This window comes from Motacilla alba, chromosome 1 (genome assembly GCF_015832195.1).
Source record: "Motacilla alba alba isolate MOTALB_02 chromosome 1, Motacilla_alba_V1.0_pri, whole genome shotgun sequence".
Taxonomy (NCBI): domain Eukaryota; kingdom Metazoa; phylum Chordata; class Aves; order Passeriformes; family Motacillidae; genus Motacilla; species Motacilla alba.
In genome coordinates this window covers 107,323,982-107,396,070 of record NC_052016.1, presented here as the reverse complement: position 1 = coordinate 107,396,070, position 72,089 = coordinate 107,323,982, and the positions used below count along the sequence as shown (strand labels likewise).

Here is a 72,089-nt window from a genome sequence, read left to right as displayed (position 1 = left end):
CTGAAATCTGTCATAAAGAGACAGTAAAAGCAGTGCTGAGAGGCAGAAGGTGCAGCTGAGTTCAAGATGTGCAGCATCTTGAATTTACAGACTAATACAGAAGAAATACTGTTTGTAGACAAGACTTCCACATATATTTGCAGAAGTGTTTTCCTTCTGCCATTTGTAGATACACCCCATCTGTGTGAACTACTGCACAGATGCCAGAATAGCCAGTAGGGTTATTATTGAGGGAGATTTGTGGCTCTCCTTGCCAGATGGAGCAAGTACATGTTTACAGAAAGGGAAAGAAAAGGGTGTAACTGAAGTTTCAAAGACCACAGATGGATGTTGAATAGGAGGACTCTGGCCTTGATGCTGTATGACTTTTTTAGGAACATAGGAAGTGGAATTATTTTGCCTGCTTTTGAAGGTCTCAGCTGTCACTGGAGAAGATAAGGATTGTCTTTTAAATTTCGATTTCCATTTTAGCTCAATCTGAATCAGGCCTGTTGACCTCAGGAATTAGTTTAGATGCAAATGTCTGCATTTCATATGACTGCTTTTGATCAAAAGAAACTGCTTCCTGATGTTACTAGGGAGGGGGAGCTGTGTTATCCTGTGCTATACCAAAACAGGGAGGAAAGGCAGGCTCTCATTTTTATACGTACCATTCTACAGGTCGCTTTCCACATTAAGAACAGCTGTTGGCAGTATTACAGATGTCACTTCAAAGTGCTCCCCAAATGTTTCTTGCTGTGCTAGGGAATGGCTCATGGCCTGGCTGTCACCTCCTTTTTAACATGAAAGTGTAAGATAGGGCTAGAAACCTGTTTCCCTACACTCTCACAGGTCCTGGAAACAGAACTGGAGATGAAGCTGCCACCACTATGAACATATTTTAAAGCATTTCTCATGACAGTGGATGAATCAAGATGTAAAGCTTGGGAACTCACGTTCTTCATGGATTTGTAGGACAGCACTAATAATTAGTTTAAAAAAAACCTCTGCCTTCTCTAGCTCCTTCTCTTCTGCAGACAGTATTTCCAGGTTGGGTAGCCTTACCCTGAGAGTGTAGTCAGCTTGACTTTTCATTTAATGCCAAACTTCTGATGCTGTTTTGTCCATCCAAAACAAAATCTTAACTGCTTTCTGACTGTTCTGCCAATATTTTGGGGGCCACAGAGACTGAAGCTTATAAAGAATTCAGCAAATCAAGATAAGAGTCAACTATTTGTTACCAACAGAATGAAGCCAGATTTTCAGCACAAGTGCCATGGGAGTCTTTCATTGCCAGAAGATAATTGTTGCTTTGACTCAAGTGCTTGTGGCATTTTGCATTTTTCATAGGTGAAAAGGCCACTGCAATTTAGGCTGTTGTGTCAGTCAAAGGACTGAATTAATGCTCATTAACTAACCAGCCCCAGTTAATAACTCCCTAAAAGTGAACATCCCATTACCTCTGATGTAACTGCACTTCAGGCACTCTTGCTGCATGATGTGAGGCAGTCTTATGTAGCTCCTCCATTATTATTTGTTTTGTAGAGATACATGGCTCTGTGGTTCTACTATCTTTATTAAGATTAACCTTTATGGGGGAAAGAGAAGCTGAATGCATATTGCAGTAACACTTCTATAAGTACTACTAACTTTGTAATTGGATGCCTTTTATTTTTTTCATCAGTTCTCTTAGGTATGAGGATTAAGCACACACTTCTCATTGTTCTGCAGCTGTGATGTTTTCCCTTATCTACGGGAAAGGACTATGGGAAGAGTTGGATAGAAACTGTTGGATAGAAGCTGTTGGTAGAAACAGCTCAGCCCTCTGGATCTCTGTGATCAAGCTGGCAGCACATTTCCAGTTGACAGTGGTCTGAGGATGTTGGTTTTTCCTGCTTTTATTTACTCACCCCCCAAAAAACCCACAAAAAGCCAGAATTGTTGATAGAGCCAGTGAAAATCTAAACCCCTAAATACCAGAGAAAGCACAAGTTCTGTGATAGGGATCCTCTGGGGTAAAAACAGTGAAGAAATAACTGTGGGCAAGGCTGCAAAGATAACATTAACTTGGCTGCATTATATTCACCTCGTATCTTTTCTTTTATTGTCCTTTTTTTTTCCCCCAGGGTAGTGATAAGGTGTGTTACTCCTCAGTCTTTCATCAGGAGACAGTGTCTGTGAGCAGTTACAGTGTGTTCAGTGTGTTGAACATTTAGGGGCTGCCTCCTGTACGGTCTATAATTTGTTTTGACTTGGAGGAAAATCTCTTTGGCTGCCTACCTCTCAGATGGTCACGGTCCATGCAACTTCATCTATTGCATCTAATAAGGCTTTGATGTTTCACCATGATCCTGCCATGTCTTGCTCCGCAGTCCCATCGCTGCTGAGGAGTGGGGTACAGATAAGGGCAGGAGTCTGCACAATCAGATCTGAATTCAGCTGGTGTTTAACAAAACCTGTAGTAGCAGTAGGCAGTTCTGGTTACATCCATAACTTCACTCCCAGTAAGAATTATATTATATATATACTGGGGCAGAGCACAGAAGAATTTGTAGATACATTTTTAAAAAACCCTCAGACTTGCGTCTGCTTACGCTGTTAAGATTTCTTGTCCCTGCTTCCTTTCCAAGGCCAGATGCTTGTTCTCAAAGGGTGTCTTTGAACCAGTGCAAGAAAAACAGCAGCCGCCCAGCCTACAATTAGAGCATGAACTGTGGGATGGCCCTGACCACCTCTGACAAATGGCCACTGGAGGGTGGGTGTTTATACCCAGGCTCGGCAGTTTGTTTGTTCAGCAATCTCGCTGGTAGAATTAAGAAAGGAATAAATGAGAGCAAACAAACATTTGGGCAGGATATGCATTTTTATGAGGTTAACTCATCCTTGGGGAAAGAAGGAAGGCTCTGATCAAAGCGTAGCCTTATTGCAGAAATCTGACTGCAGGGGCAGTTTCGTTTGCTCAGGACTCAGTCTCTAGCAGGCAGCAGCCTTGAATGATTTAAGAGATCTGCCCAACAGAATGACAACAGGCAGGAAGGGGTTACCACTGCTGGGACATTTAATAGTTCTGAAGTAAACTGGTTCATTTTCAAAACAGGAAATATACTACAGTGTTGACATTTACTGCCCTCTGGCAAAAACGTAGTAGGTCCATGTGGTAGGGTTGGGATGTTTTTCCTGGGTTTTCTCTCCTCCTTAGCAAAAAAAGGAGGAAACCTTCTGCTTTTTTTTTTTTTTTTTTTTTTTTTTTACCATTTGCTTGTCTTTCCCATATCTTCAGCCAGTAATGGGAAAAAAATATTGGAAAAATCACAAAAAAAAGGGGGTAAATGAGGGACGCTAAACCAATTATTAGTTCTGTTAATGGGTAAGGCAGTGTCTACCCAAACAGATAATTGGTAGAAAAGCTGGGTATAGAAACTGATGTTCTGATTTGCTGTCTCCAGTTTTGTCTTCAGAACAACCTTTTTACTGCACTGTCATTGCATATTGCTATTTTGTGAAATATCCTCACCTAGGCTTTCTTAAAGGGATACTCAGTTACACAACAACCCTACACACAAATCAATATTTTACATTATAGTCAATATAATCAATTGATGGGGTATTGTTGTTAGGGTTTTGGTTTTTTTTTTTCGTATTATGATTTCTAATGACACAAATTATTAGAAAAATTTGGGGGTGAAGTTCTGACCTTTCTAATGTTAGTAGATATCTTGCCATCAACAGATGGAGAGAATGTTCTGTGTGTACTGCCTGCCTCAGGCAGGTGACATTCACATAAAACATGACTGTATTGTGTCTAACTTGCTAAAAGTTGGAAGCTAAGTCATGATTCCTCATTAAAAAAATTAAGTTTCTGGCATTGCTGTTGCCTGTGCATGCAGGAGCATGTTCTAATTCTTTGCAGTGAACTCTGTAAGGCATCTGTAGCCTGTAACTGGCAGGCATCACTGTTTGCTAAAAATGGGGTGAGGTAATCAAGTAATGGGAAAACCATCTGATTGCTCACCAGAACACGCCTGGCAGGGCACAAACAGGAGAAAAGTATACCAATCACTAGAAAAGGGACCTAAATGAAAGCTTGTGTTGTACATCTGGGCATGATAAGTCATTGGTATATAGGACATTAAGGAGCCTGTTCTGAGCTTGTTAGAAATTATTTTGATATTAGCACACCAATGTAGAGTGCCTGGAATAAAAGAAAGCCTTTCCTCTCCAGCTGACTAATTTTGCTCCCAGATGGTTTTCCATGACTTTCTCTCTTGTGCTGAGGGGCAGCTCCCTATGAAAGAGGCAACCTGGATTCCACTGTTCAGCCTGGACTGGTGAGTTCAGCCAAAAGCTATGTTCATACACCACTGGGCTACAAGAATGCACTGTGGCCACACTGTTTTTTTCAGAGAGGCATCTTGACAGAAGTTAAAGTGCTAAGATTACACTTAGTGACTACCCAGCCTGCTTGCCAACCCCAGTTGTTTGTGCACACTTTCAATTCCTCTTAAATTGATGGATTAGTTTAAGACTTAACCATAGTTGTATCCAGGATTATTAATTTACATGTTTGCATTACTACAGAGCCCTTCACTCCTTTTTCATAAACCATCTGTTTTCAGGCACTTTTAGAATGACTCCTGTGTGAACGTAGATGTTCATACGTTTGTTCACATACATATAAATACTCATAAAAAGTGTTTTCAAGAGAGGTTAATCTAGCTGTAACTTTAGAGATTTTACCACAAAGAAAGCTCAATTTATTTTTGGGTTCATCAGTTAAACTTACTACACAGCTCTGTAAATAGCCAGAGTCTTTATATGTATATACAGCACATGATTCTGTGAACTATGGTTCTATAGGAAACTGTACACGAATAACAGTAAATTACATATAACATAGTATCCATAAACCATAATATAGTATGGTCTATATAGTAAACTATATATAAACTACAGCAAACTACAGTGTTTGGAGATTACTTGGAAGAAACACACGTATGTGTCTACACCATAAAACAAAAGGGTTGTACTTTCCACACTTGGAATTTTTCTCTTAGTGCTCTTATTACGGGTAAAGTAACCTAATCTCAACAGTCACATACTTTTTGGACATCTTAGCAGGGAAACCATTCGTTGATTTGACATGGAGACTAACCTTTCACCCCTTGGGGTGGTCCCTTCAGGACATAAGAGAGGGCACATAAGTGGATTAGTGTGTGGAGCATACGCTGCTGACAGTGATTTCTACGAGCACCACATTCTCATAGTTCCAGCAGCAATGCAGCCCTGCCTAAGTGAAACTATCCCTCTATTTCAGCCCTCTTTTTGGTCTGTTTTCCATTAAAATTAAGGGTTTCTGCTGAATTCCTTAGTGAATAGTAACATCACACGAATATAACTAATGAAGAGTAGTACCCTAATGGTGTTTTAAGCACTAATGGCCAACAAGTTGACTATTTCCTGGCAGTTAATGGCCATCTGGAGGAGATCTTGATCTGTCTGGTCATTAACTGCCAGGAAATTATTGACTTGGAGGTTGCTGTTGCTCTTAAAAATGAAATAATTTTTTTCCTTCTCACTCTCCCTACGTCCTGCTTGCAGTCCTTAATTACTGTCTTCAGTGGCAGTTCTTTTCTTGATTGCAGACATTTTTAAGCTGTCCAAAGTGTTTTCTTCATAGGATCTCACAAATATGTTCTCTGCCTGAAACAGTCTCTAACGTGGGGCTACTATCTTGCATTTTTATCTACTTAGGAAGAATCTTGAACTGGTGTGAAATCATGTTTAGCTGAAGGGAGTTTTATGTGCAAAAAGAGGTTTTGATCTTTCAGATGAAGCTGATATCTACCTGATAGATACCTAGATAGATTTGGGCAGAAAAGATATCTGTTGGAAGAGAAAAAAACAGGAAGCAACAGGAGAATGATAGGAACAAAATGGTTACAAAGATCTATCTTAAGGAAAGCAAAAATTAACATGGCTAAAAGTAAGACTTGCCTCCTCCATCTTTGCCATGACCCCACAATACTTTTTTTGTTTGCTATATATATAGATACAACTTCTTTACTATATATATAGATACAACTTCTTGTACCATTTAAAAATTTATATTTGTTAAGTATAGCAGTCATTCAGTGAAACCTACATTTCTAAAGCTCTCCCTTGACCATGCTCTCTGTAGGAAGCTTGAAAATAACTTGAGTTTGTGCTGAGCCCACTCCCTATCATCAACAGGTTGCCTCACTGGTTCTCTCTCTCTCTCCCATTTTTCTGTGATGATTTCTGTTGTGAAGACCATCCTCAAGTTCTCTAGGACTTGAAGTCTTTTGGTTTGTGTTTGGACAGGTCACGGCAGAGTGGCATGTGGGATGCCGGAGGGACATCGATGGTAAACTACCGCAAAGCTGCTTGAGTGAAGTTGGACTCAAGACTTAAAGGATTTAGGGAGAGAGCAGAGAGGAATTAAAAAGAGAGGATGGTTGTGGAATGGCACCTTTGGGTCATGACTCACTGATGATGAAGGAAGGAGAAGAGAAGAAAGGAAAGGGCTAAATGGATGAGATGTACAAGAGAAAAACAAAGGTAGGTGAAGCAAGGTGTCGGGTAAAAAGAAGTTAATGCTGCAATATATGAATAAAAAAAAACCCACAGACTGTTATCAACATATAGTTCACTAACAAGCAGCAATTGTTCTAGAAGGTGCAGTGATCTGAGTCCCACAGAACAGCTGTTCACAGATATGTCCAATACACAGCATTTTAAGAAGCAAAAACTGGACAAAATCTTGGCTGGTTTCCATGCAAAGCACAGCTTATAGTGTTCCTGGAATTATGAATAACTGATTCTTCCAACCCAAACCATTATAGGAATCTATGATTGTAATACAGATTCTGTATTCAAACGATTTGGTTTCTTTGTTCTGTTAGGAAAGTATTACTAGAATAAAAGGAAAAAATCCAGGGAGGAAGACTAATTTATTTTTTATAGTGTCTTAAGACATGGTGTTTCATACCTCTGTTGCAAACTATACTTGGGGCAGGAAATTAAATACAATACTCTGTAGAATTCTAAAAAATTGATCAAGCTTGAAGAAAATATTAAATAAAAATACCTTTAAAATATAACTGTAAAATAGTTATGGATACATTTGAAGCCACATGTTGAAAAATTTATGGCTGCTCTGGTATGCAGACTCTTTCAACCTCTCATTGATTTCATGTTTTATATTTTGGTTCACTTTGGCAGTAAAATGGACATATTAAAAAAGGTTCATCAATCATTTCTAATTTGCAGGAGGGGAATTTGGTGTGGGCATACATACTCCTGCCTCTTGTACTTGTGCTAGAAACTCCAGTGCCTTCCTGTTGGAGCAGCTGTGATTTCAATAGGCTGCATAGCGTACGTGTGGCAATGTTTTTTTCTTATAATTAAGAACACATTTACAAATAAAACCCAGGAAAGCAAGGAAAGAATGTTAGGGGTGATAAAATTAAAGACTTCTGAATGGAAACTCTTTGAAGGGCACACAATATAGGAAATTCTTCATTTCAGAAAGGGTATTTATAAATTCAGTTTACTCCTGATTTGCATGTTTTCTGCACCAAGTCAGTGCATTTGGTTACAATGTGAGACTACTTGCTAAAGTTCCTTGACTGGTTCAGTCCTTAATTAGGGAACTATGCAGTGGTGGTGACAGAGATTGTATTGGCAAAATTGCAGGAAGGAAAAGAACATCAAAGAGCTTCAATTTTTACATAATTTGACACTTTTTTAGGAGGTAGGGAGCTCACCATCTGCCTGGACCCAGGGTATTCTGTGGCCTTTTCTGTTCCTCAGCAGATTCTGAAGTTTTGAATGGTGACCCAAGACAGACTGGAGAATTTGTCAGCAATGGAAAGTCCATCTATCATCCTCATCCCGCACAATAAATGTTCTGGGCAGTCTATGAATCACAGGAGAAGGAACAAACCTCTTTGCCTGAAAGGAGATCTGTAAGACTACAGCCTAATCTTCTGGTGTTTTCACTCTTAAAAAATATAAGTCTGTCTTTCCTTGGTTTGCACATATAGCTAAGTCTTAGGGTGTGTAATAACATGTGGGAAATACAGGCAGGTCAATCTTGCCTTGGTGCCTGGCAGGATCATAAAGCAGATTCTCCTGGAAGCCATGCTAAGGCACATGGGGAATGAGGTGATTGGTGACAGCCAGCACGGCGTCACCAAGAGCAAATTGTGACTGACAATTTTTGTGGCCTTGTCTGATGAGGTGGTTAGAGGGAAAAATGAATGGCATGACCTACCTGGAGTATTTGGGACTCTCTTGCATGATATCCTTGTCTCAGAGCAGGAGACAGGCATTGGATAGGTGGACCACTCAGTGGAGAAGGAATCTGCTGGGTGGTCATATCCAATGAGAGTTGTGGCCAATGTCTTGATGTCAAAGTGGAAAGCAGTGATGATTTGTGTTCCTCAGGGGTCAGTACTGGGACCAGCACTCTTCAGCATCTTTGTTGGAGACGTGGACATTTGATGAACTGCACAGGCTACCTGAAGATGTGCTGGAATCTGCATCCTTGGAGATACTCAAAATCTGACTGGATGTGGCTAAAGTGCTGCTGTAGCTGCCCCCACTTGGGCAGTCTTCAAAGGTGCCTTCCCACCTCAAAAACTCTGTGATCTAGCCTGTGCTGTAAAGCAGATTCTCAATCTCATTTCTCTTCAGTTATTTTTGCCATTTTCTTTGATGATTTCCATTGTCAAACTTCCCTTTAAACGCATGGAGACTATGCTCAAATGTACCATATCCAGTAAAACTAGGATGGTATTTATCTTCCCAAATTTAAGAAGTCTGTAGCGGAACATGTACTTCAGAGTTGGTTGCCATAGATGTTCCTTAAAATATGTGAGAGATTTTTTGGATTATGTTCACAGGAGTTTTTTTTGGTTTTTTTTTGTTATTTAAGAGAAGATGAATAACCCTTTGAAATCTCTGTTTCTCTCCATCATCCTGAAAGGTAGCCAAAGGTGACTACCTCAGACAATTCAAGCTATTACATTTTGCATTGATTCATTGAGGTTTTTTTTTCCCAGTGACTTTTTCAAAAGGTCCAACTATGATTTCTCTTTGCCTTTAGTATCCAAACTTCGTGTGCTGAATGAGCCAGGTGAGTGTAACATACCGTTTGGTTATTTCAATGATGTACAAACACCGCGTTATTTTTTAGTAATAACTCATCTTCTGCGGCTTTGACACCCAGAATCCTTCTGAAATCTCTGGGTTTTGTGGGCACCTTTTTTTTTTAAATGGAAAAAGTAGACAGACATTAAGGATTTGTTTACATATTTTAAAATATAAGAAACCCTACCTAAGAGCACTCCAGTGCATTGCATGCACTCCACACTCATTGCATGCATTTATTTATGGTTGCAGCTCTAGATTAAGTCTAAGTTTCACAGAGCATTGCCACTGTGAATTCTGAATGCAATTTACTGCATTTTTATCCAATACATGTAAATAAACAATGCTGCAGGCTAGGTCTGAAAGAAGTTATCTACAGTAAATACTATATTAGTTTGGTTTTGTGATTTCACTGAAATTATCAACTCAATATTTTGATGAAATAGTTGATGAAAAGGCAATTCAAAGCAACTGTGATATGACCAATAAGCATATAACTTAGCTCAGGAATTTGCCACTGTTTGGTTAGACTGTCTAATCTGTCTTGTCTTGGCAGAACAAAGATGCTGAAAGATGATTTCTTACAGATTTTCTGTAACTGCTGTGCAGCCTGGCACCCACACAGGTCCAGTTTGTTTGTTCGCTTGTTGGCAGCTGACTTTCTTGTCAAACAGACATATCATCAGCTGAGATCAGTCATCAGAGACCAGGACCATGCAGTATGTGTTTGAATAATCTCTGTGAGCACAGAGGAAGTCTGTGCTCCTGCTTTGCTGCTGTCCGGGCATTTCTGGTCTGTTCAATATCTGCTTTTCATTGTGGCTGTGGATGGACAGAACACTGTCATGTGAAGCCTTCTGCAGTCCATGTGGAGTTATGAGGAAAATTTAGGGTGGGATAGCATGGGGATGAAACAATGCCTTGGGGGCTCCCTGGAAAGCTTCTTGAGCTTTGAGTAGCTTTCAGCTTTTTTTATAGAAATCTTTAGAAGAAATTTAATTCTCCATTAAGATACTTCAGCTTTTCTCAGGGATTTGCTCTTGGTTTTGCTTTGCACTTTAGATTTAATAGGTGTTCAGGAAAGGACATGATCTCAGCAGCCTTTCCAGGAACAATCCCTAAATTGTTAACTTTGAAAAGAAGAAAGCTCTACAAGAATTAGAAGGTGATCAAATGCAGCAGCATTCCGCTGAGGAAAAGGCGACAGAGAAATGTCTGTCAGCATTTACACCTGGGCAGGCTTCTGCTGTCCTCCTGACGCTGTTCATCGCAGCTGAGTGGACCAATACTGCCTCAGTCCCTCCCAACAGCTACCTGGGCTTCTTTCATTCAGCTGCAGAGGAGAGGGCAGGACTGCCTTGGGGCTGTTATACAACACTGCAGGAAGTTCCAAAGAATTCTCACTGCTTTTCTTTTGGGGAGGGCTGATGTATATTTTGGAAAACATCAATGTCTAACTGCAATGTGCTTGCACTGTCTTTTTATTTGGCGGAGGGAGAGAAAGAGAAGGCTTTTTTTAATGTGCATCTGGATTTGCCCCTTAACTAGAAATATTTCCATTTGGAAATAGTGGTAAGCCAATTAAACATGCCCTGGAAAAAAATTACTTCATTGCTTTTCCTAATGGATATTTTAATTGATTTATGTATTCAAGTTCTAGTCATATCACTTGCATGGATGAGATTTCACAATTGCTATTGATTTGTATAAAGAATTATTTTTGTTATAAAACTGTGTGATGTAACACTCTGAAATATTTTTGCCAGTGAATATCAATCCAAGGGTGGTGATTCTTCTGGTTTGCCAGTAATCTCTAAAGACAAGCATGACATTTTCAGTGAAGTATAATATTGGTTAGATTTTTAATTTTTCTAAGGTTCCCTTAATTTGCTTCACTATCTCATTGGTGATAGCAACAAATCATTTCTTCATACATACTATTAATTTCACTCGTTTCAAATTCCCTGTTTTCTTCTGAAGAGTTCATAGTTATATAAATACTTCAAGAATACAAAGAAAAATTATGTAGTGCAGGAGCTGTCAGTTTGAAAGAAGATAAAACTACTGTGTGTGAGCTCATTCCTTCATAATGGACATTATATACTTCAGTTTAGTGTACCTGAGGAAGTGTATTGAATCTGGCCTCAGCCAGATTTCCCCTTTTTTTTCCCCATTTGCTACTTTGGCTTTGTCTTTTACAATTATTTTTCCTCTGTTTCCACATTATGTTTATACAGCTGCCATTACAGCTTCTATTACTACAGCCATAGTGCTAAAAATGGAGAAATCTTCCTCAATTCCTACTCCATTTACCTAGGATATTACAGCTGACTTCCAAAGAAAAAGGAAACTGATTTTCGATAGTGGCCCTAGATATCTTACAAATTACAATCTAGCTTTGCAAGTATACAAGTATGTAAACCAAACCCCAACATTTTTCTTCTCTGTTTGCTTTGTCCTTAGCCACATGCAAGTACCTGGGCTTCAAGCTGGACAAAGAAATCAGGCACACGCCACTTTCTTACAGGTATGAACCCTATTGGTTTTGTGGAAGGAGGAAAGTGGGAGAAGAAGAATATAATGAATTGGGTGTGATCCATCATGAGATAAAATATTCCATTTTTACAGGGTGAAAAGCATGTCAAGTTTGCAGTGTTCTGCATTCTGAGTGTTTGGTAACATATTGAAAAAGGCAGTTACTTGTTCCCAAATTCTGCTTTCAGGACAGGGCAGCACAGTGTTGGATGGGGGCTGCTCCTCTGTATGGGGGTAGAATATCTCTATTGATCTAAAACTGCACTCAAGAGCAGCTCAAATTCCACTGACAGAAAATCAACAGGAATTGAAAGATGTAAGCCTTCCCTGCTAAGTTTGACTTTGAGGTGTTGAACTGGAGCATAGGAACACACTTTTTATAATCCAGAGGCAGCTTGTTTGAAAAGAGCTTGTTTCCTTGGATGGGTAATTATGGATTATTGCCAGAGCTGATTTTGTCAGGTCTTGATTGCTTTCTGGATAACAAAAGGTCAAAGCTCACCAGCAATTTCTGAATTTCTTTTTCTTTCTTCTTCAGTCTCAGCTGATGATGGACTGGATGAGAGAAGAAACTTTGTCTTCTGCATAGAAAAGCCTGCCCTTGATGGTTCCAAACACCCTCAAGTGAGAGTGTGAGCTTGCGATGCCTTTAGTGAATGAAAACTGCTTAATTCATGCTGATTAATCACTTTAATAGTTTCACTTGGTGTGAATTAAAAAAAAAAGGAAAAAAAAGAGAAGAAGCAAAGGTGTAGTTATCAGCTTCATGAACTTGTGAGGAGGCATTCCAAATGCCTTCATACACACCAGCTGTATGAATGTGAGAACAGATGAAGAGTAGGCATTTGAAAGATTTGAACACAGACAGCTCAAACAGTAACATTTTTCATGTGGTATATCAAGTGTGTTGTTTCATTGTTCCTTCACTTTTTGGCTTCTGTAGATTTCTTAATTGTCAGACTGCAACTGGAAGATTAACTACAGATGCTAATGGTAATCAGATGTTTTCGTGTATTAATCTACTACAGACAGACTTTGAAAGAAAAACAGAGTGGGATTGCAATGCCTATTTACTTCAGGCTGGAGTACTAAGAATATATACAAACAGTGTGGCAGGCAGTACCTTTAATTTTTTTTTTAGGTAGCAAGGGAAGACCTTACTATGTGAATGTGCCTTTCAGTCAGTCAGTTCAGAAGAGGAGATTGCTCATGAACGATTATGCAAGTGATAATGCAAACTTACTGCAAATGGGAGGGATGGAGGCTCCATTAAGAGCCCTGTACTGAGGAAGGCAGCAGTTGGGCTCCACTCTTTCCACCCCAATGAGACAGGGTGTTGCAGGTGCCCCAGAACCACAGGGAAAACGTCACTCGTAATCTGCACTTTATCAACATCTGAGAATTCTCATAGGAATGAAAGGAAAAAAAAGAAAAAAAAAGTTGACACACATCCATTAGAGATGAATTTTTAGGGAACTAGTTGTTTTAATTGCCTGGATGATTCCTTTAGACTAGCACATCTAAGAGTTAAACAGTTGGTCAGTGATTTTGGGCTCATAGAAAACAGATGTTTCAGCACAGCGCGAGAGCAGCAGAAGGCAGGCTGAGGCTTTGAAAGCAGCACATTCTGCGTGGCTTGGAGAGAACCCAAGGCCACATCCTGCAGCCTGCACCCATCTGATAAGCCTTCCCCTTGGGAGCAGCTCCCCACACAGCATGTGCCAGTCTTGGCAGTCAGTGGTTGCCCTCAGGATTAGCGGAATCTCAGCATTGCATAAGTCCTTCACATCTGTAACCCATTTCTTCCTGCTAGCTGTATAAAAGGGAATTCCTTACTATCTAGGGCAGTGGATTTGGTTTGCACCAGAAATCAATTTCATTTGCAGTACAAAAGACAGTTTTTAGCTGCTTTCAAATAAAAAGGTCAGGTGAGGAATAATGTTAATAATTATGAGCATGTAGCACATCCAAAGAACTCTTTTGTCTTTATGGTCATAGGTTACAAATTACTTACATATTAGAAGAGCAATAAATATGGGAAGCTGAGTGTAGTGAATCACCCCAAATTACACATTAAATGCATCATACAGGTGTGTATGAATAGGCCTGTAGATGAGTGGTCAGGATTGTATTCCATTGCTGTAATCAGTGTGCTGGATCTTGGCCCTGGATTGCTGGAAGAATGACTGGAGATGGTCATGGCATGTGAATAACAGGAATCTAGTGAGCAAATATTTCATATTAGCAAAGAGCCGGGGTAACAAGGTGATCTATGAATGATCTCAAGCAGTGAATGAGTTAGGAGATGGTGGCTCTGATTTAGCAGATCACTTTAATCACAATACACTTATCTCTTCTTGCATGATGACAGCTCCATGCATATTTTAGAGAGTTTCTAACCCAGCCCTCAGTGAATGCATGAATGCAGTAAGTGGAGATGGCTCAGTAGTATTCTAGTTACCATAAAACAAGTCACTTTTGACCTGTTGTTCTTGAGGTAAGTTCAGTATCATGGGAATTCCGGATTTAATGACACATAGGTACACCTCATCCTTTTAAAAAGAGTCATCCTGTGTTTCTTCTATCTCTGCATATTTACCATATCTGCAAGAGATCATTGCTTTCAAAACGCTGAGTAAGAATTGGTATAGTGTTTAACCTTTGAAACTCAAAATAGGAAAAGGTTTGATTTGGTTGATAAGTTTTATGAGACTCTTTTGTATATTCTAGCTAACAATATAGTTATTTTAGCCGATGTATCTCAAATAGAAGTGACATCCCAATGTTCTTTATATTGCAGCTTCACAGCAAGGTTACTGTTTTTTGGTCTAATTTTTCACCAGATGTTTTATCACTACTTCTGGCAGATTTGTTTGTTTGATGGTGGACATGATATATTGAAGGGAAGCATTTTGCATTCCATTTGCCACAAGCACTCTTCAGTGAACAATGTAATATAAAATTTAGTTCCAGGATTTGAGTGATTTTAAAAATAATTTCTTTAACCATTTAAAAGTACAGAACATGATCCCATAAATTTTATATATTATGGTAGCCTCTACCTCTTTGCAGCCAAAATATAATAGTTTGCAGTTAACTTATGGTAAGAATTGCAGATAAGAATACAAATAGAAGCCAAAACAGATAAGGCTGATATATTGTCATTGCTCTAGGTGAGAGAAAAGCAAAATTAAACAATACCAAGCAGAACAAATAGGTCAAGTCCTTTCAGTTTTCCCAATCAACAGTTCATCTGATAGAGAAGCTGGAAGATATTTCTTTATCCCAAAGTAGTTTTCTAATAATAAATCATTTGGGAGGATGCAGTGGTCTGCTGTAGGGTTATAATTATCCTTGGAGATCTGAGTTGCTGTAACTTTCTCCAGTGACTCTGGAGAATGGTATCAGCCAAATGTATTGAGCCAAGCCTCCAGTCAGGCTTCAGGCGCAGGTGGAGTGGCACCCAGTCAGAGAGTAAGGCAAGCACATTAGACCTGGTGTCAACAATGTTCACAAATGAGGGATTTAGAGTCTGTAGTGCTATTTGGGAATCACGCCTTGATTTGGGAATTAACTGCAGATGGAGATAAGCAGGTTTTATATGGTCATGGAGTTTATGCATTTCTAGCCTTAAATGTATATGAGCTGGGGAAAAAAATTTCTGAGGTATACCCTTAATTTTTATACTGATGAACTCTAATCATAAAAAATGGATTTATTGGGGAAAAAATAGGGGTGTGAAAGGCATGAGATGACATTTTTGAGAATTTCAGTACTTAAGGATTACACCTCTCTCCCTGCTGTCAGAGGTGATCACCAACAAAAATGATTCCTTGCACATGGCAGGTGAATGGAATGTAGAAAATGTAGTCAGTGTAATATAGTGGGATTCCCATCAGCTGATTTACTGCAGATATATTCCTGATACCAAATGTATTCCAAAACAGAACTGGGTTATTTATTGGCTTCTTAAGCAGTTAATGAATATGTATGCATTATTTATGTATGAATGTTTCTCACTTTGGTACTAAATAAAATTTTGACACACCAAAAATCCTTTTAGGGCTAAGTTATAATTTGATTGCCATATAAACTCATCTGCATTGGTGATCAAAGCATGAAAAAAATGTGCAAAGGACACTTGGCTCAAGAATTTGATTAATATTTGAAAATAAGCTACTTTTAGAGTATTCTGATACTAGAGAAAAAAATACTCCAGTTGAGGAGTGTTGGAATTGAACCGATGTGTATGCAATATTTGGAATAGCATCTCCAGTAAGACTACTCTACATCTCAGATAGTAAACCATGTTTTCTACTGAATGCAATCATTTCTTACAGCTGTAGTGCAGCATTGTTCAACAAAGAACAAAAGCTGATTCCTTACTTTTAAGGAATCTTGGTTGAAGCCTGAAATAGGGAGTAAACTGATCTAAAGGGAAATCTTTTGCTAGAGGTAAATGCTACAAGATAGCAACTAAGGCATAAAGAGTTATTAGTTAATAGTATGAATTTATTTAAGAAATTGACAGAATGTCTGCAAGCCTAAGGGACCTTCAGAAAACTTTGGAAGACCTCATTTCACCTTGAGAAAAGAAGGACACAAATATTTCAATTTGCACGGAGCAACAACCCCAGATGGGATACGTTGTGAATTCTACAAGCAGTAAGTAATTGGCTTGAGGTGTAATAATTTAAAATGTTTCTAGGAAATTGACATTTTCCAGGCAGTATATGAGAGGCAGAAGAAAAGTGCATCTGGAAAACACTGTGATTTTATTTCATGACGGAACAACAGCTGAAGGAGTTGCTTGTGTCTGTGAAGACTGAATCCACCTGCACCTGAGCCAGTCACCCCAGACTCCACTACAGTGGAGGCAAACAGACTCACTGGAGCACCATCCTCATTTCAAAGCACATGCATGTGCTTGGTCTGATAAACCCACACACTTGATTGTAAAAATCCAGAGTTAGAGGAAAGGAATGCAGTTATAGGTACCAATAAGTTCCTTAAATAGACGGTGATTTGGCTCAGTGCAAGCAGTTTCAGAAGCTAAGTTAGGCTTCAGATTTTCAATCCACAGGACTGTTAGGCTCCCATGGCCAAAGCTGGAAAGACTGCGTTGATATTTGCTCCGGTGCTTGTTCAGAGCACATTTGTGCAAGGTTCTATATGCACAAAACCCAGGAGCAGCACGGAGGTGCAGTTGTGTGGTAGGGCTGACACACGTGCACAAATGCACACTTAGCCTTTGAAGGAGCTGCTAAACTCTCCTATGGAAGTCAGTCATTGTCCAAAATTTCCTCGCTGACTGCAAGTGAGCCGCAAGGCAACATTAAGAATACTCCCAGTCCATTACCCTTGTCTGTCAGGTTGGAAACAAGGAGAAAAGACCCTTTTCTAAATCTGTTCTTGTGACAATAGTACCTAAGGCTTACAGACTTTAACCACAGACCCATTTGTGCATAAACAGCTCACTGACCAAGTCTATGAAACCCCTCAGTTCAGTTCAGTTCAGTTCAGTGATGTCCTTTCTATCTGTTTCCTAAAGCTCTGTATATTAAACATAGGTTTTGTGTCTCATTGTACTCTGGGGTTGATAACCTTTATTCATACCATGCCTGGCACTGTGTATGGTTGGTAAATCTGTATTCAACTCTCCTTGAAGCCTCTGTTCAACTCTCCAGAAGCAGCACTCTGGCGCACGCCAAGATGACAAGATTTGTGGCAAAAGGCAAGATGACAAGATTTGCAAGTATGTGAGATGCTGCACTTAATAAAAACAACAAAAGTCTGTGGCTGAGCAGAACAACGTGCTGGTGTTTTGACAGCTTACTGCTTTCATTTCCTCTTCAGTGTCTGAGCACTGTTGACACCATCACGCTTTAAAGAAAAATGCCCACAGAAGAGGTTTGTATTATGAGATTATTATTTACATGCTCAATGTTATCTATCAGATCTGTTCTCCTACCTGCTGGAACTGATTTAGGACCCAGTGCTCTCCACCCTTTTATCTCTGTGGGGCTGCGTGCCTGCACATTGTTGGGGAAGGCAGGGGCCACCCACAGAGAGCAAGCCAGAGGGAAAAAGTGCCCCTGGCAGTGCCCGACCCTGCCGAGTGACCTAGATGTTGTGTTGCAGCATCTGACTGCTCAGCTCTCCTGTGCTCTCTTCATAAATGGATGAATAGGATTATCAGAGCACAGGGACAGTTTTTCCATGTTCATGTCTGCAGTTCTTATTCCCTTGCTATGAGATTTAGGGCCATCTGTAAGTCTGCTCAATACTTCCAACCACAACATGAAGCAGTAATCAGAATTTCAATATGTGTGCTACAGTTTAATTGGTCTGGTCTGTGTGTCTCAAGATGGTGGGAATTATTGCTTAATCCTCAGTACTAGAAGAAGGGAAGCAGAGTCAATGGGGATTAAATGTGGTAGCCAATAAAAGTCATACCCTATGAAAATATTACAATTAGAAATGAAAGATAGCCTTTCCAGATAGCTTTCCTTGAGCTCTTACAAATGTTTAGACAGCCTAATCTAACCACATATTTAGAACAGCTATTTTCAGAGAGACCCTTGTGAACTGTGCTGTTAGTTAGCATTCTTGGCCCAGGTTAGCAATGGAAAATATTTCTTATCTGATTTGGCTGTATTTATAAGTGAAAGACATGTAATATGTATTTTGTCTTTTGAAACATTTTGATTTACAAAAAATAACAGTATTCATAATATATCAAAAAATTGCCTGTGAACGTTTATGTAATTGTCTTTGATGCTACTCTGCAAATCTTTTGTAAGCAATTTATATAAATAGCAACATATTTTACATATGTAATCTATCTTCATATAGCTAGCTTTCTCCATTTTTGTAAACTGACTTCAGTGTCTGGGACTACAGACAAAGCTCTGTCATTGAACCATGAAGACAGCAATTGACAGTCCAGCAACAGGCCACAGAAACTACATTTATGTGTAATCAGAAATGATCTTTCATATCACAACATTGCTGTTTCCAGCCATCCCTTTGAAACATGAGGAAAGGAAAAATGATCTCAGATAAAGTCAGAAGTTCAATATTTTGGCAAAGTTGTACTAATAATGTGCAACTTAGAATTCTCAGAAAGGACAGGAGAAAATAAATTCTCCAAGGAGTGTATATGCCCTTTATGAAAAAGGCAGTTTTGATATATTCAAATTTCAGATCACTACGTAAAAAATCCTCTATGTGGCTTTGAAAAATGGTATTTCATGGTTAAATGGCTATGGAGAGACAGTGAAGACCAATAGTCCATGAAACAACAAAAGATTTGGGGCCATCCTTTATATCTGGTGTTTGAGAAAAGGCTGGTTGCTCATATCTGTCTTAAAAGTAGAGAGAAAATAGCTTTCTTCCAGTCAACACTAAGAAAGAGTCAATCTGGATGGATTCAAAGGAAAAAAGCCTTCTTTTAAGGGTTTTTAATGGATTGTAAGAGTAACATAAATACTTCTGAGAAAAAAAAAATCAGAAATGTTTAGAAAGAACAGGATTCTTGCATTTAATTTCTTATTTAAATGTCTTTTTTATTAAAAGATCCTGGTGATGCTAAACAAAAACTTGAACTTCACCGTAGTGTATTGACTGACAATGACTGGTCAGTTTGAGGACAAGGTATTTCTGCCCTGATGATTGTGGTCTGAATAAGATTTAAGAGGAGAGTTGCTGACATTACTGCCATAAGCCATAACTGTTGGTGCATCACCTTCCTGACACCTCCTTGCACCCTTTGAAGTATAAATTTACAAATTTATAACCTACTCTCAGTATTTTAGATCAGAAAGCTCCTAAATATTTCATAATGGTTGTGTCTTTCATTAATTGGTCACATTTTTCTTCATTTTTATGATAACACATCAATCCTTCAGCCTCTGCATTAATTTTGTGGTTGGAATTGTAAAGGGGACCTTTTTCTTTGACATCACCAGGATTAGTTTCACCTGGACTGATCATTTCTTTTAAATGTTTTTTGCCATTATAAAAATTTAGCTATCCCAGAACAAAGTCCCTTTTCCCAAAAACAGGACAAAAGGACAACAATAATAGGTTTGTAGTTACACTTAGCATGCTAAGTATTCTCCAGATGAGTTTCTTTTGTGTTTGGCCTACTTTTCCAGCCTTGGGGACCTTCTGTAAGACTGTAACAGGGAAATAGTGTCTCTTTGGGGAAGCAAAGTAGTCGTTATGATTCTTCATGAATCTACATCAGGATGGGACCCTCTCACCCTCTGTCTCATCTGATCTTTTGCTGTGCTCCTCTTCCTTTTATGCTGAGTGCTCTTTATTGCAGGAAGAAAAATGGTGGGTGGGGTGTTATGCGTGCCAGAGAAATATTCTGACTGTGAAGTCTAGCTTGGCAGAAAGATTCCTAAATAATTATCTATTGAAATGTCTTTATTGTATTTGCTTTTGTCCCTCAATGGCAGGAGAAAATTAAAATCAGGGAAGTATCATCAAGTAACATTGCTTGTATCAAAGGCCAGTGAAGATTCAAATCTGCCCAGAATATTCCTAAAAGCACATATTTTATAAGCCTCAGGTAGTCCCTTGGACTATTTGTAGGATTTTGTGTAAAAGAAGGACAGGATCTCTCCCTGAGGACAAGACACTTGTGCAGAGTGCTTCAGGCCACCCCATCAGGATTGACAGCAACTTTTCTGAATCTGGGCTATGGAGCATTTGGCCAGACATCTCCTCTAAGCTCCATGTGATGTTCCTGTGGCTTTAAGAAATAATTATCCCTTTTAAAAGACTTTTTAAACAGTATTATCCTTAATGACTTAATTATTAGATCATAATTATGCATGTACCATGCCTTGGGGCATGGCAGGAAGACACTTGTGCATGTTTGAAGGAGCAGAGCCTGCTTGTAAAGATCTGTGTGAGGGGAATCAGGGAATCCCCTTGCTTCAGTCTTGGAAAGAGATTTCTGGAATGATCTATTGCCAGAACCATTACTTGGGTGTTGCTTTGGAGTGAGCTAACTTCAGTGGTCCATGGAGCAAGGTAACTGTGGCTTATGGCAGAGGAGCAGAGATCCAATACTCAACCCTCTGTCACTGCCTCTTTAACAGTCTACAGATATTCATAGTTCCCAGAAAAAAATAAATTGATTAAAACCTGTTTATTGGATTAAAATCTGCTTTTTAGTGTCTTTTATGGAGCCTGAAAAGATTTTGCAACATCTTCAGCTCTTTAAAACCTTGTCTGATTGAAGACTGTTACTGAAGATTTTCTGTCGAACTGAAGAGATCAGAACAGCTGGAATTGAAGATGTAGGTACATTTATGTACAGCACATTATGGGGCTTTATTTCAGTGTTTTAAAACCTGTGCAAAGTTTGATATTAAGTTTATTACTGTTTTTCAACATGTTACAGCAGTGATCTATTCTCAGAGAGCTTTTGAGTAATTAAGGTTTAATTTCCTTTGGACTCATGTCTGTCTGCTTTATTTGCTTTTTATTTATTTATTTATCTTAATTTTTTTTCTTTAAATAAGTAACTCCTGTTTCAGTATCTAAATAGTGTTCCATTTTTTTAATTGGATTTTTTATATAAAATTTCTCCACAGTGTTTAAAGACTAATACAGCAGTTGATGTGGACTTAAGAATAAATATCTCATTATTTCACTTTGTTCTTGTCTTTCCCCTTCTCTTTTAAGCAGCGTAGGTTTGCTTTGTATTCTCTGTCTGCCCTCCTGAACTTGGAGGATTTTGTTATGAATACCCTGGCCAAAAGGCAGTGCTGGAGGCTTAAGTTCATGGTATATTCATCAAATACCAGCAAGAGGGTAATTCCCAGATGGATAAGTGTGGGGTCTCACCCCCGGATTGGGGTGACCCCGAAAGATGGAAAAGTCTCTGCTCCAACCCGTGCCTTCAAAGAAAGACTCAGCTGTCCTCTGTTGTCTGTTCTCAAGGTAGTTTATTGTTGGTTATCTAAAAGATTCTTCTCCTGAGCTGCTGTGGCCCGTTCAGCAGCTCAGACAAAGGCACACTGCCCTCCCAGGGGGCTGGTGCCATCTTTTATATCATATATTACGTACTGCATGTTTATACTTTTCCCCCAATGCCTACTATCTATATTGAATGGTGACTTTCTACTCTAAACCAATCTGTGAGTGCCAACATCACCAAAGACATGGAGGCTGGGAAGGAGAAAGAAGGAGGACAGGGCACACCCAAATCCCTCCATCTTAGATCTCCTGACCCCCATGTACAAAACTTGGACCCCTGTGTACAAGGCTTAAAACCCCCCTGTACAGCACTCAAAAATCCTTCCTTTCACTTCGTGACTGCTTCTACTGCAATACCTAAACTTGTGTGTGTGGCTTGTAATTCTTCATACAGAGTTAGTAATTTGCTCCACAAGCTAAGATCAAAACCCCACGTGTGTCTTTGGCTGCAGGCCAGGGTCTCAGAGCCCCCTGCCAGCGGCTCTGGCCATCCAGGGCACCCAGAGGGATGTCCTGGGTTCCCACAGATAAGGAGGTCTGTCAGAGCTCTCGTGACATTATAAAACATGCTGGTTTAAACCTTACAGTTTGTATGGCCAAGTGAACTCTTCTCCTCTACACCACTGCTCCTGGTGGGGGATCCATCCAGCTTTCCGTGTTACCTGAGCAGAAGTGCAGACTCCTACACTTGTGAGCAGATGTGGGGGCAGCAGTCTCACCCATAGAAAAACAAGTTTGCATCGGGTGTGAGACCAGCAGGCTCCAAGATGAATGAATGTCAGGGCACTCTCTGAGCGACTTCAGGGCACCTCCTGTCCTTTGAGAAGCCTTGAGGGCACCTGAACCCTGAACCCTGGTGTCTGCAGTGGATGGGCATGAGAGATAAGTAAGAGATAAGGAGTTTGTTTCACACAGGTGACTGGCCAGATGATGATGGATCTGAAATGTTCATTGGATCTTGTATGCAGGCAGAGCTGGAGCAGCACAAACAAGGTGGGGATGAAAACTCTGCAGAAAGGTCAGTTAGCCAAGCCATCTTTTATTTTGTCTTCAATGGGAAATATATAGGGTGAGACTGACAAACTGTGTTTATGCTTACACATTATTGATAGCAATAGGATGCAATAAAAACAGGAAATGGTGGGTTTCTTGTAAAAACACAGAACTGCTTTTGTGTTTTAAGTGTCAAAAAATCCTCTTCTTAGAACTAGAGATTAACTTTGCAATATGCACACTTTGAAGCATACATTTTCTTTTTTAAACATTCAACAGAGATCTCATCTATTCTCCCCTGCTGATGTCAGGGAGCTGATTTGTCCTTTTATTGGCCCAGTGTCTGAGAGTGTCAAAGCAGCAAAACAAAATGTAAATAATACCCATTTCATCCTCAAACTCTAAGTTGCATCAAAAGGGTTTTATTTTCATATTACTGAACCGTTGTTACCCTATAGTGTCCTCAGATATGTATAAGTCCTGAAATTAACTTTCAGTGTTTTCCAATAGCTGTGTGCCCACTTTTGGGATGTTCCCTGCAAGGAGGATTATGCTAAACCCTGTACTGGTTCTCTGACCATCCGCTATGTATGTACATATTGCTCCAAGGATGTCACTTCAAGGTGCTACAGAAGTAAGTAGGGAAATCACCTATAGTAAATAAAGGAATAAATCCCTTCCTTAACACCTCCTTGCTGTCCTACTTCCCACAATGTTGTTTCAGTTATCCTTGGACTTGTAACAAAATTTTCTGCCTCTGAATGTTTTAACTTCTACTTCTCTGCCTGATTTCTCTGATCACTTAGTAGCCTTTATTTGTGAAAATAGCTATATGAGGAGCAGAAGACTGTTTGGGAGAATTCTGGGCAATGGCAGTTGTTCCTAAGACTTTTTAATGCTGAGAGTTCCTACAAAAAGCTTCTTTATGTTCAATGAAGAGAGAAGGAGGCAGGGAGGGTGACTGCAGGTATCTTTAGGCTTGTGTAGGGCTTAGCCTTGGAGTTCCTTGCTGGCCTTGAGGGGCAGGATGTTTTCACAGAATCTTCTGGCTGTACCTGCTGAGTAAAGAGTCTGGGGCTTTGGCACAGAAACTGTTCCCAGGGCGTTGTTTCTTCTTATTTCATGGCCACATCTCCTTGAAAAGACATCAGCACTAGGAAGCAAGAAAAATCTGAGCCCTGGAACTTGGCCAGGCACTTGAACTTGAAGTATTCCATATTGCATTTAACCAAGAACTTTTTTAAAGCAGACTGGAAAGATTAGAAAGTCCAGAAAAAGGCCAAAAGCTAATTGTGAGTAGATGCAACTGTGAGACTATTTATATTCTGTTCTGATAGACAAAGTTATGCCTACAGTTCCACCAGCTGCTCATGGGAGCCTGTGGCAAATTCTAGCCTGGTGTCTGAAATGCAAAGATGAAACTAATCTTACGTTTTCCACTCCTGTCACAAAGTCTGCCTTACCTCAAGGAGGGTTGTGGTGAGATGGGTGAAGCTCTCCAGGAGCACTTGAAGGTGACTGTGTGATAACAACTGCTTCAGAAAAATGTTCTTGCCCAAATTTGCTTTAACTCTCTAGTCCCATAACATATAGTTGCCTCTTGACCTCTGAGAATGCATCAGTCACTAGAATAAATGAGGATTTTCTCATGTAAAAGATGTTTCCTTGATGTCTTGTAGCTGCTCTTCTGGCACCATCCACTCTACAGTCACTTGAATTATATTGCTGTGAGACTCTACTGGATGAGAAGAAAGTAAATGTTTGAAGTACCAGCTGTAATGTTGCTCTGCCATGTGGCCTTGCTCAAGACATCACCAGAGACTGCAAGGTTAAGGATGTTGATATCACCTGCAGTCACATCTTTCTCTTGAGAAATTCTGGGCTTGATGTGCACAGTGCAACAAATGTCTGTTCAGTTCCACAAGTTGGTGCAAGCTGTGCATACCTCAATCCCAGGGTAATTTAGCAACAGTGCCACGTGTGCTGGAGAAAATGAGAACGTATTATTACTGTCTTCCTTACGGGAACCCGTGAGTTCATCTGCTTTGCTTGCAACATCTTCAGGATTCAGTAGTCTGGATACTCACTGTGCTTTGCAGTTACACTTCCCGTTCTTGCTGTGCAGTAGCTGAGGATGAAGCCCCAGACTGAATGTAGCCATCGAACTCTGGATGTTGAATCCATCCTTTTGGTAACTGCTTCCTGCCTTGGCTTTGTGAACTGTTTCAGACCTGACTTGAGAAGTAGTGATCCTCAGATGTACCTGAACACCAGCCAGTGCTTCACAGTCAGTCTGGAGGCAAGGGCCTGGCTACAGTCAATGGAAGATGTGAAGGATATCATCCAGTCAGAGTTCCTCCTCTCCTTCCTCCCCTCTCTTCTGTCTCACCTATCCCCTACCCCCCACCTTTCCCTTTCTTCTTAACTGCAAGAACTGTTATCTTTATGTTCAGCTTCTCCCACTTCTCTATAGAAAGAAATGAGAACTTACAAAATAACAAGTGAAATAAAGGCTCATGAAAGCTGCTACACACCTTTGTAATTAAAGTTTGATTATTGTTTCAGTTGTGCCCTCATTAACAGGTATGTAAACACAGATGGATGTGAAGACGAGCAGACACAGAGCTCCCATTATTGAAGGTAAATAGGAATAACAGGAATCCAGAGAGAGCTCTTGGTCTTTGGATCAGGTATCTCAGTGTAGGTTAGACTTCTTAGAAGTTGGAGTTACCCAAACAGACACAAAGGAAGCACTGAAACAAAAGAAGCACAAGTTTCTTCATACTTGATATAAAGATGTTGCTCAGCACAGCAGCCATGCCCCAGAGAGTTTTTCTGTCTTTCCATGCATTAGACATCACAAATGTGAATAGTGAAGGGTAACAAGGCAGCTGTGCTCTTGATGATATTGAGGCAGAGCCTGTTCAAAAACAGAGCAGCTACACGATGTTTACATCTCTCAAAAGCTCAACAAACAGTGTTAGTTTGTGATTTGTATCTGCCTTTTGCTGACAGCACTCTTCCATTAACAAGGGTGTCCCTCCCTGGAGCAGGGGAGGACTGAGCCAGGGGATGCTGTGGAGAGCTGGGAGTATGCCTGCCCTTCAGCCAAGGGTGTGTTTGTAGCCTGTGCAGACATTCCCAGGTGAACTTTCAGCCAGCTAGATGAAGGTGTGGATAGCAGTTTAGCCACTGCAGCCTGGAGCGCAGCAGAGGCACCCAGTGGGATTTCCCCTCTTCCCCGGCCGGTTTTGCATCCTGCTGTGAGCTGCAGTTTGCTGCAGCAAGCAGACAATTGAATGACAATTGAATGATCTCCTTTAAGGGCAACTAAAGAATAACCTGAGGAGATGAAGCAGTGTTGGGGCTGGTGAGAGGGATGGCTCTGGATCTGGCTCTGTGGTGCTGTCCCCATCACTCCACTAGCCCAGCTTGGGCAGAGTCTCCTCCTGCTCTGAATCTGAGATTCTGTGCATGGGGCTTCTCTTTTTTTTGCCCTAAATTCTATCAATCCAGCTTAGCATTAGTGTGATGTTTCAAGAATTCTGCTATTTCACAGAAACTTCTGATACCAGTAGCCATTTGAACAAATGTTGAATAAATTTTGAATTTTTGTTGAATTTGAATAAATGTTTCTTTATTTTAAAAAATGTTTTTAATTTATTAATTACTTGATAATCAGTTTAATAATGTGTGTTAAGTGACCAGATTGCCATATAACTGCTATGTCACGAGTGTTTGTTAAATCTGCTTAAATCTAAGTTAGATCCTTGTTTGCAATATTTTATAAACTCTTCCAGTTTTTCTTTTTTCTATGTAGTTTTCAAGAAAACAAGTTCCTCTGTGTATGGATTAGTTAGAGGGAATGTACACATCTACTTATAGAATCAACTTGAAAATACTTAATGACCTTCATTGGGAATGATGTTATTCTGAACATTTTGCCATACTGAAACTTCTAATGGTGTGGAGTTTTCAAGTTTGAAGTAGCTGGTGAAACAATGCTTTGTTTGAAGTAAAGGCTATGAACTTCCTTTATTTATCTCCAATTTCAACTTTGCAAACTGATCAATTTAATTGGGGTTTATTTAGGGCATATCCTCACAAACCTTCCCTGATCTAAGCAGTGCTATTGATTTATGGCTTATTCTTGTGTTAAAAGCCTGAAATATCTCCCTTTGGCATTTTGTTACATTTTTCCAAATGAAGATTTTTTTTTTGTTTGTTTGAGAAGTTTGCTTTTAATTTTTTTTTTTGCTAATAATAACACTAGTACAGGCCTTTCTGCAGGTCTAAGTTCTTCTCAGATTACTGAAGGAATTTACTGTCTCACCTGAAAAAATTTCAGCTTGAAAAACATGAGTTGTTCAGCACTGTCAGAAAATTCTTCTGTTCCTTGGGTGTGCATGCATGTAAGAAATGCATGAGTTAAATATGGTGCTGTTTTTTTTAGTTTTAGTCATCTGTCCTGGCCTGATTTCTCATTATGAGCAGCAAAGTCCAAATATAGAACCTCCAATGCATCGTGGTGAGGAGTTCTGGTAATAATACTGCACTTGGTCTGCCCATCCTATCAAAAAACTACCAAGAAATGATGATTAATCCATTCATTTACCAAGTTCTGGGTCATTTTTGTGTTCTCTTCCATCACAAAACCAGACAATAGGAATCAGCGATTCCAGGTTTCTGTGCAATAATGTGAGACTATTACTTTGGAAGAAAGACTGATACTTCAAATGTTATTGAAGAAATCATACATAATGCCTGTAGATAAATGAAGTTTTAATCTGTATTGTTCATCCATTTCAGACATCAGTGTTGATCAACTTTAGAAACAGATTTAACTAAACAAAATTTTAAGCTCGTCTTGTGAAGAGCTGACTCATTGCCACAATATTAATGTATTAGCTGCCTACCCAAAGGAGGAATAAATGTTTGAAATTTCAGTTCACTGTGCAGTATTTAGCATTGCTGATGTCTGTGGAGCTGATTATTCAGTTACAAAAGTAATTTAAATAGTCATATGAATTTTATTTAAGCCTCTTTTTAGACAGTGCTAAATTTCAAAAGAAGCACAAACCCCAAACCCTGCACAGAACTGAGCAGGTGGTTCCACGACAGCTAACTGAGATAAAAGAAGAAATTAGAGTGTGTGTATTGTTAACTTATGTTCATAAATTAAATGAAAACAGAGGTGTCTGGCCAGACAGCAAGTCTGTTCACTGCTGTTGCAGGCAGTCTGCTATATAATCTCACCATACTTCTGAGATTCAAGCTCCAACACAAAGGTATTTAAATTGTTCTCAAACACTAGGCAGGAAAAATCATAAGAAAGCTGTGTAAGGAGCAGAGCTGGGGTGGTGCTGAAGGGAGAACTGATTCTGATCTGGAATTGAGGAGAGAGACAAGAACCATAGGGAATGGGATGAGCACATACAGTGATACAGATGGTGAAAAAAGTTTCCCAGAAATTCATTATCTGAGTTGCTCTCCTGTCCTATCAGCTGTTTTCTCTTGCTTTGCCTTTGCTTTCATCAGCAGCTTTGAGCCAGCCTTAGAATCCTCTGCAGCTAACAAGAGAGTTTTTTCCTTTATTTGCCAGTCTTTGTGTCTGAGTCCTAAGGGAGAGACTAGGTACTTTTTGTGCTCCGCCTGCAGCATCTAACTTGCTCTTGTATAAACGAGTTTGATTCAGTGCCTGAGGGTCAGTTCAGTCTTCCTGCCAAAAAGCCCCCTGAAGCCAGAGGTGGGTGACCTTTTCTGATGAATGGTTTGCTTTGAGAAAGATACAGGCCTGATCTTTCCAAACATTGTAATCTGTAATTCAGAGCTGAATTTGGTAAGTAACAGTGACGAACTACAACATACAGAAAATGCTACAGAGGTGTTTCTCTCCAATATTTCCAAACCAAACAGGTGTAATTTTCTAAGGCTAGATTGCTTCGAGTCCCTTGAGGGCAGTTTGTGGGCATTTGGCACCAGCCCTACCAGGGAACAGTGCAGCTCATCCCTGAACTGTGCTGGAGACAGGCTGTGTAAGGATCCCAGTCACCAGGCTTGAAGCTGGGGAGGCACATATTGCTTCTTGGCTCTCCTGTGATTCTGGGTCTGTGCTCCAAATGATCCCATAAATGAGAGATCAGAATGGCCAGACACTCCCTCCAGTTAACTGCAGGTTGATATGAAGTTATTTTCATGTAGTCCTGAGCCCACAGAGGTTATTTTTGGTTTGATCCCTTACTCGGAAGCCGTGCATCCGAGGCTGAGGCATATCCATTCCTTTTAGCAGGCTTTCAGCTCCTGCAAGGGGATGGACTTGAGTATCAGAAGCAAACCAGAGGCATTAAATGAGGTCGAGGTGACCGTACATAAGCGTTAGATAGCACAATAATTTAAAATGATGAATGAAATAGTTTAAAGAATGTTAATTATAACCTGCAGTACAGACACGGGATGACCCTCGTAGCGTGGGCTGAGCAAAACTGTGGGAATACCTCTGGCAGCTGGGGGCAGGAGAGGCATGGGGGGTGCAGCAGGTACACTGACAAAGCAGCTTTTTCACTCTCATTTCAAAGAGGTGAAATTCCTGCTGTCCTTGTACTAACCAGTGTGAGGTGGGTGGGGGAGGAAGGAAAAAAAGAGAAATAGATTGCTTGCACAAATCAAGTGGGAAAAGTCAAAGCTAAAAATAATAGAGTTACATATATTTTTCTAAAACCTAATGACAGTTAACAGACAACAACTGGAAAGACTAGATTAAAATAATTTTCTTGCTAAGGTCTATTTGTGGTCAATACTGAAGAAGAAATTATTCAACCTAATGGTAAGTAGAGAAGTCTAACTTGTATTTAAGACAGCATTTGTTTGGACATCAGAGGTAGGAAACCAGGACTCTGAAGTATTTTCTACTTGACTGTTTTATGTTAACAACTGTGGAGTCTGATTCTGCAAGCACTAAAACCTGTGAGAGTGGAAATATTCTCCTGAACACAATATATGTGAGTACAACAATATAGATTTAATATATATAATTATTGGAGTCTTTGTCCCCGCTATAATTTTAAATGATTGATCTCAGTTTTTAAATTTCTCTTTTAAACTGCAGGAATATACAGAGAAAATGCATACTTATCTTGGAGCAGAAATGCTGGTTGTGTTTCGTTGCAATAAAAACAAATTTTGTCCTTTTATACTACAGCTTCATGAGCTTCCTTTTAAAAAATCAAAATATTGTTTGTTGTCAGAGATAGTTCTCAACATTGCTTTTTAAAGTTTATTCAGAAACCCCTCTGACACATAAGATAGAACACATGAAAGAAAGTCTTTCTCTTTTCTTTTCCCGCCCTCTTTTTTTTTTTTTTTTCTTTCAGAGAAGTAACATAAAATATGTGTGGGGTGTAAGAACGTGTGCTAAAGTTTCATGTTTCAGGTAATCTCCTTTAAAATAATGGGAGTCTAGATTGCATCAGTTAGTTTAAAAACTGCTATGCTATTGGTAGGAAGAAAATGGGATTTGAGCCAAAATTTGCCTGTGTTGCTGCCAAAGTCTGTATCAGATTTAAGACACATGCTTCTGCAAGCTTCCATGAAGGTTGTGAAAAAAGTTTTCATACAGAGTTGGATTACAGCTCTCGGCTCAAAACACTGGCCATTGCACTACCATCTTAAAAGCCTGCTGTAACACCGAGCACAGAATCCAGCAGATTTCTTACATTTTCTGGACCACAGATGGATTTTGAATGTCTCCTTGAGTCCTGATGGAAGATATATTAACTTCATTAACTGGAATCCATACCTGATCGCTTGTGAGTGTGTATATGTACACATACAGATATATATCTATTTAAAACCTTATCATGATTTTATTTCAAGTGTATCTAAGATCTGCTCTAAGAAATTACATTCTCTAGAGGAACTTACAATTGTTTGGAGCAGCAAAGAGACAGATATTTACTCTCAGATGTTGGAATCCTTTGTGAGTTTATGAGAGAAATTCTGGAAGCTTTTCTGTGTTGGTGGTAGAGAAATGCCTTTTGAAACAGACACTTCCAGCTGTACAACAACGACTGCGTAGTAACCTGTGGATTTTAAACATCAGAATGTACAAACCGTGGGCAACTGTGAATATTTTCATCATTTCTCTTCTACATCTGCTGCAAGGATCTGACTATGAGAATGGTTCTGTGAAGGTAAGAGAACTTTATTTACTGTGATTCTTAATAATACAAATTTCCAGAATTAGCTGTGTTTAATGTGCAAGGTAGTAAGTTTCTTGCTGTTTTGGTAATGGATTTTTTTTTTCCTTTGGTGATGGTTTAGTTGCAGAGATGTTCAGCAGCCATAGAGGAAAATGAATCTACAAGGAATTTAAATCCATATTCTCTGTTTATTATTTTATTACTTTTTTACTAGTTATTAAGTACTTGGTTTATACTTTGCTCTTGAGTTAAAATTTTAGTTTCAGTCATGGAAAATAAAATAAAATTCAGAAAAAGAAGCATGAGTCAGTGTATTTAGAATATTTGGTAAATACACTTTTTTATTTCAGGTATTTATAATTGCAGGGATTAGTATGCTGGCATTGAAATTTTCCCTGTAAGAACACGTGTTCATCAGTTGTTCACTTGTTTGGCAGATATCAGAGAAACATTTTTCCTTTACCTTCATTAGAAAAAGTTATATAGGATTTTAAAACAAACAGCAGCTAGCAATAATAGAGCACATTGCCTGGAAATTAACTTTTCTTCTGAATATGGTACATGAAAAAGAATTTAAGCTGAAGCCTCACCAGGAGAGTAGGATCTTTCAGATCTGGCTTTGAGACAATGTGAGAACATCCAGGGCAATCATTTAGAAAAATCAGAACAAAAACTGGAACAAGTTTCTACTCGTGCAGTCTGTCCAAAAATGATTAATTCACTGTGTGGTCCAGAACAAATTATTTGTTTTTCACTAGCAGAGCAAAACAAGTTAATATTTTTTTTTTTCCCACTTCAGAAAACCTCCTGCTTGCAAGCAATGACCACACACTAGTCTGTGAGCCTTGAGCCTGCTGCATGCTGACCTGTGCTTTAGGAAAGAAATGCTAAGTTGTGTGCCTAATTGCAGACTGCTGTTGCCAGCCCAGTAAGTCAGCAGTGGTGAGCAGTGCGTGCCTCAGGATGACTGATGCCTGCTGGCCACTCACAAGCTTTTAATTTACAACCTCAGCAATCAATTCTCTGAAGGCATTAGGAGCAGAGTATTGTTTAATACATTCACTTTGTGCACTGCATGACAAATCACCGGTTTTGTACCTGTAGGAACCACTTCATTCAAACCAGAACGTGCTTTCTAACACAGAGCAGCAACCATTTCATAATTGGCAGGGGTGATAATTCTGGCCACATGTGGGACGCAAGTTTATTCAGCACAACAGTAAAACCACTGGAAAGCCCTTTCATTGTAAACTGTGAATCCATATCCACTTTGCCTAGAGAAAATGCAAGAGCTCTTCTTGCTAGCTTATACTGGCTTACAGTTCATTCACTGTGACAGGACTGCCCGTCCAACATAGGTACAATTGTGATTATTTTCACTGAAAGTTGGCTACCACTGTCAAGTAGCCAGCTTAGCCACAGGCTACTGTTCTTGAAACAACTCACAGAGAGTTTCCAAGACTATCTCAAAGGAATCTTACAGGTCACACTCAAAAAGGTGTCACACTCAAAAAGGTATCACACTCAAATGCTGTATTTCACTGGCATTAGCTGCTGATTGTCAAAAAGAAAAGACTGCTTGTTCTGGCTCCTTTGGTATAGACAGAGGTTTTTGGCTAAACCATTTGTTTTTCTTTTAATGTTCTACATAGAGTGTTAGCTTTCTGGGTTGTTTTCTCCTGTATGACCTGTGGGCTTCTGTGTGTGTACACATGTGGAAATACATCTCAAAACGTGCTTCACTTTGCAGCGTTGGATGGCACACAAAGTTATGATTATTTTCACCATTTACACCATTTACACCTCAAATTGACTTTGCAGTATACAGAAATGATGTATTGCATTCACTAACTTAGCCTAGCTAGTTTTTTTCAAAGTTATTTAAGATCAACAGCAGCATTGCCTGGATAAAACTCACAAAGTCAGGATGCAGCTAATACACAACTGAGGAGACCTAGGAAGGGTTAAGTACCAGCAACCTGCTCTGCCCTCTGTTTCATGAATCCAAGTTAGGTGAGCTTTGCCCAGGACACCTGACATTTTAAAACTATTTATGCTTCACACCATCAGGTGGCATCAGTGTGGCATCATGCAAGAGTTTCAGGGGCCTAAGGGTTTAAATTATCTCTTTTCCTCCTTCAAATATCCTGATTAAAGGTATGAATGTTAAAAAGCTTAGGTACAAGCTGCTGTGATCCAGCAGCTGTTGGCTGTTGGCTTTTCCTAACACTTCAGAAACTCCATTCTCTTCTGAGCACATGAATCCCTTTTCTCCACCATGTGCATGTATTCCCGGCCTGTTGGAGCTCTTCCTTCCTCTCTCCATTTCCAACCTGTTCTACTCCCAGCCCTTGGTCTGTGTTCCCTCACCTCCAGGACTCAGAGACTCTGTTTTCTGACTGGTCTCTTTTTTGTGCTCTCCAAGTGTCACCCTCCGTCCCAAGTGTTTCCTCCTGGATGGGGACATCATTCTTCTGTCACAGACCCTCAGGATTTTTGTCCAAGTTCCTCAGAGACAGCCCTAATGGACAGCCCTAATTGTTTTCCAGTCATATCTGACCAAGGTTCCCCCTTCCCTTCTCCATCCATAGCTTCCTTCTTTGTCCCTGTGGTTTTAACTGCCCCAACTTTCCTTTTCCTGACCCATTTCTTGTCCTGATCTCCAAAGATGATCTCAGCCTCCTTGGTGAGATCTTGCCCTCCTCCATGAGTGCTCATTTCCTTCCCCTCCCACAGGCAAATCCAGCAGCTTCCTGTCCTGGATGCCAGACCCCCGTGGCCTGAGGGGGAAGAAGGGCAGGTCCTGTGCTCTCAGCCCCATAGGCTGGACCTGCACCCATGGGTGGCCTGACCCCTGTCCTGCTCTGCTCCTGAATGGAACCAGCACAGCAGGACCTGACAGCTGCAAAGCTCTGGCAGGGCTGTGTGGACTTTTTTCAAAAATAGCAATGTACACATCTGAGGCAAAAAAAAGATTCCTCAGGTATCAAAAATTTGTATCTGTGATTCACAGTAGGGAAACAGAAAAATTTTTTTCACAGATAAAGGAGGAGCTTCATCCTCCACTGCGGTCAAACCATTTTGACAGAGAAAGAAAAAAATTATTAAAATAATTTTGAAGCAGACATCTGGTATGGAAAGTTTCAGCCTGAACATCAAATGTCTGCCAGTCAGAAGCACAACTGGAGCACAGGCTCATGGTGGGAAGCAGTGGGCAGCCTCAGACAGGGGCAGCACAGCCATACAGGTGCCCAACAGCACTTGGCTCCAGAGCTGAACTGATGTCAAGGGTGGCCCTTGCCTTCCAGTGGCTTGGTTCAGGATGCCAACTTAACATATAAAGTCCTCATGGAAGAATTAGATTTCCACGTGGGTTTTCTGAAGAATGAGAATTATTAAGTTTTTTTTGGTTTTTTTTTTTCAGCAGGAAATGTTTTAAATATTCCTTATTGAAGTTCTTGTCCTGACAGTCTCTTACATTTTGGAACCTCTCAGCTAGAGAACCGCAAATTTCACTGTCTCTCTTTCTGTCTCTCCCCCTCAAATTTTTCCTCTCCTAGAGCAGAAACAGCCATAAAATACTTTTTCCAGAATTTTAAAATTAGATGTGAAGAGCTGTGTCCTATATTCATCAGAGCTGAGGCAAATTTTTTGCCAAGAAAAGCCAACGATCCATCAGAGCTGCTTCTGACTTCCAGCACTGAAACTCCCTCTCTAATGAGGCAACAAGTTTTGATCTTGGAGAATTAAAATATCATGGCTTTCCTCCTAAATTCTGCTGCTTCACATTATTGATAGAGTGTTGGGGGACAGGCAAGAGAAAGGAACAACTGGTCACTTCCAAGTTAAACAGACTCAGAGCCTTTTCCTTTTGCAGAGGTGTTCTCCCCATGTTGAACCCTCCTTTGGTTTTGTCGGAGAGAAACCCACAGTGGATAGGCCCGAGGACTGTCCCTGAACTATAAAGCTGCTTTCTGATCAAAAGACCAGGTGGGCTTAGCTGGGAGGTAAACATGGCTGCTCTCTGTTTCATGCACTCCTTTTCCACAGCTAAATCTTTTCTACTTCTGCACTAAACATTGTTCAAGCCTCCAGTGGTCACTCTTGCTCAAACAGATCTTCTTCATCTCCTACTGTCCCTGTGAACTGCACAGAGCAGGAAGCCACTTTCCAAACACAGCTGGTACATAGTCCTTGTCCACTGGTGAGAGGGAAGCAGCCCTTCCCCACCCTCCTGGGGCCCTGGACCACCTAAGTGGAGAATGCCTTGCCCTTGGGAAGGCATGGAAATACTGGAGAGCCATCACACCATGGGCGGAAGAAATCAGGAAGCTCTTTACATCTCCTCTCTGAGAGCCGGCTGCAGTCTGTCTGTCTGTACAACTGAAACAGAGCCCTGTGAGGAAACCTGAGCAGCAGAGCTGGCTGTAAGCTTTTGTCTCTGTAATTATAACTGACAGTGGTTTTCAGATAGATCGTCACAGCTTTCCACAATCTGCTTGCAAATGTTGCTCAGTTTCTAGAACAGTTAGATTCTAACAATCTTCTGTGTCATGGGATCTCTTCCTCAAAGGCAACTCCTGAAATTCCAGCAAAGTGCTCAACTGCTAGAAAAAGCAACTTGAAATGTCATTGAGAAAAATTCCTCAGTTTTATCTGGGCTTTTCATCCTCAAATCCAGCTTCCTTTCAAAGTTAGGAAGCACTTCTAAACGAATATTATGAGATTGTGGTTTTCAGAAGTATTTCATTCTCCCAGTTTTGTCTGCTGCTTTTCATTCTCTGTGATTGTCATCTCTGATAGGCACAATGAGCCAAAAATGCGTGAAAATATACTTACAGCATTCCTGCAGAAATGATTGTTTGTGTTTTTCCTTCAGAAGGGAGAAGCTATCAGGGAAGTTGTGAGGAAAGCCAATTTGTTCTGACTTATCTGCTACTGTCTTGACAAGGTGCACTGAAGGCAAACAGAACAATCCTGTATTGTTATCATGCCACAGAGCACCCGTCCTTGGCTCTTATCAATTTGGAAAGGCAACTACTAACACGCTGCTACTTTATCAAGAACAGTTCTCGCTCATGAGAAAGAGCAAAAAAATTCCTCCCAGCCGCTGATCCAATCCACTCCATCTCAGCTAGGATTTTAATGTCTGAGGATAGAGCAGAGCAGTGTAGATTATTCTGATGCAGCCTTTGAGAAACCAAATTATCAGCGGTTTGAAATTAAGCACTAATTAAACTTTGCCATCAGTTGTAGCTCACATCTGCAAGTCTGTGAAACCAAGAGGAGGCAAGAAGGCAGGTTCAGAGGGCAGTGGGCCATCTTTTTGGTAATTAGTGGTCTGAATGCAACCAAAACAAGCCATCAGCTCAGGCTCAGCAAGTGTTGCTTGCTTCTGTTTTCTGCAGCCTACTGGTGCTTCCCTCCCCACCCCAGGCATTTGTGTTGTTTATAACCAATGGTGTGGTGGTATCAATGTAGGCTCCCATGGGAGGCAAACAGAGAAAATATATGCCTGAAAACAGGAAAAAACTGGCGCAAACTCTGGCTTGTGAGACCTCTGCCATGGTGTCTGCAGTTTTTGTTCTGATCAACACTGCCACTATTCCAAACAAGGTTTACTTATGTCTTATCTCCTGGGGACACCATACTGGCATTTGGGAAAAATAAATAAATATGAAAAATAAACTGGTTTTGTAGGTGATAACTCATTTATTCTTATTCCCACTAAAAACCTTGTACAATACTTTTTATAGTTATCACATAGTGGGATCTGTGATTCTTTTAGGTCTTTCTCTCAGGGCAAGTAAGTCCAGTTACAAAACTGGCCTTTGCCCTTTCTTGGACTTGGTTTTGAGACCATACTGCTGAGGGGGGAAAATGACCTGAGCTATGCTGCTACAGAGAAGTAAATCTGATATGGTAACTTTCCTACAGAAACACTTATTCCTGAGAAATTTCTTATTCCTCTCACTATGTGTCATTCCCTTATCTACTTCTCCACCTGCTTCCTACCTCCCCAGCATGCTTTGCAAATTGTCATACATCTTGATGGGATTTGAGGAATGCAAACAAAATGCTGAGTGCCCCCACGACAGCTGCACAGATCCTCTTTGCCTGTGCAAAGACCAAACAGAATTTTTTTTAACATCCTGGCAAAAGAGTGATATATGGGCTTCTGTACCAATGAACAACAGAACAACTGCACAGGCTATTTTAGCTTTCTTGCATTAAGAAAAATTCAGCTTCCTTCCTTTGAAAAGGACAGCTGAGTATTTTTTAATGTTTTTTGCCCAAATGTGATTTAAGGTGTGCTCACTCAGCTGGTAGTAGAACGCCATCTAGGGTCCTTCTGCTTCCACAAAGTCCTACTGAACACAAACAACAAGGAGTTGGACTCCTATGATTTGGCAATCCAGTGTGGGCACCACGTGAATGGGTTTGGAAAGGGGTGTCCACCTTCCTCACCGTCAGGATGGGATTGCCTGAGCCATGCCTTCATGGGAAGCAGGCTGTGTTGGGTTTGACAACTCACGGTCACTGACTGCAGTGTGGTCACTGTTCGAGCGCAGCCGGGGAGGGAATTCTATTTGAGTCACGATGAATCGCAAAAAAGTTGCATCATGTTACTATATCATATGTCACTCTGCACACAGAGAATGTGCCACAAAGACAGGCAAAACGTTTCACTTTAATTAGCAGCATGACTCAGAAACCATGTTAGGATACTTTTCTGAATTGCTAGGGAAATATTACTCAAGAAAGACTACAATTCCAGGAAAATGTGTGCGTGTGATTGGGGTAACATAAGTTCATTCAGTGTTGGCAATGGCTTTGCTTTGTGAGTGACATTTTGAAACCCAGCTGTCCAATTGGCTAGTCATACCTTCAAAACATTTATTAAAGTGTCTTGGGGAAAACCCAAAAACCAATAAAAGCACTAACTGAAGGACCCTTCATCGCATTAAATAATATTTTCAAATATTAAAAGAGCACATAGATGACTATGACTATGACATGACTATTTCATGCAGGTCTCTGTTACTGAGCCACTCCAAACTCACTCTACAAACCCCAATGACTTCCAGAGAATGGACAAATATCAAGAGACAGTGACTACAGCCTGGACACACTCTTTGTAAACACATTTAATATGCTATTTTTGATGTGTGCATCCTGTCATAGTGTTGGGCCAGCACCTAACCTGGTGTACAGTCAAGTGATAACAGTGTACAGCGAATGTTCTAACTGAGCTCTGTCTTGAGCAGCACATTTGCCTCAACACATTGCAGCAATGCAAGACCATATGAGCAAGTGTATAAGCAGAAGCTCAGAAAATGTACCGTAAGAATCCCAAAGCTGTCAGCAGAATTTAGGATATATCAGTGAGTTACAACACTGGACATTTATGACAAATCATCTGTTTTTTTTCACCTACCGGATGAATGTACTTTGTGTGATCACTGTAGGAGGGACCTAAAGGTAAACTCTCAATGTAGTTTGACTAGGCTTGACCAGGAAGAAGCCATACCTTAGCAGACCAACTCTTCTTTCGTGTACTATCACAAACATGGCGACCCCCGTGGCAGGGAGAAACAATGCATCTGATTCCATTGATATCAGAAGGCTAATTAATTACTTTATTATACTGTATTATTGCATACTATATTACAATATATTACACTGAATCTAAGCTGAATCTGCACAAGCACCCAACTCAACTCCACTGCCCAGCATCTTGTGACTTTCAGCCGACAGTCCCAACACACCCACCTGGATTCAACTGGTCAGAGAATCCAAACACTCACACCAGAATTCAATTACCAGCTCCCTTCAGGTGAACAATCTTCCACAATGCATTCCACTGGTGAACAACAAGAGGACCAGCAATTGAGATAAGAATTGTTTTTTTCTTTCTCTGAGGTTCATAGAATGTGAATCCCAGAAATATCCTTGGGAAGTTGTGCCTTGCTTTTCTCTGTGAAGAGGAATGCAGCCACAATATACCACCCCAGCTTTTCCATTACTGCCAGCAAACTGATGCACAGTGGATGTTGTTACCTTCAAAATCACAACTGAAGGATGAGAGGTTTCCTATGAGAGCCAAAAGACCTGGCTGTGGGAAGAAGCATCTGTTTAATGACAGCGACAAAGCTGATACTCAAAATGTTTGCTGGCTGAAAAAAATAAGTGCCTCATTTTTGGTGTAAAGACCTAACTGGAGAAAAGTATATAGCTCTGAGAGGTATTTTGATAAAATACTATCAGTCTCTGCTTTGGACATAAAAATGATATGAAATATTCTGAGATTCATGCTTCCACAAAACCATGTCCAGTTCTGATGTTTGCAGTTATTTGCTTTCAATATTTTTGTTTATTCAAGAGAGAATACAGCAACCAAAATATCTCATCTCCAAGGATTTTTATAATGTAAGCATGCTACTAAAGAGCAAGAAGTCTGATTTGTTTGCTGTAACACCACAAAAAGATCTATTCTAGTTCTAAAGGCCATTCAAAATATAAAACAGCTGTTGTCTTGATGCCCCAGAGAAGTTAATATGGTTTACTTTTGAAAACATATCATCTTCAGCTAAAGTAGAAGCTGTTTTATCATCACCTTGACCACCAAGTTTAGAAAATGGGTAATTAGGGCTCCTTTTTCAATGGAAGTTAAACTGGAGACCAAGAATACAGACTCTCAAGAAGGAGTGTCTGGAGTAAATTTTTTACCACATTGAACATGAGGTGGAGCAGTCCAGAGCTTCCTCCTCCTGTGGTTTTGTGTCTCAGTCAGATGATGTACTGGCAAGGTTTAGCAGAAGAGGCCCTCAAACATCACAAACGTGTCAGTGAGAAATGTGACAGTCTCAGGTCAATGTCCCCCGTCAGCCCTCTGCCACCTCATACAACACCTGGCCAGACTATAAGTTTGACCATTTTTTGTTACTCCCAAATCCAAAACATATCTGTCAGTCCTTCTTTGTGTGCTCTGGCACCGTGTAGAACTCCACACTGCTCTTCTTACAGCCAGGGCTCAATGCAGTTTCTCTTCCAGCAGCCATGGCACACAGGACTTCAGGATGGAGAGCTGTGGTCAGTCACCCTTTCCTGAGAGGATGCACAGCCAAGGCCAACACTCTCTAACTCAAGGCAGACTGCAGAGAGGTTTTGCAAGATTGTGAGTGAGGGAGGCAAAATTTTCCTGTGCCTGTTTTTCAGTCCTTGAGCATTTTCAGGGAAGTAGTTCCATCCCTTTGTGTATTTTATTTTTTTGTTTTGCTATATACTTGGACAATACAGCTGTATGCTTTCAATACAGCTCTCACTGGAGAAAAAAAGAAACCCTTTTAAAAAAGTGACAGCTGGAAATTTGTCTCACAGGGCCCAAACTTGTCCCCACTATAAACAGAATGCCCCTTCAGGTTATTAATGTTGTAACTCTGATGATCAAATGAATGTTCAGTCTGGACAAGGCAGTGCACTGAGAGAGATGGAACATTTTTAGAAGAGATTTAAGTATTTGTTTACAATATTTTGAAGGTGAAGTACTGCATGCTCCTGAAATTTCATCCATGCTTTTGAGATAACAAAGACTGTAATAGCCGCTTAAAAATCCCATGACAAGCCCATCATGTTTCAGAGAACAATTTTAGTAGGAAGTCAAAATATCTAATTGTTTTGTCTCCCTATGGTCATGTTCACTGTAATTAAAAATAGCTTATTTGTGTGCTAATAATGTACAATGATACTTCCAGAGGGAATATAGCCAGAGATGCAACTTCATATATCAGAAGTTCATAGCTAACAGAGAATCGAAAGTATGATTTTACTGGAGCTGTTGAAAAAGAAATACTCCTTGTCTCCTCGGAAATGAAATACAAAGTGATGATAAAATGAATGCATGCTAATATGTGTCAGACATGTGGCAGAGTTAGGTGCCTCATGATAGATATTTATGGGGTGCTGCAGTTGCTTGTTGATAGGGCAGTAAGTCACTCCTCCAAGCTTCATGTTTTCAAACTGCAGAAGATTCTCTCACTATTTTCTTACCTGTTGTACAATACCCCAAGGATACAAGATGGTGTATTATAGACAATATTTGTTATGATAAAATTTGGCAATGGTTGAGCCCCTGCTACCTAAAAATCATGGCTCGTCACTCTGAGTGATATCTTCTGTGTTTCCTTGGTACTCCCTTTGGATGAATGCCTTCCTCTCTTTTCTTGTACATTTTGCTTTGGCTATAGACACCAGGTTAGCTATCTTCTCTTCATTTCATGTTTTTACCTGACTCCAAACTGATAGGAGACACAATACTCCTCAATGCAATGCTAAAAATACTACTAATAATGATGAAAACGCTCAGAAGAGTTCTTCTACCTGCAAAAACTCCACACAAGCTTGTCGTTCCTACCAGGAAAACTTTGTGTTGGCATCATAATGGCAGGAGCTGCTTGGCATTCTCCTGCCAAGAGAGAACCAAACTTTTCCATGGGAACTCCCTTGCAGTTCCTTTGTCACATCAGCTCACAGTCTGTGTGCTGGGAGCCACAGCAGGGCTGGGCAACTGCACCGTGGCTTCGAGGCAGGGAATGGAGCACTTTCTTCTGCCAGTGCTGGCCTTCAGCCAGTCCCAGGTCCTTCTGACCCTGACCATCTTCCTGGATGGTTATGTTTGTTTACCTCATAAATTGCTTGTGCTTTAGATTAGGAGAGGGTATTTAATCTCATTTGACAACTCTCAGCTGAGTGGGACTCAGGTCTCCTCACTACAGCTAAGCTGGTCTGCCAATTCATCCTTCAGCATGAGTGGAGAGGAAGAGGCATTTTGGAGGCACAGTTAATTCAACAGGCTTCAGAATGGGATGAATGTTCACCCAGCAGCCCAATTTTTCTTCATTATCTATTAGAGGAGTCTCAGATAAATAGTTCATATTCATTCAGGGGAATAGAATCATGGAATCAGATTATTTTTCATTTTTGATAATTGTGGGGTGGCAGGGAACTGTAGGCACTCTATGTCCACAGGATGAGCCTGCAACTATAATCAGTTGGTAATCAACTATAATCACTGTGGTAAAATCACCATGGGGAATGCATCATGGAAGAGAAAAAGAGGTTGTTTTCAGGTGTAGCATACATAGAAGCAAAATTCCTTGGTATTTTTTTGTGGTGATGAACCATCTACCTAGTATTTAAACTGGTTTGAATCTAGTTCTGAGATTAGCCTCCAGGCAGCACTGGAACAGGGAGAATTCACCTTCTGGTTGCATCAAGTCTTCTACATAACTTCTCTTGACCTGAATGCAGGTGCTATAGCTGCATAAAACACACAATGCTGGCATAGAGGTTCAAAATATCCTCACAGTACTCTTTGTGTTCAGGTGCCCTCATTTTGAGACAAAACTTCCACCCCCCAGACTGGTTAATTTGGAAAGCTTTAGTCTGACCTTATCTAAAGCCTGTTTGGCCAAGTTTGTGATTCAATGGCTTTAAGAGAATCATCACTGTGCTATGCAGCTACAATCTGCTTGCAGCTGGCAAGATAAAGCTGTTACCTTCTTTCTATTGCTTAGCTGCTGAGAGGATGGATCATAAAACTGTGCAAGGTTATCGAGAGGTTCCTTAATCATTTGTCCTGGCCCCAGACACAGTGGTAATGTTGAAAATTTCCATTGGTATTTATGCAGCACTTGCCATGACAGTGTCTGTGACCCTAACTCAGAAAAACATTCCTTATCAGAAGAATTCTTACACGTGTTTAGCTTTAAGCAGAGGTTTATGTCCTATTGCAGAGAAAGACTATGAGGCTGGGGTTTGAGGAAAGTAATCATGTGTAAAGATTTCAGGATGTATTTCCCGGGTCTGTGAGCATGTTTGAGTACAGAGTGAAATGCAGGCAGATTGAGCAAAATATAAATTTCTATCAATTTTTATTTTTGCCTTCCCATGCACACAAAGTATTATTCATCTGCATCAATGTGAATCATTAATGCATCTGTTTTCTTAAATACAACCTCATATGTTGTTATGCTATACATCCTCAAGTAAATTTAGAACCTTAGCAGGCCTTTTTTTTTACTGTTGTACTCCACATCTTTCCTCCGTCGTTCAAAATACCTCCAGGAGGTTTTGAAACACATCATTAATGCTACTGAAAAGAGCAGCACATGTCAAGGAAAAAAAATGGAGTTCTGCAAAGGTGGGTTCTGCTGCCTGTCTTAGACATAATTTTGATTTATTTTTTCCTAAGCAGGAAATCTAGGAAATCTAGGAGCTTGTCAAGGGTGGAGAAGAGTGCAGAGCTGCAGCCTCTGCTAGGGAATGGTCAATACTAATACTCAAGAAACAGCCCAGTTTGAACAGGGCAGGCTGTCTGTGGGATTGTGCATTTGTATGACATGATGCATAAGCCAAACTTTGGACTAGCATAAATCAGTGGGGAAATGAACTCAGTGGCTGATTTTAGTCAGTGTCCAAGGTGGGAAAGGCCACTGAATGTATCACTGCTTTTTCTCTTGTTCCTTTCCAGCGCTGACTACTTTTAGGGTTTTTCTGGCATCTGAGATTACTGGGAAGAAGATAGATAGCCCATTATGGTTTCTTTTGGAGGGACAAGAGTTGTAATTATCCAAAAATCACAATGCGAGCTCGCGTTATCGTTTCCTGATGATTGTTCATAGCCAAAATAGAGGAAAACAGATATTCCTCTTTGAATTGAAGAATAATTTTGGAACATACGAGAGGTCAGTGTTTTGAAAAACATGTGACTTCAGTAAATTAGGAATCTGGTTTTTATTTTGGGGTATGGGATCCATTTTTTTATAAGGTACTTAGAAAAATTACACTAATAGCTGCAGAAAGCTGAGGAGATAAGAATGAGCTACTTAAACCTGCTACTTTGATATTTGTTATTGATAAATTCTACTCAAACATTTCTCACATGGAATAGCATTGTCTTTGGTGGACTATAGGGGTTTACATTGATGGATACTGAAAGTTTAGAACATTTGGAGCTTTCCAGTGAAATTTTTGTGGTAATTTTTCCATTTTGGGAGCGTGGAAGTGACATTGTCCTTTCCCTAAGACTCCTTGTCTAATTTGTTTTTATCTCAACTCTTATATTTTAAGGTTTCTGGGGCCAGAGTTCATGATTTTGCTCCCTATGTGTACCATGCCAAGTGCAGTGAAGTTCTGCTCCGCATCTTGGTTGCATCCATTACAACCAACAACTTCCACGATGGTGACAGCTCACCTCAGCTGACTACTAAAATCTGTGTCAAAGTAAAGGAAATTTGGATGAAAGCATGGATTGGAAAAAAAATGGATGTTCTTCTAGACTAGGAGGCTGAGCAGCTCAGCCTGAGATAGGTTTCACTAGAGTCCCACCTAGCAGAATATGGGGAAAGCAGTGAAAATAAATAACATAAAAGCACAGTGGGATCCAAGCGGCTCAAGATGTTGACAAGAAGAGTGGAGAACAGGAAGGGAACTTGGAAGGAAGGAATGTAGTCATCAGAGAAAGACTGAAAAAGGGAGGTAGGGATATCTGCAAAGTGGGAAACAGCATGTGCAGATGGCTACAGTCAGGGGAAGCAGTCAATTCTGTTCCTCTTTTGCTTTTTGGAGCTGGGTCTCCCAGAAATGTCAGTGAAATGTCAGTCTGACATCTATGTATCTTTCCTCTGCTCTGTGGCTGAGTGAAGAGCTCCCCTCCTGTTCTAATGCTAGTTTTAACTGCTTTCCACTTGCTATCAAGGTGAGATGGCATAAAGTCCTAAATCAAATGACAGGAAAGTTTGGGACTATTGAATCTAACACCCTCCTCCAGTTTCACATTTTGAAAGATTTATTCACATTTCTGTCCAAAGCTGCACTCTTCTAAGTAGGCCTTTTCAGTCAGCCAGAGTATGTCTGTATCTAAACAGAGTTGGAATTTAAACAGCAGTATATGAAAGAAGTCTCCAGACCTGCGTGGTGCCCTATGGCACTTCATCCATGGTATTATCTGAGACTGTAAGAGGTTCTGTGTTTTTATTTGGTGCTGTCCTTTTCAAAATAATATGACCAGAATTGAATACTTTGGAAAGATTTCATGACAATAACCTATTTGTTGCAGCTGTGCTGTAGGAAGAGAGTGGCCAGCAGAAGCAGTTCAGGCTGTAGAGCTTTGTCCTGCTGATGGAGCTGATGCACCTTCTACACTTTTCACTTCTTAAGCTTTTACTTTTCAATGCTTTTAAATTGTGGGCAGCCACGTCTGTGGTCAAAGTGTATTAAGATGAGGATGTCCTTCTGGGGGCTTAACTGTCTGCTCTGTGCTCTAGCAAGCATTTAGAAAAAGGTTTTAGATAAGAGCATTGTAGTAGTCTCAAATAAATCAAACGAAACACATAAGGGGCTTTTCACTGTTCCTGTTTTGACATTTAGCAAGATTGGAACTAAATTCGGTGCTTCTCTTCAGATGTTTTATGCTTCAGATAGCTGTGTTGAGATGGGTTTGACCAAACATCTACCATACTGATACCTCTTGTGATCTGGTGAGCCTGGTCCTCCTGGTCACCCAGAAAAAAGACTTTCAGTGTGATTTCAAATGAATCATGCTCTAAAAGTATCTCTATTTCTCTGTCTTTGCTACAGAGGGAGCTCAGGGCAACCAGCTCACAAACAAAATAGATGCCTTGCTGTAAAATCCTATAACTACTTGAGATTCAGACCTCCCTTAGACACCAGCAGTGCCTTCAGCTCACCATCTTGTCTAGTGCCAGCAATGCTGAGAGGCAAAGACCATTCTTTATCTGAGAGCTGTTGTTATGGGAAAGGGCACCAGGAAATTCTGTACTGAATCCTGTGAAGAAGTTAAAAAGTCAGCTGTGAAATGTGTTCCCTCTGGGAAGAAGTCAAATATAAGAAACAGGAATACAATTGTTCTTGTGTTATCGTGGCAGGCAACAGGCGATCCAATCCCGTCTGCAGAGCTTGGATAGGTGTTAGGAAACATGATGAGAGAAGGGGCAACAGATTGACTTCAGGGCTGAATAGCTTAGGCAAGCTCATATTTTGCTCATCTAATAATCAGGGCTTGGTTTAGTGGTGAACACAGTGGTGGTTTTGGCTTGATGGTTGGACTTGATGATCTTAGAGGTCTTTTTCAACCTTAACAATTCTATGATTAATAAAACCTCTTGATATAGGAGTAAGAGAAATTGAGAAGCTAGTCATCCCACACTGCTGACTCTTACAAGAAGTGTAGGGATATATCTTCCAAGTTACAGAATGCTATCATCTCATTTTACAGGTTCTCTGTAAATTAAGTCTAGTTTAGAAGTATTGGATGCTGATTCAGCTAGAACATTCTTTTGTACCACAAAGAGAGAGGAAAAAAGTTAATGCTTAATAGAGTTCAGTTTTGATGTCTTTGGTCCCATTACCATGCCAGTTCTGGCCCTACACTTGCATGTTTTGCAAGACCAAGGAGACATTTTGTGAATGGGAGTGAACATAAGCTGTGGTTCTTAGAACAAATAAGTCTTGACGCATTGACCTCAAGCTGAATTTCAGCTTTCCTGGATCAGCAAAATTCTGGGTATCTTGTTTGCAAAACTGTCTAGAAATTCAGTTACTGCTGCTAAGTATTCACATTCCTTCTGAGCTATTTGTCCATAGGTATTGAGATGGGGTTTCCAGTTTTTACCGCATATGAAATGCGTGAGAAATCATTCACCTATGAAGCAGCCATCTCTATAATGAAATATGGCAACTTGCTAAAGCACAATATAATGTTCTGTACGGGCATCAAAGGACAGCAAACAACTTTTTCTGAGTTAACTGCTTAAGGAATTTTAGGTCAGTGAAAGGTAATTGCCCAAAAATTAACTTGGCCCATACGTACAGGCTAACATCTGTATTGTTGCAAACTAAATGCCACAGATGTCTTTATAACAAGTAACAGATGCACTCAGTGCTTGGATTTCAGATCTCATCTAAAAATCTTCCTATTATAGGTAGCCCTTTCCCTCACTCCCACTCCCTTTCCCCAGCCGTTCACAGAGCACTTGCTACTGGTTCAGACTGCTGTCTGCTACACACCTCATTGACAGTCTCTTGTACTACAGCTTTGCTTTAAAGAGATGGAATTTTATTTATGACAGCTGGCACCGCAGGCCTTTGTTTGCAAGTCAAAAAATACAGTTCACTGTATGACCAGAGAGTACAGCTGAGAGAGCACCAGCCCAGTACAACACAGACATTTACAAAGATAACCTCTTACTTGTGTTGGAGACTGCTTTCAGCAGATCTGGTGAGTCAGTGGAAATAAATACTCAGTGCCTTGATAAAGGCACAAACACAGATGTCAGAAAGCAGCAGCCAAAGAAAGCAGTATTGTTACAGGATACCGAGCAATATGAAGCGTTAAACAGCTATTTTTAAAGTGACTATTAACTTCAAACTGATGGTACAGGTCTTTGTAAGGAGGTTTCTCCAATGGAAGCAGAGTGGTCACGAACATCACACAGGCAGAAAATGCAATGGCTGTGTTAATGCTGCTGCACAGCCACAGCTCTGAGGCTGGACACGGGCAGGACCCAAGTGTAGTCAGAATGGGAGATGGCAGATGCATCCTGCACCTTGCAGCATGTTGGATGATGTGCTTGTCTGCCATAGGGATGGGCCCTTGTACTTCGTGCAGCTTCCAGCTGTATCACCTGACCCTGCAGTGGTGTGTCTTGGCTGGAACCAGAGTTTTGGCACCCAAGGTGGCTCATTGCAGAGGCACATGGGCTGGGCTCACCAGCTGAACTGATCCAGATTACCTGTAGGGTGACCTGGATTCCCTCTGGCACAACTGGCCAGCTCAGGCCAGTGATGTGACCACTGCAGTGATGTGACCAGTGTCTACCAGGTTCCCTGGAGATCAGGGACACAGTAAAGGCTGCATTTGTCAGGTAGTTCTGAGGGCTGTGAAGAAGAGGGTGAAGAAGTAGGCATCTCTCCTTCCAATCCATGTGGGCACAAATCCTGCAGGTAAGTCTGGTGCTGGGCACTCTCAAAGCCTGGGACAGCTGCTGTTTTCCTAGGCACACTCAGATGTCCTCAGTAATGTGCTGCCCTTTGGTACAAATGCTGCACGTGCTGCACTGGGGACAGGCTGTAAAGTACTGCCTCTCTGACTTCCCCCTTTCCTTCCAGAGGACATCTCTGTCAGCACTGGAGCGGTCAGAACAGCAGATCAGGAGAGCATCCAGCCTGGAAGAGCTGCTTCACATCACTCACTCTGAGGACTGGAAGCTGTGGAAATGCAGGCTAAAACTGAAGAGCCTGGCCAACCTAGACTCCCGCTCTGCTTCGCATCGCTCTACCAGATTTGCTGCTGCTTTCTATGATATCGACACACTGAAAGGTAGGTGCAGGTCTGTGGCCAAGTCTGATCTCAGCTTCAAGGCCCCTCCCTGATTCTTGAGCAGTAAACTGTGAAGGAGGTAAGGGATTTCCTAGAATATACCCATACTAGAAGCAACAGGACATTTCTGGAAAATGACTTTGTATGAAACAGTGTCAGACCACAGCCTGAGTACACCTCCCTGCTTTGTGGCCGAATCAGGTTTATTTTCTCTGCATACTCTCCAAAGGGAAGCTGTTCTGTTCAGGGATTTGTCAGTGCACAAAAGAAAGAGAAGTCAATGTACAAAAAACAGGTCAGAATGACTGGATGAGGGGCTGGAGAGCAGCATCGTGCTACATCTCAGAACTTGCTTGCAGGCAGAAATGAATAAACTTTACTGCAGGCATAGAAATCCCTTTTTTATTAGGTGTGCTCTGATACAAGGAACTGCACCAGCAGCAGTGTCTGTGTGGGAATTGAGAGAAAGAAGGTGTTGCCCTAACCTTGATCTGTTTGAGGAAGTTTCTCCAGAGAAAAGAAGACCTCGAGGCAACCAACCAGCAACTAAAAGTGGAGAATCACAACCTACTCCTTCCATCTGGAGCAAGAATGAATATTGCTCCCTGTAGCTGTGATGCTCAAGAGGCATTACATATTCATGGATGAAAAAAACAAAGGATCAGTTGCCATATTTTGGTCCAGCAAATGGACATCCTACAGCAAAGCTAAACTGTAGCCTAATAATGGACAGGCTGAGATAATCTTTGTTGTCTTTATCCTGCTGTGATATTATCATATCACTTTCCTTTTGGGAAATCAGATGTTACTGATCCCGTTCCAATACCACTTTTACAACAACCCCAGCCACATTCACACACCATTACTCAGCTAAATTATGTCTGAACAAAGGCCTTAAATTGCTTCTCTGAGCCACAACACAGAAATGTGTATACAAGTGCCCATATATCACAGGCGTGGCTTTACACTTTCACAGAAATTTTGTAGAGAGAAAAAGTTAAAACAAACACACACATGAAGAACAATTAAGACAGCTTTTAACAGTGACAAACATTTTGCTTACAAACCCTTGTATTTCTACTCAAAATCATTAAAAATCCATAGAGTTATTAGGAGTACCCAGAGTCAAGTGGTGTAATCCTCTACTCACTGTTGCTCATTTAGTGAACACCAACATTTCTGCAAAACTAAAACATCCCTTTTGTCAAAACAGCCCGACAAAAGGAGATGTTATTAAATGTTACTGAGGCAGAGAACATTGAAATAGGCATTTTTCAATGGCAGAATAATGTAACTCAATATTTATAATGTAAATAATGTTCTGATAATAAGGTCACAATGACATTTAGTGTGCTGTGAATTATTTGAGATGGCCACAGGGCTCAGCACCTCTCCTATGAAGTCAGGCCAAGGGAGTTGGGGCTGTTCAGCCTGGAGAAGAGAAGGCTCCATGGAGATCTAATTGCAGCCTTCCAGTATCTAAGAGGGAGCTGCAAGACAGCTGGAGAGGGACATGCCTTTTCCCAAGGGCATGTAAAGAAGCTAAAAGAGGGTAAGTTTGATTAGATATTAGGGAGACACTGGAACAGGTTGCCCAGAGAAGCTGTGGATGACACAACCCTAGGAGTGTTCAGGGCCTGGCTGGATAGAATATTAAGCATCCTTGTCTAGAGGAAGGTGTTCCTGCCCACAGCAGAGGGGTTGGAATTAGATGATCTTTAAGGTCCCTTCCCAGCCAAACTGTTCTGTGGTTCTGTTTGACTATGGTCATAATGTAAGTTTTCTGCTTGGAACAGCTATTAGGTTGCTTCCTATTTTCCCTTTGAAAGTCTAAATTTAGACACAGAGATGTCAGTTTTCTCATTAAAAGTCAAGGTGCTGAAATTCAAGTTAGAAAAAGCCCATTGGGGCTGGCCATTCTTCCATTCAAAGTTATCCCAGGGCAGAAAGTACTTTTGTTCTAGAGATTATTATATTAGTATGTTCAATGTACTAAAGATCCTTTTAAAAAAACACAAGCCCAAAAACATGTATTTCTTTCCCACACCCTTTCCAGTCATTAAACAGTGACCTTTCTGCCAAGTGCATCTGTTTTGTTTTAATAAAATGTTTTGATGAGAAGGCTGGGTAAAGACTTATCATTGTTTCACTAGAGTATCTTCCACAGCACTCCAAATTCCATCAGGGAAAATTCAGGACTTTTATCCTCCTTTCTAAAGCTTTAACAATGAATTCACTGAAAGTTTGTGTCACTTCATCTAACCACAGTCTCCCCTGAGCTGCTCAGTCATTAAGGACTGCAGCACTTTCAAGCTGGAGACTGTATCACAGACAAATTTCTCAGAAACTGCTCTGTGCTTGGTCTCAGAAATTACCAGGGTGACAATGGGGCTTCTGAACAAGATGTGACACTCAGCTGCTTGGCAGCCAGTTCCTGTAGCAGCCCTTCTGCTAAAGAAGTGGTTAATAAAGGGAGGATGTGTGTAGCTGGAAAGGTCATCGCTGCTTGTGCTCATTGAAGTGACATCTGAAGTGATTACATGCACCTAAATTAATGAGTTTGGCAAACACTTTATTTTCTATTTTAATGTTAGGGTGAGATTGGTGTTTTGATAGAACTACCACTACTCTAGAAAATTCTATTAATTCTAATGATTGCTCTTCTCCTAATTTATGCCTCTTCTTCACAATTCTGACATCAAACTCTTATTTCCTGTACAATGCTAGAAAAATGGAGCAAATCGACCATGTTGCAGGACTTTGCAGGAATAAACACAATTATTTAAATATACAAAGTCAGTTGAAGAAAAATTTAAAAATAACAAAAGCAAAGTCAGGAATGAGAAAAATAGATCTTCACCTGAAGGCAAGGTATAGCTTGTAGGTTAAAAGTATTCCAGGATTTTTTTTTTTCTCAGAACTTCACTGTAAATGTAGGAACTGCTTTTACAATAGTCGGGAGGTGGACTGCGCTGGAAGAGAGAGAATTTTTTAATAGTATAAAAGTTGCTTTTCATCTTTCACAAGCCTAATGTAAGGGTTAATGAAGAAAATTGTTTTTCATCATTTTAAGAAGAACTTAAAGCATAAGCATTGACGACTCATGAGCAATTCCATAACTTGAATCAAGTAAGCAAAAGGCAAAAAAAGGAGAGCCACCTCTTGACAAAACTCAAGATTCTATTATGTTTATTAGGTAAATGTCACTTTTTTTCTCTGTCTGGCTCAGGCAGTTAATGCATTATTCCTTCTCACAGTCAGAATTTGACAAATCAGTCAACTCTAGTCTATTAGTCTACAGCAATTCAGAATCTGAAGGATGCCACGGTGTTCTGAAAAGACGACTCACGCTTGAGTTCATATTCCTGTTATTCAGCTCGAACCCCCTGGTGGTATTGAGGTGTGAGACTGTTTGTCTTGGATTTCACTGGGCATTTTGGAAACCATGCTCTCTGGCTGACATCCACCAGGAGCACTCAAACCCTCTGACCAGAATCTGGTAATCATTAATGTGCTTTTGCACTATGGCCCAGGCCCTGCTGAGTCCGTGGTGGGGTACACTCAGAGAGGGGATAAAGTGACAATAAGGAAGGCTATCCTGGAGCAAAGGGGAACAGGGTGTGGGGCAGCTTGGTCAGACAGACACTGTGGAGCTGGGGACTCTCAGCAAAGGGAAATCAATGCAGCCCTGCCCAATCTGCTGGAATTAACAGAGATTTTGCTCATTTGCATTGAAAGCTAAAGGCAGATAAATGCAACAACCTCTCTGCCAGTGCAGCTGGTGTAAGTTACTGGGATAATTTTGCACTCAGACTCCCTCTGGTCCTTAGATTGATCCAAATAAGTGCAAATGGCCTGCCAGCACTTCATTTTTATTTATATAATGCTTCTGCTTCACTAATCAAGAGATTTAGCGTTGCCATGATTGTTCATAAAAATGCTGTTTTCTCAGTCATAGATGAAGAATGGCAAAAGACTCAGTGTGTGCCAAGGGAAACCTGTGTGGAAGTTGCCAAAGAACTGGGTACAACAACCAACAAATTTTTCAAGCCTCCCTGTGTGAATGTGTTCAGATGTGGAGGCTGCTGCAACGAGGAGAGTCTCAGCTGCATGAATACAAGTACAACTTACGTGTCAAAAACGGTAAATGAGGCTATTCATCTGTTTTCTTTTTACCCTGGCTCACCAAAAAGGGAGGGGAAGGAGGATGTTTGGTTTCTGAGATCCTGTTATGAAAGATCTGTCTGCACTATCATAACAAACAGAAGAATTAATTTTTTATCCATGTGGAGTGAATGCAGGAGTGTGCAATAGCATTTGAAATTCAAGTTGCATTATTAAAAATTGTTTATATATGTGTAGAGATGGAAAATCAGGTCCTGAGAAAGTGACTGTAGGCTCATGATGATCAGAAGTTAGATCCTTCTTTAGTATATTTTCACTTGGACTGGGGACCCCTTGAGATCATTGTCTCCTGGGAATCCTCTGTATCCAAGGTTTAATCCCAGGAAATTTTGTTGTGTTGGGCTGCTGCATTTCAACATTATCATCTGTACCAAGAAGGCTGGCTAATAATTTTGGATGTGCAATTTTGCAAGCCAAAAAAAGGAGACATTCATCAGGAGAGACCAGATGCTCTTAATTAGCATGCCTCAGGATCTGAATGTCCCAATTCACACACCTCTTAGGGAAAGAGAGGCATAAACCAGTAGTCAATTACTAAATAGGTGCAACAGGCAATACCCAAGTTTTAGTGACCAGTCCCAAAAACTGAGCATAGAGTAGCCAGACAGCTTCTTTCTGTAGACTCCCACTAGAGGCTATGTACAGAGATATCTTGCTCCAGTGGGTGACAGAGCAGAGCTCCAAGTTTAGTACCTACAATCCACTCTGTGGCTGAAACCATCCATCGTTCATCAGCAATCTGGTCTGGTGGGTGGCACCCCTGACCACGGGAGGGGGTAAGAGGTTGGAACTGATCTTTAATATCCCTTCCAACCAAGCCTTTCTATGATTCTATGATTCATACCCACAGGTGAAGCACAGGACAGCACTGGTCCTCTTTGATAAACCATCATCTTGTGCATTCCTATTTCACTTGGTGTAATAAATGAAATTTTACTTATGAAAAAGCCTTCTCTTTAAATCATAATAAAGATCAAGGGCAATTGTTTTAAAAAGAAAATTGAAGCCCTTATGGGGAACAGGTCCAATTCGCTTCTGTATTTATTTTGTGTTTGATGGAACGTGATTCCACTGTGTCTGGTTGTACTGGTATATAGCTGGAGTAAAATAAATCAGGGCCTGTCGTTCTTGCGTCAATGCTCATTAGTTGCTTTCATTCCACACCAGAAGGAGAAAGCTGTTATGAGCTGCTGGCCACACACAAAAGACATCTGATCAGCTCAGGGAGCTAGGTCAGGCTAGGAAGTATTTATTTATTTATGTGTTTTTTGAGCAGCCGTTCATGAGTTTGTTGAAAAACTGCAGTTTTGCAGAGTGTAACATTCCTTTAGCATCCTTCAAAATAAGCATTCCCTCAGAAGTCCCCAGCTAAGTTCCATTTCTGGATACACCACCATCAGTCCGGATATATTCATCTAATGGAATTATTTCCATATTCCCATATTAGTGAGAGGATTTTTCCCTTGGTATAAAATATCGACTGGAGGCTATTGAAGCCACCTAAAGTTAGACACTGCAACACGTCAGTTTTAATGTCTAAGAAGTCTGCTTAGGAATACTCAGTCCCTGCAGGTGGATGCAGCTTTAAGCCAAGACACACTGGCACACCAAGACATGCTCCATGCTTTGGTTTCCATGGGAAGGAAGCTGGTTTGAGGGGCAGAGGGAGTGTGGATCCCTTCAACAGCTCCTACACAGAGCTGCCCAAGGAACCAGAGCCTCCTCAGGCCTACTCAGAGGTCACTCAACACTCTGGATGCACTGAAAGCAGGCTGCCTTGCTCCTTCAGCCCCTGCTACAGTCAACAGAGAGACATTTCCAGAATGATTCCCTGCAGAAACCCAGCTGAAGCAGAAAGAACTTTCCCCTATTTATTCCTGTTTCTTCCCTCTCTGAGGAGGCTGTGGGGGTTAAGTTAGGTCCCTAAAGATGCATACTGTGATTATTCCCAAGGACAGTTAGATAGGTCTCTGTAAGAAGTAGAGACTCAACTGGTGGTACAACCAAAACCAAAGTTCTCAACACCTACCTCTTCCCCATTTGGCCCTAGCATCCAAAAGAGGTTTTTGTATTTGCTTGCAAATAATTTTGACTAGTCTTGGGTGTTTAATAGCTGTAATACAGCACTAGGATGCCCATTTTGGCAAGTTCCTAGCTTGGTGGGCATTTCTTACTCTCCAAAACCCCCAGTGCACTTCTGCTCATTTATATTTATGGTAACTATCTCTAGATAAGAGCAAGGGTGGGGAAAATAGCAGAAAACAATACAAGATTTTTCTTTTAAATTGTTGTTATTAATTACTATTAATAACTAATTATTAACTGTAGAATAGAAACTGAAAAATAAACTTTATTTGTGCCATGTAGCTCTTTGAGATCTCGGTTCCCTTGACAAGTGTTCCCGAGCCTGTGCCCATCAAAATTGCCAATCACACGGCCTGTAAGTGTACATCAAACACCCAGCGCCAGCAGTACACCATCATACGAAGATCTGTCCAGTACCCAGAGGAAGATGGGTAAGTTCCCTCATTTGCAAACTTCTACACACGTTGAAATTGTTTTGTCCTGATCTGCATGTTATAATGGCCCATTCTCTTTCTGTTATCCCAACAGTTTTTCTGAACACCTCGGTTATCACTTAGGGGTAGAAAGTTCACCCAAAGAATGTGAATTTCAATTGAATGGTCATCAGAATCAAACAAACTGTAGGCTAGTTCAGCAGCATCTAGAGTCACTAAGATATTTAGGTTCTCGAGCAGGAACTCAAGGTGCTCATACTGGCACTATGCTCCACTGGAGCTATTTGAGAGTGTGTGCATAGACGTTTTCAGCCTGACACAGCAACTCTGCTTGTGCATTTTTTAGCCAGGGCACACTGAGTTCTGTGCTCAAGCTAAAGCCCTCTGTCACACTTTGTGGCACGTTAGGTCAGAATCAGTGTGAATCTCGGCTTTTCACTTTTTGATCCAGTCTTGGTTTGCATCTCTTGGGCTCATGGACGGGAGAAAAGCGACCTCACATCTCACTCCAAAATGTGGCACAAAATACTAGTACTCCTGGTGAGAAAAGGCTACATAAATAAACAAAGCCTCTAGAGACTGAAATAGCTTGAGTGACTCACTGGGAGTCAGCTCGAAAATCTGTCAAGCCCTGCATTCTGCTTATCCCCATCACCACCTTTGAGTTGGACATCGGGGTGGTGAGAGTTGTAATTTCAGCAAAGCCACTCCAGCCCTCCTCAGCCTGAATCCTCTTTCTGACAAATACAGAAGAACCTCAGTCTTTTTTCAGTTTGTGAGTTTCCCTCCCAGAGCAAAGGGCCTGAAAGTCAATCTTCCTCTGACACTGAAATAGTCCCCTATGCTTCCATGAGCATGGGCAAATTAAACTGGAACTGAACCTCCTGGCAGCAAGGCAAAATTCAGTGAAGTTACACAACATGAATACTGCAGCACAAAGACCACCCTGCCTGGGGTAAAGCTGTTTTATGGAACAGCAGAGCTGCAAAACTGTAGCTTTTTCCTAAGGCTGTAGTCTGAAATAGGTGCTAAACTTCCTTCCTGTGTCACTGGGATCCAGAGAACTTCTCCCTGTCATCAGAATCACACAGACCCCTTCCTTCTGATGGCAGCAGTAATGCACACGGGTGCCAGACCTTCATGAGGGACACCAGCAGCTCATTTTGCCAAATGGCTACTCTGATGCCCCTAATTATCTTTTTAAAATTCCTACCTCGATTTCTTTTTCTTCTAGATGCCCCTTTAGCAACAAATTTTGCCCTAATGGATGGATCTGGGATAGTGACAAATGTGAATGTGTTATAGACACACAGCACTCCAACAGACGAGAAGGTAAAGATGGAATCACACTTTTGCATACTGTCTCCAAGCTCTTTGTCTCTCATTCTGGTCTTCTTGCTTTTTTTTCATTGTTTCGAGAGAGTTAAAATTTTTATTCCACATCCCTACATAGACTTGGATTATGCTGTGGAAGCTTGCTTGAAAATAAACACACATATGTGCTTCCCCCCATCTCATGTTTTTTGCTTGGATGTTTTATTCTCTCTGTATCAGCAATCTGAGTAGGACATGGGAAAGTATTTATAAGATTTTTGTGAAGTAGGCAACCTGTGCAAATTTTTATTTCACATGCACCTTAAGTTGTATGATAAGCATTAGGGAAACTTAACTGTAGAAAAAAATACATTTCATGGGGTAGGCACTATTTTTTTAATTTTATTTTTCGTTCTTAAGAAAATAATTAATAAGTAATAAGATAGACAAAACCAGAGCTAGCTGTAGTCAGTGCAAAAAAATATATAACCTTTCAAAAATTTGAGTACTTTTAATGATAATCTTAAATTATTTAGGAATTTTTCAAACTGATATACTCTACATACTCAGCATATGTATGTACACTTCTTCAGCTCCGTGGAAGGAAATGGAAGAGGATAAAATTTGTAGAAGAATTGTAACTGCCTTTCTTCCTCTGCTTCTCCTGTAAAATTTTATTTTGTCAAAGAAATTTGCAGGAAATATTGTGGTTTATAATTTTGTAAGTCTAAACATACTTACTAGCAATTAATATTAAGATAAATAAATTTTTCTCCAAGTATTGTGTAAAGTTTTTAAAAATTGTTTTTCTCAGGAAATTGTATTGTTCAAAATAACACAATCACAGCACTAGAGGAAACAGAGAAGGAAACCTTGCCTTTGTGCTTTAAGCTACATTCAGCAAGAGAAAGAATAAACCACTCACGGCGACAATAAATCAATCTGGCAAGCAATTCCTAGACTAGCAAACTAAAATAAAGCTAAATAACCTCATAAACTGGTCTACTGATTGCAGTCTCCTAAAGTTCATAAGCAAGAAATAATTTGCATAGTGGTTTCTGTAGGATTTTTTCTCACTCTGGATAAGATCCTCTGACCATCAGGTTAAGCAGTCAAACACAAGTTAGACTTTTCAGTCCAGAAAAGATTAGTACTCTATTTTAGACTGAGTCTGAAGGACTGAGAATAGCCAGAGCCCTCTTAACTCAGAGTCTCAGAGTCTCCAAGTACAGTCAGCTTGGAGCATTAAAATCTGTGGCTTGTGTAATTATGGCCTTTGCTGACACACACTCAATACTTCCTCAGAAAAAATATCACTCTCTGAAGTACATTGTGTTTGGCAAGTGGCTGGGACAAAATAACTTAAAATCTGTCTTTGATGTTGAAACAAAGTGAGATCGAAACACTCAACACCACTTCACACATGCCAGGTTTTATCACCCAAAGGAAAGGGTTTGTCTTCCAAGAATTTTGGGCAGACTCCCTCCTTGCTTTCAATAGGCCTTAGGTTTTATTCTGTTGATATATTGGTTTTTCATCATTGAGTAAATAATAATGAAAGTTTCTTTCAAGTAAGGTGCAAGCCTTTTCTGGCCACTGAGATCAATGATCAGATGGCAGAGGTGCAGGTCACATTTCACATTCCATAGGTTATATCCAAGAGCTAATTGTAAAGCTACAGGAAATTACCTTCCCAATGACACCTTATATGCCACGACCTTTAACCAGGGATGTGCAGCTTGCATTTTAATAAAGCTTTCACAAAATGTGTTCCCTTTTTGCTAGGATTAGCTTCATATTGTACTCCAGATGTGCATTTTCAAGGAAGATATTAGACAGTGAGTTCCCTTGGCTGTTCTGGCTTTTTTTCTGAAATGAAGTATTTTCTTTCATCTTTGACAAATATGAATGTGCTCCTTGTTGAAGTGCTAGGCCAGCTTCCCCCTAGCAGACATAGCATTACAGCTTAAAAATTTCTGCAGTGACTGTGTAGTGAAGTACACGTGTGGTGGGTGTGGCAGTTTGCATGGATGTGCCTTTTTGTCACGGGTATAGACTAAATCCTTTTTGAGATTATCTTTTTAAAACTTGCTGTCCAGTAAACATTTGTGCATTCCAAAACATAACACTAGGCTCTTGCAATATACATCACCCATTTTTTTTTTTTTGTGCCAAGCTTAACCACAAGAAATAGCAGTATTGAAATAAAGTGAAATAATCAGCACAATCCTCTTGAGTCCTTTTCTGCACAGGAAGCTGCAACAGAAGTTGTGAAGTCTAGAATCTATCAGAAAGTACCTGTGTGAGTCCTAATGAATATAGAACATAGGGAGTCTCTTCAAAAGCAGGATTTAGTCATGTAAAGCTTACTGCTAAAAGATGTATGTGCTATTGCAGGACTCCCTCCTCTTGCTGAACTGGCTATGTGTGGACAACATATGGAATTTGATGAAGAAAATTGTGAATGCATCTGCAGACATAAGTGTCCCACAGATTTCTTTCAAAGTAAAGAGAACTGCAGCTGCTATTTGTGTAGGGAGAGCCAGGAGAGCTGTGCTCTAAAACACAAGATATTTCATGCTGAAACCTGCAGGTAAGTGATCCTTGCCATTCCGTGTCTACACTGCAAGAGATGAATTAGAGATGCAAGTGCTTAATTGGCTGGGAGTTCCACTTGGGATAAAATACCTTGCTGAAGTTCGGGAGATAATAATAATAATAATAATAATAATAATAATAATAATAATAATAATAATAATAATAATAATAATAATAATAATAACAGTAATGGAGATTATATTTACAATACTTACTGTAGAAAAGGAATCTAAGGTTTGTATTTTTAAAAAATCTGGACAAGGCCTTTATTCAAGTGTCAATATTTGCTGCATTTTTTTTTTTTTGGGGGGGGGGGCTAATCTTCAAGGAATGATGATTAAAACTATACTACAATTGGTATTAGTTTTTGCAATGAGACACTGAGTCTTGTAGGTAGGCAGAACCCATCCTGAGACAGCTGTTCTCTGCGCCAGCTGAAGGCAATCTCATGGATGGCTAGGGACAAAGGCTCCCTAAAATTGCACACAGAGCACACAGCACATTCCTTATCCAGTTTGTCCTCAGAGCAAGTAATTTTCTAAACCTGATGCAATTTTGTACACATATAAATCTACTCAACTAGATCTGACTCCACTGAGAAGCAGGAAAATTGTTCAGGGGCTACTATACTCCATGAATTTCCCTAATGTGTATGTTTTGAGGTTTCTGTGTCAAATCTCAGATAGAAAATGCCCTCTTAAAACACCTGTTTTCATGGATTAGTTAATTTTTTAAATTTTTCGGAAAGCTTTGGTCCCGTGTAGAGGCCCAGGAGCATGCAGTATCTTAGTCTCAAAGTTTATATAAGGATAGTCAGCATCCAGTTTCCCTGGGTACCTTGGCAGAACTGTAGCTCACTGAGTGGTCACCCACAGGGTTCACTCCCAGTGACTTCATAGGTTCATTCACAGGGAAGATGCTGTGGAAGAATTAGCATTTGCATCTTCAGGTTCAGCTTTGAAAACAAGGACAAACACAAAATAGCTGGCAAGTATAAAAATAGCTAAAACAATTAGCAGAGCTAAAAATGATCATGAAAGAATTGGTTATTTATATGTTTCAGACAGGTGGGAGGGGAGCAATGTAATCATTTGTTTACATGAATTTGGCTTCTAGAAATTCCTGTAATCTGAATGAAGGAGCTTAATGCCAGATTTCCATGCAGTATTTCTGGAGGAGCAAAGCTGAACCATGAAGTGAGATCAGCTACTTCTCTGAGTCCAAGGGCAGCATTTCCCAGAGCTAACCCTCGGGACTTCACTGGTCCCAAGAAAGGAAAGCAGCTCTTAAGTTGTCAATCTGGACAAATGGACCACTGCAAGACATCTTGCTGTAGACAGAAATTGTGAGGCAGCAAATTCTTGTCTCCTTCTGTTGTAGGACGTCAACACTTTCCCAAACAGTGTGTAGGAAGCATTGCAGTGTTCAATGATGAAAAATTTGAGGAATGTGACAGTGAAGAATTTTTATATTAAAATGCTTTCCTCTTTTGTGTTCTTTCTCCTTAATCAAACAGTTGTGAAGACAGATGTCCATCCCAACCCAGAACATGCCCAACTGCCAAACCGGTGTGTTCCAGGCATTGTCGTTGTCCAAAGGAGAAGAGAGGTTCTCACGGGTCCCAAAGCAGAGAAACTCCTTGACTGAGCTTCCCCTATTCTTTGAAAACCCACTGCTTCGCAAAGTAGCTGTCACTGACTTTCAAACAATAGTAAACATGAACATCTTCCACATTAATAGCCGAAGAATTAATCCAGTCTGCATTTATTTATTAGAGTAATCACCGACTGCAAGTGAATCCTCTGGGACATTGGTAATTGTTCTCTAAGAGGTAACAACAGCTGATGAGTTTCTGGCTGCATGGAAGAAAGATTGGAAAGTACCAGTTCAATGTCACGTTATGGAAGATGAAACTGTGTATTGGAAATAGAGTCACAGTCTCCAGCCAGTCGTTCAGAAATTGAGACTTGATAATCTTACCCTCTGAATCCTTAGCTAATGCAGCTCCTGGGTAAAACTGTCTTCAGAAATTCAGTGTACAGGATTTGGCTTCTAATAGGTTCAGCACTGAGTTATTTGATCTACTGTTCAGCTTTGATTATCATTTTGTGTTTATTGTACAACTACTGTCAGATGTGCCATATTTAAGTGTATATAAGAAAATAAATACATCAGTTATTCGAGTGGATTTGATTTTTCTCTGTTATTTTAAAACTCTGCCCAACAAAAAGAAAATAAGAAAAACCCCAAAGCCACTTCAAGTACAGTTTTCTTACATTTGTTCCACAGGGACTGGCTCCTGCCCAAACCCAGGTAGAAACAAGGTCACTTGACCCAATAATTTCAGTAAAAAAGAAGCATTTTTTTCCCATGTCTGCCTGACAGCATGTGTGATTTATTTATTTGTTCCAGGTGTAGTGCGTTTATCTTCCTAAGGGGATAACAGCACACTAGTACTAACTCTTCAGTGATTTTTTGGGAAAAGCACTGTTCACTAGAAGATGGTTTTCCTTTTAGTCTACCACGCAATGAAAATATCTCCTTTGTGCTGAAATTCCTCTCCACAGTGTGAGGCCTGAGCAACAGTGCTTTAAACAGATCAGAAAAGGGCAGTACTATTTTCTGAGTCACTGAAGTCTGCTGTGAGCTAGTCCAGAGAAAATATTACGAGCAATAATCCTGAACTGGAAGTGATAGTCTTGACATCAGTACGACTTTTTCCCAGTTGCTGAATTCTCCAATTCTACACTGCACTGTGAACAAAGGGAATAGAGTATATGAAACAAATGCCACAGACAAGGAACATTTGGCACAACACAGGGAACAGGAAATGGATTTCTGATGTGCAACTAAGAATTTATTTTCAATTCATACAGGAAAATCAGATTGCTTTATAGTAAAATTAGAGCCAAATCCTGTAAGATTGATTGAATGGCTGGACAAAGCACAAACAATTTAACATGCCTTTAGTCTCAGTAAGGCATTTTAGGATTTAATCCTGAGTGTTGAGAGTGTTTCCTAAACTAGCTGGGACTTAGGAGTGTGCAAACATACCTGCAGGCTGTTTGTGCTGCCTGTTCTGTGAGCTGGCCTGGGATCCTCTGACTGAGCAGCACAGTCTGACCTGTGAGCATCCTGGTGGAGCCCCTGCAGCAGGCTCACCCCTGGGCTGCACTGGGCTCCTGCTTGTCAGAGCATGGGAAATCAAAAAGCCCTTGATTTAGAGTAAGCAGTACTTAGCAATAGCCAAAACATCAGTTTATATTAGTGTTATCAATATTCTCATACTAAGAACAAGACAAAGCACTGTACCACCTTCTCAGAAGAAAGTTAACTCTATCCCAGCCCAAACCAGGACAGATACAAACATGCTCAAGCAACAGAGAATGTGTGACCATCAAAAACACACCTGAAAGTCAATGTAGAATTCAGTGTTATTTTCACTGAATTTAACCCCCTACAGGCTCTACCTGTGAGGGATTTTTGTTTTGCAGGAGCAATGTGCCTGGAAGCTTGTGGATTAAGAATGGTTCTTAGGCTCACTGTGAAGATGGAAAAGGAAACTGCTTGTGGTGGCATTCACTAGCAAGCATGGCCTAGGCAGCCAACACAAAGGTTTTTATCCAGCTTGTAACTTGGATTCTCCTTAGAGGTTCTCAGCCCCAGTTTCTAGAAGCCTTATGAATGTACTTCTGCATGCTTCAAGCAGGATTGTCAGCTCTGGTGCAACCTACAGGCATCTTGCAGCCTATTTCTTTTACAATAAATTCCTACCCCAGCAGATCGCCTGCTCCTAAGGCCCTGTGCCAGTCTCTTGTAGGGTGCTGCTCTTTGCTACCCTGCTCTCCTAATCATTAGAAAATTACCAAAGCTAGAGCATGTAGTGCATATCTGTAACATTCACTGAAACACCATGTGGAAAAGCAAAGAATTTAAGCACAGTGCTGTGAATGACAGTGCTGTGTGATGGCCTTCACTGCCACAGCCCCAAGAATATCTGGATGTCACTAACTCTATGGCATAGCCACAAATCCTCTATGTGGAAGACCAGGAGTAAAAGGAGGGTCTGGGTGAAGGTGCAAACGCATGCAGAGAACTAGATTTTGGTGAGAATCTATAAAAGTTCAATGCTATTTTGTTGGTGAAGTTCTGGGTTTTTCATTTAAGAATATTCAACAGACTTTAAAATAGAAATGCTTTATGTTATTCTTCATATCGATACACCAGACTGGCTTTTAATTAGAATGTTTAATATAACAATTCACAAGAATTAAATGAGGTATGTAAAATTCATAGCAGATCTGTTTTTTGACTGATGTCATTAACTCTTAACCTATGACTAAATGACCCTCAGAGAGGGAAGGTTATTGAGCAGTGGAATGCTCTCTTTGAAGTTTGAAAGGCCTTTTATTACCGTGTTCAGCATGACTTGCTTTTTAGGCATATGGACATGATTTACAGATTTCATAGGCAGAATAATAGTGCTAAAAATTCCTGCTGTGGTGTGTCTTAATTTTTACATAGTAAAGGGATGCCTTTAATGTAATATTTGTGTTATGTATGTAATAGGAATGACAGTATTTAAATAATAATTGTTTATTCCAAATAGACATACATGAAGTTTCTCAAGCCATCAGTTTTTATGAGTAGCTAGCTTCTACTTATATGTGCTTTCTTCAGGAAGGGGACAAGGAAGAATATGAATCAGAAAAACAGCTAAATACACACACTGCTTGAAAGAGTCAGGAAATATTTATCTACTTGCAAAAACTGCACTTGACTTCCAGAAGGACAGAGGTACGTGAGGTCTTACCAAATGCTGGTGACATGGAAGAAATTCTGGAAGCACTGCTCTCACTTACTTCGGAAGCTATCACAGGTCATATGCTGTGACATTGCTTATGGCAAGAATTATTCATCAGAGGGTTGACAGAGCACATATAAATCCTGTCATACTCATATACACTGAAAACATATAAATCTGTATGAATCCTTTGGGCATCCACTCCAGCTGACTTGTAAGGTCCCTTCCTGTATTCCAGTGAAAACAAATGTGAATCTGCTTAGGTTTATTTTTTGTTTTCTTGTACCACTGCAAGCCAGGATTTATGTGATTAAAGTTATTTTGCTTTACAGTACTGTAAAAAAAAGGAAAGGAAAATCTTGAGAACTCAGAACTGAATCTGAGGAAGCTCCTTCAGCTGCCTGTTTCCTTTGTACTTTCTAAATAACTGGTAAATGCATTTCAACTTTCAAATACCAAAGAGGTTGTCGTCTTCTAATTCTGGACTTTTGGAGTGAATTGCTCTTTCTGGAACTACAAGGTAGATACCAGGCCAAGTTAATCTATGTTCTCATTTATTAAAGTCTACACTAAAAAAAAATAAACCAACAAACAAGCAGTGGTTACATGTGATGTACTGCCATTCATTTTATTTATCAAACTCCTACATCAGCAGTTACTTAAAAACCTCACAAAAAAAACTTTTAACTCAGGGGTAAAAAATCTGTTTTAAATTAAGATAAAAGGAAAGTGCTCCTTAGGCCAATAAAACAAAATGAGTACACAAAATGATGTGTCAGGGCTTGGTCTGCATTTTGACTTCAAGGCCATTAACACTCTTCTTTGTTTCCACTTTTATCATACTTTTCAATACTACTCAATGTGAAAGGTCATTCCAGGCTGAGAGCAGTCAGTGGGGGATCCATAATTTAGTGTGAACTGTTTCCTCTCTTAAATATCTAAAGGTACTTTTAAAATGTTTATGGTTGAATAATCAACAATTCTAGTCTGCATTGGTATATGCTAGAGATTTAAAAATACAACAGTAGTTACACAAAAAATATCTAGTTATGGAGTGTGATTACAAATTAAGTGCCAAAAAATAAGGTAACAAAGTAGGAAGCATTTCACTTAGCCTTTTGTCCCACTTTTTTATGTTAAGTGGTGTTTTTAATTGGTGAAGACTATCTCTGATGTGTGGCTTAGGATCACAGGTCCAGCTGAAAAGGTAATGCAAGATACACAGACTAACCCATCAGTTTCTGTTAGGTGACTCATTGGCATTTATCCAAAACTCCCCTGACCCCAGATCCCATTTTCTATGCACACTCATGTGCATCTTTTGATCTTTTTCTTGGGAATGTGTATCTTGATTCCTGTTAATGGACTAACTTTTCAGAATTGTTTAAACATTGAAATACAGTTGCACAGTAGTTATTTTGATTCCGTCCTCTGAATAAAATCCCCAAAACAAGTGATGAAACACAAGGAAGAGCTTAACACATCCACAAGAATTATGCAATGCTTCTTATCAATACTGTCTTTGCAATAAGCATCAATATTTTCCTGTAGCTGACTTATGAAGGCATGGCATGAAAATCCCTTGAAGGTCATCCAGTCTCTCTGTTCCTCCATTTCCCTGTGCATCCCGTTTTAAATCTACCCACAGCTCACTCCTAAAGGCTTTCAGAGCTAAGAATGGCTACACTTCTCTACCTGTCCCCTGGATTACAGTCACCTTTCACCTTGCCCTGCTGCACATCAATCAAACCAATCTCAGAGCAGCACTTTCCAGCCCCACAAAGCTTGCAATCTGTGGCTTCTGTTTCACACCTCGAGAATGGTTTGCATGCCTCTCTGAGTCTTCCCAATTCTAACAATCAAATAAAAATTACTTCTTCCTCCATAGACCTTACCTTGTTTTTATCTCTAGATATTCAAGGCTACAGTAACAGTATCAATTTAAAGAAACCCTTGTCTCATTGAATAGATTTTAAAGTATAATTAAAATTAATTACTCTTGCCTTACAGTTTAAATCTGGATTCAAGCTATCAACATAGAGTTATTTATAGTATCAATATATAGGACTATAGATAGTTCATGCTTATTTTTTATAAGAAAGTTTCCTTTAAATTCAAACTGTAGAATGCAGGCACGTACCACTCTATTTTGTATAATGACTAGAGAGAACAGTGCTAAAAATGTTCTGGAGCATTTGTGGCTAGGGGCATTAGTAGTAGGAAATAAAACACACCGGGTAAAGCTTCTTCAGCTTTGCACAGAGATATTTTGTAGCAGCACAAGGACGAACACATTTTAAGTTTCCAATAGCTCCATCTACTGTTGTCACTGCGCCGTTTTTCTCCTCCAGCACCGAGTCCTCACACACACTCAACTTTCAGTTAAACCCATTTTAAAGCTGAAACCCACCTGACAGTTCTGCCACTCCAGTTTGTGCCAACTCATAAAACCATACAATGTAGAACTCTACATAAATTTCCAGGAGTTTTTAAGACTTCGTCAAGTGCAATTTTAAAGACACAAACAAAAGACCTCTAGGACAGGCCTTCTCTTCTAGCACAGCTGATACATCAGCATTAAAGTACTCTGATGTGGCTTCAAGGCTGGAAAAGCAGAAAACAGAGCTGCAACTAAATAGACAGTAAAAAAAAAAAAGAAAGTAGAACCAAGTCTAGTGTGGTCAACATGCTGTGGCTTCATAACTGACACCAGACCTGTGTGTTACTGTAAATGATTTAATCCAAATCAGACACTGGCAGAGCTGTATTTCTCTCAGATTAGTCAGATAGCTAGTTAGAGAGTCGATAGCAGTGGTATGCTGTCTGCAGGACAGATATCCCCTGGGTCTGCCAGTACAAAACCAACTTCTGACAGACTTAAAATGTCAGGATAAGCACAGACACCACTTTGCATTGTGTGCTCAGGAATCTTTTCCTGCCCTATTTGATGAGTACCTAAGCTGGAACTTCGGGGAAGGCAGAAGACAGGCACCATCCAGGCTTCCCTTGCCATGACTGCTCCTGCTAGGGACCAGGGAGACCAGAGACCAAGAGTCCAGGTACTGGCAAGGATCCTGCATGGTGGTGGTGAATGACTCACTGGCAGGTGGTGAAAAAGAGGATTGTTCTCAGTAACAGCCAATGCACAGCAAGCAGCTGTCCTGTCCTGTCTCCTGCTAAGAGATGGAACTTGTTTGTAGGCCCAGAGGACTGGAAGCTACTCCTGGTGTATATCCTTTAACTGCTCCCAAGCCCTCATGCTCTTCACCTTCACTGACCTGATTTGACAGGGAAGGGAATGCTCTGGGCTCTGGGGTGGAAGAGCATTCTAACATGCAGAGGATGACCAAGTGACTGAGACCTCGGGGCATGCGTGAGAGGCACAGATCACACACATGTGAGAGCAAAAAGGCACAGCTTTCAGCCTTGCCAATCAACTTCTCCCTCCTGTTAGCAATTCGAGTCTCACAGATGAATTCCAAACTGCTTGGAAGGGAGAAGTGTCTGTAAAATGGAAAACCAACTTATTTTCTGGCATCTAAGAGAGAAATCTGGCTTCAAGGAAAGAAGCCCTTTCTCCAGTTTGCATTTAGTGGTAATTTTCTTCACAGACAGCACTGTGGTTTGTTAAGCCTTCAACTGGAAACCTGTATTTCAGAAGTACGTTAACATGTAATTTCAGCCAGTTTCTGTGGGATTCCATGAATAGGAAAACCCAGGTGCCCAAATGAGAAAACCATGATTTTTCCTGGCTACTTTATGGGAGGTATTCCCGCCAGGTAATAAGACTGCCCATATGCAGTAGAAACCAAGCAAGACAAACCTTTCTACAGTATTATACAAGTCTATTAGATCCTGCTGCCATTTCCTAGCAGCAAAAAACAACTGCTGAGGTAGACAGTTGGATACTCTCTCCCCCTATGCAGGAATCTTAGAAGTGACAGGCTCTTCAACCTTACCCTGTAAAAGTGAACTAAATGGAAGGACAATTAGTCCTCTTTCTTCAGAGGAACAATTCCATATACTGCTTTCCTCTTTGTTTTGGAGCCTATTTAATTCCAGCAGGGTCAAAAACTGCAAACACTGTCATTTTTCAAACAAGCTGTTGTGCTGTCTCTGGCTGTCCTGCTTGGTTTCATTAACCAGTCTCTGTTTATGATACACCTGTAGGGCCACAATTCTCCATTCAGCAGTACTATTTTTCACTGATGTACTTCATTTGTGACTTCCAACAGTTTCTGCTTTCCTGGATCATGAAAAGGAAATGTCCTTCACTTCAAGGCAGTTGTGCAGTCCCACATCACAATTCCACATCATGAGATTTCTTCTCCAGCAGCACTGTGGCTCCCTTGTCACTGCACCAGGCTCTAGAGCAGCACTGCTTCACAACTCTTTTGTGAAGTACTCTGTGAATAACTGATAACTTGTTTTTGTCAATTACTATTGTTTTTAATAATAAATGTGCATGCTTTAGGCTTATGGAGTGTAAATAAATGCATTAATTTAATACACCAACTCATAACACACAGCAAAGCCACTTCACCAAACAGGGATAGTCTTTGCTTCATGCAGACATGGAATAAGAGCAATGTCACCCAACAGGCTGGGGGACAGGGTGGCAAATGCAGCCTGAGAGGAGGCTGAGTGGGAGTGGAAAGTGCAGAGTACTTGGCAGAAAGTTTTCCTGTACTTTCAAGAACACTGAAGAGGTCTCCTTGAGGCACGATGGCATCTGGTACCTAAACACAGACACAGGAGTCTCTTGGAGTGTCCTCCATCTTCTCTCTCCATTAATCAATTTATGAGATGTTTTAGAGAGCATCCAAGGACCAGACTTGGAAGTGGCAATTACTCTGCTGTCACGGGTTTTACATCTTGACTCTCTATTTATCCTACAGTCTCATCTGACCTTGTATGTGCTCTAAGTGAGGGAGTGAATAAACTGAGTGCAGGATTTAGAAAGGAAGAAAATGTGATTCTTTCTTCAGCTGTTGGTCTCTTCAGTAGCAGCTTCAGATCAGGCCAGGATAGACTCTGGATATGATCAGGATCTGTGACAATTTTATGAATATACAACACCACAGCCAGTGAACATTGAACGCTATCCCATCCTTGTGAACCAGCTGTAGAGACAAAATTTAGCAGCACCTTTCTCAATTTGGCAGTGGCAAAGATTCCTTTCCTTTCCATTAAGGCTTGTCCTAGGCTCCTTGGCAGACAAATTTTTCAAGTTCCCTTCAACATGACAACAGGAAAATGCTGCTGGTACAGGGGGATTTACTGGACCACTGACAGGAAAGACATTAAGCTCAACCAGACACATCTAATGAAGAACACAGATGTCAGACCACCAAAGCCAACATGACAGGCCAAAGGCATGAAGGTTGGCCACAATCCCTGATTTCCTTCAGAAGGACATCCAGAGCCTATGACCAACTGCCAGGAAAGTAAAGAAAGGGGCTGCTATGTCATGCACCAGCTACCATTTCTCTTCAGATTTTTAAAGTTTGCACACCAAGAACTACGACTTCTCTAGAGGACATACATGAAGAGCTAATCTAAAAGAAACATTTCAAAATAGTTCAAACCATAAGCATTGTTTTCCCGACACCTAAAATTGGAGTGACTTGACAGCTTGATTCTTCAGGGCAGTGTGACAGCAAGGGAGGTCACCACTACCATTTACCAGAGCTCACATGGGGTGCTGCACTGGAGAACCCCCAGGCACATTCCTCCTTCTCCTGGCGCTACTTTGGTGGCTTTTTCCTAGATATAATTGAAGGCCACAGCTTTACAGTCAGGCTACAGTTTCTTCTGAGAACTAGGATCCCCACGAACTCCTGCTTCTCAAACTTTTCTTCTTTCACACCCTGCTGCTGCTGGTGAGGAGCTTCTCCTCTTCTGGTCTCGCACTCAGCTTCTCACCCTGAAATTCAGGTTCTTGACACTCCAGAGAACCACCTGATGATGAAATCACATTTGCCAGTGCTGGTCCCATCTTTCTGAACACATGAGAAAAATTCATTTAATGAGCAATGCTTTTCTTACTCAACACAGCTGAGGTTTCCACATCTTTCAGTCCCCAGAATGAAGTGCCTGATTTCCTCCTTAGTCCTCCCTGGGATCAGTGCCTCCAAACCACATCTGTCCAAGCTTCAATCTAACAGGAATCCAGCCAGCACTCCAGCCCAGGTCAGCTTGTACTGTCACTCACGACAAGCACATTTGCACAGGAGTCATGACAGACAAATCTGACGAAATTCCTATCAGAAATCTTGGCAAGAAGAAGGAGCTGCCAAACGTAATTTTGGGAACATACAGAAAAGGCATGAATGCCCTTCTTGGCAGCCAGGAGCAGTCAGGATAGTGTTGGAGCTGCTGCAAAAGGCTAATGGTAAGGCTCCTTGAGAAGACTAGGAGAGACATAGCTGAGAGATGCCAACCCAGCTCCTTTCCCAGTGTTCAAGCTCCTGGACCGTCTATAAAACCCACGTTTTTTGAATTTATTTTCATTTAGAGACAGCAAGCTTTCAGCACTTGCAGCAGAAGGGTCTAGAACATTTTGGGAACTCCAGCTGTAACTGAGCCAAACACACCAGAAGATCTTCTCCACTGGGGGCACAGCAAAGCCTTTGGAATTTTGAGGCAATCCCATCGCTATACAGCATTTATGTCACTTTTTTCAGTAGCTCCGTACGACACTTTTTTGACAACAACCGTCCGGGACGAGCTTCCCACGGCAGCAGGACATCGCTGCTGCACTTGCGCCGCGCCCGCGGTGCCCGGTACCGGGAGCGGGGCTGGATCCCGGGAGGGGAGCTGGGGCTGGACCCAGGGATGGGAGCGGGGCGGGGCCGGGAGCGGGGCTGGATCCCGGGATGGGAGCGGGGCGGGGCGGGGAGCGGGGCTGGATCCCAGGACGGGAGCTGGGGCTGGATCCCGGGATAGGGAGCTGGGGCGGGATCCCGGGATGGAAGCGGGGCGGGGCCGGGAGCGGGGGCGGGGCCCGGATGGGAGCGGGGCGGGATCCCGGGAGGAGGAGCTGGGGCGGGATCCCGGGATGGGAGCGGGGCGGGGCCGGGAGCGGGGCTGGATCCCGGGATAGGGAGCTGGGGCGGGATCCCGGGATGGAAGCGGGGCGGGGCCGGGAGCGGGGCGGGGCCGGGAGCGGGGCGGGGCCGGGAGCGGGGGCGGGGCCCGGATGGGAGCGGGGCGGGATCCCGGGAGGGGGAGCTGGGGCGGGATCCCGGGATGGGAGCGGGGCGGGGCCGGGAGCTGGGGCGGGATCCCGGGATGGGAGCGGGGCGGGGCCGAGAGCGGGGCTGGATCCCGGGATGGGAGCGGGGCGGGGCCAGGAGCGGGGCGGGGCCAGGAGGGGGCGGGGCCGGGAGCGGGGCGGGATGCCGGGGCGGGCGCGAGGCAGGGCAGTCCGGCGCAGCGATTGGCGCTGGTTTTCCCGCGTGACGCCGCGCCGGGCGGTGATTGGCTGCGCTGCCGCCCCGCGCGGGCGCGGCGGTGACCGGGCGATGGGGCCATGGCGCCGGGCAGCGCGCAGGGAGCGCCGGCCGCCGGCAGGTACGTGCTCGCTCCCCGCCCTCTCCGCCGCCCGCGCTCCCCGGGGCGGCCGCCGCGGGCACCGGACTCTTCAGGGGGCCGCGGCGCCGCCCCTCCCCTCCCCGCGTGCGGCCCGCGCGGGACGCGCGGCGGGCCCGGCGGCGCCGCCGACGCTGAGGGGGCCGGGGGTCGTCGCGGGCTGCCGCCGGCGAGTGATGGCGCCTTGTGGTTCCTTCCCCCGGCAGGAGCGGGCCCGGGATGGAGGGCGGAGGCCCGGCGGCGCACAGCGTGTGCATGGTGTCGGACTTCTTCTACCCCAACATGGGGGGCGTGGAGAGCCACGTGTACCAGCTGTCACAGTGCCTCATCGAGCGCGGCCACAAGGTCCTGGTGGTCACCCACGCCTACGGTCACCGCAAGGGCGTCCGCTACCTCACCAGCGGGCTGAAAGTCTACTACCTGCCCCTGAAGGTGATGTACAACCAGTCCACGGCCACGACGCTCTTCCACAGCCTGCCCTTGCTCAGGTACATCTTCGTGCGGGAGCGGGTGACCATCGTGCACGCCCACAGCTCCTTCTCGGCCATGGCCCACGACGCTCTGTTCCACGCCAAGACCATGGGGCTGCGGACCGTGTTCACCGACCACTCCCTCTTCGGCTTCGCCGATGTCAGCTCCGTGCTGACCAACAAGCTGCTGACGGTGTCCCTGTGTGACACCAACCACATCATCTGCGTCTCCTACACCAGTAAGGAGAACACGGTGTTGCGGGCAGCCTTGGACCCTCGGATAGTCTCTGTCATCCCCAACGCTGTGGATCCCACCGACTTCACCCC

The 72,089-nt window shown here is 41.3% G+C and overlaps 2 protein-coding genes across 3 annotated transcripts in view; both read left to right on the top strand.

Moving 5' to 3' along the window:
- Nucleotides 1-30,140: 30,140 nt before the first annotated feature.
- Nucleotides 30,141-61,078, top strand: VEGFD (vascular endothelial growth factor D). The gene is made up of 7 exons (XM_038149359.1): nucleotides 30,141-30,869; nucleotides 48,069-48,279; nucleotides 52,232-52,422; nucleotides 54,832-54,980; nucleotides 56,218-56,315; nucleotides 58,695-58,890; nucleotides 60,412-61,078. The coding sequence occupies exons 1-7, from the start codon at nucleotides 30,780-30,782 to the stop codon at nucleotides 60,536-60,538; spliced, it is 1,062 nt and encodes a 353-aa protein (XP_038005287.1). The 5' UTR covers nucleotides 30,141-30,779; the 3' UTR covers nucleotides 60,539-61,078.
- Nucleotides 61,079-71,165: 10,087 nt separating this feature from the next.
- The window catches only part of PIGA (phosphatidylinositol glycan anchor biosynthesis class A), an 8,369-nt gene continuing 7,445 nt past the window's right edge, over nucleotides 71,166-72,089 (top strand). For both annotated transcript variants that reach the window (XM_038153454.1, XM_038153462.1), the window contains exons 1-2: nucleotides 71,166-71,274; nucleotides 71,499-72,089. The exon at nucleotides 71,499-72,089 is cut by the window's right edge and continues 68 nt beyond it. In XM_038153454.1, coding sequence (XP_038009382.1) covers nucleotides 71,234-71,274; nucleotides 71,499-72,089 — 632 coding nt within the window. In that variant the 5' untranslated portion in view covers nucleotides 71,166-71,233. The remainder of the gene's footprint in view (nucleotides 71,275-71,498) is intronic.

Coding starts and splice junctions, on each gene's coding strand:
- VEGFD (XM_038149359.1), top strand. CDS start 30,780: ATGTACAAACCGTGGGCAACTGTGAATATTTTCATCATTTCTCTTCTA. Junction 52,423..54,831: donor CAACTTACGTGTCAAAAACG/GTAAATGAGGCT, acceptor TGTGCCATGTAG/CTCTTTGAGATCTCGGTTCC. Junction 56,316..58,694: donor GCACTCCAACAGACGAGAAG/GTAAAGATGGAA, acceptor GTGCTATTGCAG/GACTCCCTCCTCTTGCTGAA.